Source organism: Mustela putorius, unplaced genomic scaffold (assembly GCF_011764305.1).
Source record: "Mustela putorius furo isolate JIRA1106 unplaced genomic scaffold, ASM1176430v1.1 tig00000695_pilon_pilon_pilon, whole genome shotgun sequence".
NCBI classification, from domain to species: domain Eukaryota; kingdom Metazoa; phylum Chordata; class Mammalia; order Carnivora; family Mustelidae; genus Mustela; species Mustela putorius.
This window is the reverse complement of record NW_025421447.1, coordinates 900,956-973,044: the sequence shown is the minus strand read 5'-3', so window position 1 is coordinate 973,044 and position 72,089 is coordinate 900,956. Positions and strand designations below refer to the sequence as shown.

Sequence of the window (72,089 nt, the reverse complement as noted above, 5' to 3'; positions counted from 1 at the left end):
ACATATATGTATATATATAAAAACATGTATGTATGTTTAAACATACACATTTAGTCTCTGTATATTATTTGTATACCAACATGCATAGGTATAAACATGTATTTATATCTGGAAACTACTGGCTTCACCCTTTATTTATGACTTATTTATTATGTTTTGCTTCAAGTTCTGGAGAATTTCAGATTTCCTTATGAATTATTCATTACGTTTTGCTTCAAGTTCTGGAGAATTTCAGATTCTCCCCCAGCGTTTCTGCCACTGGCAAGAAAGAGAGGATTTTCCTTCACATGCTTCTTCTGGCTTTAGTATGCCTTCTAATTAATTAATTAGTTTACTTTTGGAAAATCTCATCGTGGTATTGTACACCAACTTGAACCAGATGTGAACTCCTGTCCTTGCCCTTCATCTATTGAAAGTTAAGTAGAAAAATTTATGAGTGGAGAAAACAGTAATAAAAACCTTGAGCCAGGGAGTTGCCAGGAGCATAGAGAGCCCCTTAGAGGGCTCACTCACTGTGAGTTGCCCTGGCCCTGGCATCTGGATTTCCCACACTGAAACTTCACTCTTTCCAGCCCCTTCACTCTTTCCACCTGCCCCAAATTGGTCGCTATAATTATGCAGTGCAATGCAGAGTTCCCCTACTCCTCATCATCAACTCCTTACCTGGAGCTATTTCATAGTCAAACAAATCAAGACATTTTGCAGAACGAAGGAGAGAAAAGAAAGACGGTAAATAATTTGGGGGAAAAAAAACACACTGAAGTCCAGATTTCCCCTCCTTTGAAGGAAGCTATGACTTACAAAAGATATATGTTTTTCTTTTATTTATGAATATAGAGATTTATTATTATTTGAGGGTCCACCATGTTACAGGTTTTCTATCAGGCTCATTCTTTACATTGTCTTACTGACTGAAGCAATATAGCAACATCACTGTGAGATATTTTTAAGATTTATTTGTTTATTTGAGAGTGGTGGAGGGGCAGAGAGAGAACCTTCAAACAGACTCCTTGCTGAGCTCAGAGACTGCACAGGGTCTCAATCCCTGGACCCTGAGATCATTATTCTGAGCCAAAGTCAAAAGGCCACTTAACCAACTGAGCCACCCATGCAGGCCTCCCTATGGGATGTTTTTGTCTTTATTCATTCTTTATAATAGAGTAGCCAGACAAACAAAACTAAAAAAAGAGTAACTTTATGTACCTTTCACAAGGATGCACAGCTACCAGGTGGCAGAACCAGGATTGAATTCTAGGTTTGACTCTAGGCTTTTAAAAGCAATGAGATACACCAGGGATCAGCAAATTTTTCAATAAAGGGCTAGCGACTAAATATTTCAGGCTTTGGGAGCCATAAAATTTTTGACTCAACAGCTCAAAACAGGAACTATGAGGCCTTCAAGGCGGCACTTGACTCTGCCATTGTACTTTGAAAATAGCCACAGATAATAAAGAAATAATCATGGATGGTTCCCACTAAAATGTTAGAAACAATGAAATTTGAATTGAATTTAATATAATTCCCATGTGTAGTAAAGTATTTTTTTTTAATTTTTCTTCCCAACATTTAACATATAAAACCATTCTTGGTGGGACGCTTGGATGTCCCAGTTGGTTAAACATCTGCTTTAAGCTTGGGTCATGATCCTAGTGTCCTGGGACTGAGTCCCATATCAGGCTCCTTACTCAGTTGTAAGGCTTATTCTCCTTCTGTCTGCCTCTCCCTCTGCTTGTGCTCTCTCTCTGACAAATAAATGAATAAAATCTTAAAAAAAAAATAAAGACATTCTTAGTTTGCAGGCTATACAAAGCAGATAAAGGGGCAGATTTGGCTCCAGACAAGTTTGCTGACTTCTATGAGCCTGGCAGGATGGCTTAGACTTGGGCATAAGTAACAAAGTGTGAAGGTATCTCTAGATTTTATAGTCCAAAAGGGGCTGCCAAGAGCCACTGAGTTTATGTTGGCAGAAGAAAGGAAAGAAAGGGACTTGGGACCATGGGGCCCAAGGTCCCAAACAGGAACTATGAGGCCTTCAAGGCGGCACTTGCCAAAGAGAATGAAGCAGAAGATCAAAGTAAATATTCTACAACCATGTCACTCCTTGTTTCTAAGGAGCCCTATTCCTAGCTGGGAACAACTTCCATGAGCCCCACAGAAGGAGGTGGGGAGGAGCTGCCAGTCATTATCTGTCACAGGACCATGTGGGTGGTAGGAGGTGGTCCCCTCATGCCCAGGCTCTGTCTCACAGGCTGAGGGCAAAGCCTAACGCCAGGGTAAAAGGGCCTTGGTGCCAGAGCCCCTCCATGCACTTGTCTCCTGAGGTGCTCGTGACCTAGTGCTGCCTGTGCACTGGTAAGTGTTCCCTGGGACTAGGACCAGTGCTTTTCACAGAGGGAACTCAAATCACAGTAGGGGGACTTATGCAGTGGGGATTTTGGGGAAAAAGATCCATTATGTCAGAGGAGGAGGGTTTGAGGAGTGCAGGGGAAACAGAGGAGGAGTGCAGGCAGGGGTTTGGCACCACCTGGGGATATAGGGAGAAGAACCAGATGGCTATGCCTTTGTGCTCTGGAGAAAGCAAATGGATCTACAGTGTGGCATGGCACTCAAGATGGGAACACTGAAGCACAGACACTGGACTCTCCTCTGATGGGTTTCAGGAGGGAGCTTACCTCTGAAAATGCAGCACTGTTCCTCCCTGCAAAGGCGAGTTGTGGAGAGGGACCTGAGGCTCTTCCAAGCTTATTAAACCTGCCTATTCATGAGTCTGAGAATGTGTTTGCTAACTTCCTGTGTTGATGAGAATAAGGCAAGCCTGAGAATCACCCTGCCAACCTATCAGCATGAAGTGGTGGGGAAAGGAGACCTAGGTTCCAGACTGAGATCAGGGGTCTGGGGTCTAGTCCCAGGTTTTCAGAAGTTGAGAGGCTTATTAGTTTCTTTAATAACATGAGCTCACTAAAGCAGGCCATCTCCAGGATCCTTTGCAATGCTGACCTCACAGAATAAAATCGTCTTGGAAGTTATGACAAAAGGCACACTTAATGTATGTTTCCTTTAAGGAAATAATAGCCCCTGACATGGCTTACTAGTTGAACAGCTTCAGATCTGGAGGGCATGGTTGGAACGAGTTCCATTGTCACTTACAAGTCTTCAGATCCTTGGATGTGTTTAGTAATGTGGTTTGGTCTTAGTTTATTACCTTGTATACTGGAGAAAAGTACATATCTGACTTACAAGGATCCCCTGAGGTTCCAAAGAGATGGTGCCAGAGTATGGGAAAGCTGTCATGTGTTGGATTATAGAGATGTTTCTATGTGATGTTTCTATGATTGTATGGGATACTAAGAGGGTGAGAGAGGCAGGAGGCTCTGTATCCTGGATCTGACTGTGTGACTTTCTCTTAGCTCCCTGTCCTACCAGCAGAATCAGCAGCAGTGCCAGTCCCCTCCCAAGTGCCCTCCAAAGTGTCCCCCAAAGTGCCCCTCAATCTTTTCCTGCTGCAGTGTCAGCTCTGGGGGCTGCTGTGGCTCCAGCTCCGGGGGTAGCAGCTGCTGCAACTTTGGGGGTGGCAATTGCTGCCTGAGCCACCACAGACGACACAGGTCCCACTGTCATAGACGCCAGAGCTCTGGCTGCTGCAGCCAGCCCTCAGGGGGCTCCAGCTGCTGTGGAGGGGGCAGCAGTCAGTCCTCTGGAGGCTGCTGCTGAAATGGACTCTGATCTCTGCTTCCCCTGACCTCCTTGAATGGTGGAGCTATCTGAGCAAAAGCTTGAGCTCTGGCCAGAGGATCCCTTTATCCCGGTTTCTACAAGCTAAAAACATTTCCCTAAACTCATATCCTGACTTTCTTCCCCCTATCTGTGGCTTCCCTGGGAATCCCAAAGCATAGACCTCATATCCCTCTGCAAACATATTTTTGCATTCTTTTGTCAAAGAACTTGAAACAATAAAATGGAATCTGCTCATGAACTTGGCATAGACTGATTTTATTTCCTATTTTTGTCACCATTGTTTTCTTTTCCTCTGCCCTCTGCTGGTGGCTACAGAGGCACCAGTAGATAGAGGACAGGGTCAACTATAGGAAAGACATTTTTCACACTTTTGTATGTTTGCAATTTTCCCTAATTCTTTACTTTTCCTTTTACTTTTTATCTTTTGGAAGATTTTATTTACTCATTTGAGAGAGTGACAGAGAAAGAGAGAGAACATGAAAAGGGGGAGAGGCAGAGTGAGAGGGAAAAGCAGACTCCCCTTGAGCCAGAAGCCTGATGTGGAACTCAATACCAGGACCCAGAAATCAAGAACTGAACCAATTATAACCTGAGCAGAAGACGGACAGTTAACTGTTATGCCCCAATTACGGGTCCGTTATTAAAGGAGCAAGACTGAAACAAAGCGAAGGTCAAGCAAAGCTTTATATCACGCCAAGCATCAAGAATCTAACCGAATGTTTGGGGACATACCTCTTACAAGAAAGGGTGATCCTTCTCTGTTTCAGACTAGCTTTTAAGGGCAAAGGCCATGCGGTCAGGCCTGGCCACACACAGGTGGCCAATGAGATTGTAACACACACAGGAGACTCCACAGTGATGCTAGGAGACCAATTGAGTTACAATTTACCCCAGTAGACATTTGAACCAGCCTATTACACCTTGATTGGGATTGGTGCCCAAAAGGCTCCCAAAGGGTGGGGCCCATACTCCTTGGTAACCAGGGAGACAGTATGCATCCCCCCACAGATCCGATGTCTCCACCTGGCCTGACCCACCTTTGAATCTGGACTTTGCTACCTGAAGCTGGTTTCCGGGACTTGTCTCCAAGTAAATCTCCTGGGCGAAGAGGAGCAAGGACAGTTTCTAAATAGGTCCTTACATTAACCATCAGAGCCATCCAGGTTCCCCTGCTTTCTTTCTCTCCTCTATTTTAATGTTGCAAAAATGGTGGTTACAGTATCCATGGGCAGAAAGAGCTGCTGCACCTGGGTTGTGAAGGGTGGCTGATTATATACCACGGGGTTGGCGGAGGCAAGGAAAAAGGGAAACTTTCATATATTAAAGATGACTCACAGGATACTGGAGGCCTTGCCATTGTCAAGTTAAGTTTGCTTACCCCTCTAGTAAGGCATTAACAATAAAATAGTTGGGTGTTTCCTGGAGGAACACTACATGTTGCTGGCTTCAAGTTTCTGTCAATGGGCTGTAGATTATAAGGACATTTAATTGTATTTATATTCCCTTCCCTTATAGGGAATAGGAATATATTCCCTATGAAAGGGTCCGTAGACAAAAGGACAAGACTGATACAAAGCGAAGGTCAAGCAAAGCTTTATTTCACACCAAGCATCGAGAACCAAGCTGACTGGCCAGGGCCATCTCTTGCAAAGAGGCGATCCCTCCCAGTCTCACAGACTAACTTTTATAGAGTAAAGGCCATGTGTTTTTGAGCCTGGCCCCACACAGGTGGCCAATTAAATTACAATTCATCCCATGATAGTCATTTAATTCAGCCTATGACCTTGTCTGGAATGGGCGCCTTTGTCTGGCACCTGATAGGCGGGGCTCACACTCCTTGGCAGGCAATACATGCGCTTTCCCTTGATTGGATGTTTCCACCTGGCCTGGCTCATCCTTGATGGGTAGGGAGGTAATACGTGTGCTTTTACGGATTGGACGTTTCCACCTGGCCAGACACGTCCTTGTATGTGGGCTCCATTATCAGGGGCTGGTCAGTCATATTTCACCAGTTCTGTTTCTAAGTGCTTTTCTCTTTGGGGGAAGGGGCAGTTTCAATCTAAGTTTACTGCATAAACAACAAATTGGCTCGCTCTGGCTAAGTAGGTCCTTACACCCTATATTCCCTTGTGGAAGCTATTGCTAACGTTTTGTAAACTGAGGGAGACTCCAGTCTTGCAGGATTGTAATCTCTATAAATTAACTGTTTTTTCCTTTAGGGCAGCCAGGAGTGCCTGAGGAATGTCACATATATCCCATTGTTTGTGTGTGTGGGGGGGTGTCAGCTTCTGCTTTGTACTCAGCAGAGATCACAATCCTGCAAGACAGGAATCTCCCAACTCTATTGATGTTAATGGCTTGCTAAAAGACAAGATTGGTCTTCCAGCACCTTGTAGGCCCTCTTTAGCATATGAATACTCCCTTGAAACCTCCTCTTCCTTCACCTTCCCCCAACTGCAGGGTACATAACCTGAAACAAATAGTTAACTTGCAGAGATCTCAATCCTGCAAGACAGGAGTCTCTCTGGGTTTTACAAATGTCCTGCAAACAAAGAAGTTACCTTATCAATAGCACAATTTCCAGAGGCAAATAACTCAGTTCCTCAAGCCCTAATGTCACCCTCCCCTCCATAAACAAAACTGAAGGAGGTTGAGGTAGAAGGAAATGTAAATATAGTTAAATCTCTTCTGAACCTAAATTTCACTAACAAAGAGGCAGGAGTGTGGCATCCCACCAAGAATCTCCCAACTGGGTGTGGTGCAAAAACAAGGGATACTGTTATGCTGAAAAAAAAAAAAAAAAAGAATCTCCCAACTATCTTGATGTTAATGGCGGGCCAAAAGACAACATTGATCAAGCCACAAGGCCTCTGGTATCCCAGCAACTTGTAGGCCCTCTTTAGCATATGAAAGCTCTGTTGAAACCTCCCTTCCCCTCACCTTCCCCCAACCACAGGGTACATAACCTGCCATCTCTCCCAACCCTGGCCAGCAGCTCTTTCTGCCCATGGGTCCTGTCCCCATGCTTTAATAAACCACCATTTTGCACTAAAGATGTCTCAAGAATTCTTTCTTGGTCATCGACTCCGGACCTTACCCCACCGAACCTCACCTAGGTTCTAGAACTCAGTTTCTTTTTCTCCACATCAGTAGTGTCAACACTTGTTATTTCTGTGTTTTGATTTTAGCCATTCTGACAGGTGTAAGGTGATATCTCATTGTGGTTTTGATTTGCATTTTCCTGATAATGTTTTCATGTATCCTTTGGACATCCTGTGTCTTCTTTAGAAAAATGTCTATTCATGTCCTCTGCCCACTTTTTAATCAGATATATATTTTTTTTCATGTTGAGTTCTACAAGTTTCTTACATATTTTGGGTATTAACCCCTTACCAGATGTATCATTTCTTCTTTTATGTATCTTCTCTCATTCAGTAGGTTGCCTTTTTATTTTGTTGATTGTTTCCTTTTTTGTGCAAAATCTTGATGCAGTCCCAATAGTATTTTTGCTTTTGTTTCCCTTGCCTTAGGAGAAGATGAGTCTAGAAAAATGTCTCTATGGCCAATGTCAGAGAAATTACTATCAGTGTTATCTGATAAAGTTCTAGAACCTAGGTGAGGTTCGGTGGGCTGTCTGGAGCCTATGACCAAGAAAGAATTCTTGAGACATCTTTGGTGCAAAATGGTGGTTTATTAAAGCACGGGGACAGGACCCATGGGCAAGAAGAGCTGCTGCCCCGGGTTGTGAGGGTAGGCATGTTATATACCTTGAGTTTGGGGGAAGGTGAGGAGAAGGGATGGGAGGTTTCAACAGAGTTTTCACATGTTAAGAAGGGCCTACAAGGTGAGGGCGGGGGGTGGGGGAGGCCTTGCCCTTATGGCCTGATCAATGTAGTCTTTAGGTCAGGCATTAACATCAAGATAGTTGGGAGATTCTTGGTGGGGTATTATGATCCTGCTGTCATTTACATTCCCTTCTACCTCAGCCTCCTCCAGTTTATGGTGGGGAGGGAGACATTAGGGCTTCAGGAACTGTGAGTTATTTGCCTCTGGAAATTTGTGCTATTGATAAGGTAACCTCTCTGTTTAGATCTCTAGGACATCTGTAGAGCAAGGGAGGTTCCTGTTCTGCAGGACTGCAATCCCTGCAAGTTAACTATTTATCGTTTTATGGCAGTCACGGTGCCTGAGGAATGCCACACATATTACGGAGGGGAGCGGGAGGAGAGGAGGTGCAAGGTGCCAGCTTTTGCTTTGTCCTCAGCCAGCCTCCTGCTCCCTCATCATTATCTTCTAGGATTTTTATGTTTTCTGGTCTCATATTTATGTCTTTAGTCCATTTTTTAAAGATTTATTTAGAGAGAGAGATAGCATGCAAATGTGCAGAGGAGAGGGTTAGAGGGAGAAGAAGAGAGAAACTTCAGCAGGCTTCACACTTCACTCAGAGCCCAATACAAGGCTGCATCTTGTCACCCTGAGATCAGGACCAGAGCCCAAACCAGGTGTTGGGTGCTTAATGGACTGTGCCACCAAGATGCCCCAATGGTGATAGAAAGTGGTCCAATTTCATTCTTTTATACGTATCTGTTCAGTTTTCCCAGTACCATTTATTGAAGAGACTTTTTCCCCATTGTACATTATTGCCACCTTGCTTGAAGATTAATGACCATATAAGCTAGGGTTTATTTCTAGACTGTCTATTCTGTTCCACGGATCTATGTGTCTCTTTTTGTGCCAGTCCCATACTGTTTTGATTACTACAACTTTGTAGTTTATCTTGAAATCTGCAATTGTGATACTTCCAGCTTTGTTTTTCTTTCTTAAGATTGCCTTGATTATTCAGGGCTTTTGTGGTTCCCTAAAAATCTTAGGATTCTTTGTTCTAGTTTGGTGAAAAATGCTATTGGTGTTTTGATAGGGATTGCACTGAATCTGTAGATTGCTTCGTGTAGTATGGGTATTTTAACAATAAAACTAATGTAACATTGTGTGTCAACTATACTCAAATAAATTTTTTAAAAAATATTTTATTTATTCATTTGACGGAGAGACACAGCAAGAGAGGGAAGACAGGCAGGGGAGTGGAAGAGGGAGAAGCAGGCTCTCCACAGAGCAGGGAGCTTACCCCCACCTTAAAAGACCACCAGAGACGTGAGTCAAAGCCAATCAGCAAGGGTCGTTTATTGCAGGTACAAACCTGGACCTCTGCGGTGCTCATTGCCGATAACACCGAGAGGTCCAGAGCTGGGTTGGTGCAGGGTTTTTATAGACAGGTACAAACAAGTTTCGGGTGGGGCTGAGCTGATTGATTGACAGTTTGAACAGGCATACTTGGTGTCAGTGAATTGGGTCAGGGGACCCCGCGTGAAAGCAGACAAAGCAATCTTACAGAAGCAGAACTGGCCGGTTAGCCCACGCATGCGGAAAAAAGCACTATCAGGATATTGAAGGCCAGGTTACTATCAAGTAAAGACAATTGGGAGTCTCCTGGTGGAATGTTACATTCCTGCTATCAAGCATCCTTGTTAATGAGATTTAGGTTTAAAAGAAATTTAACTTTATTTACTTTTCCTTCTACCTCCGCCTCCTTCCGTTTTTCATGGAGGGGAGGGTGACATTAGGGCTTGAGGAACTGAGTTCTGTGTCCCTGGAAATTGGGCTATTGATAAGGTAACTTCTTTGTTTGTAAATCTCAAGGACACTTGCAAACCAAGGGAGACTCCTGTCTTGCAGGATTGTGATCTCAGCAAGTTAACCATTTATCATTTTATGGCAGTCAGGGGTGCCTGAGGAATGCCACACATATGGAGGGGAGCGGGTGAAGGGGGGGTGCAAGGCGCCAGCTTTTGCTTTGTCTTCAGCCAGCCTCCTGCTCCTTCAGCTCCATCCCAGAACTCCAGAATCATGACCTGAGCCGAAGGAAACTTTAATGACTGAGCCACCCACGCATTCTTCAAATAAAATTTTAAAAATCTTTTAATACTTGGTAACAAATAAGAAATTTGAATTATTGCCACCATTAAAAAAATATGGACGGAAACAAAATTAATGTCATGAGAAACTCAAAGCTTTTCCTCTAAGATCAGGAATAATTCAAGGATGTCCCCTCTCAGCATTCCTTTTCCTAGATGTTCTAGCTAATACATTAAGATAAGTTAATTAAGGGTAAACAGATTGGGAAGGAAGAAATAAACTTTTTATTTACAGATTATTTGTTAATCAGTGTATAAAATCTGAAAGAATCAACAAACAAATCTCCTGGCTCTAATAAAGAATCATAGCAAGATTGAAGGATAAAAGGTTAATCCACAAGAATCAATCATTTTCCTATATACCAGTGAACAAGTGGAATTTGAAATTAAAAATATAATACCACTTACATTAGCACCACCCTATAATAAAATACTTAGGTGTAATTCTGACAAAATATTTATAAGATGAATATGAGGAAAGCTATAACACTCTGATGAACAAAATCAAATAAGAACTACAGAAATGGAATGATAATCCATGTTCACGGATAGGAAGAATCAATATTATCAAGATGTCAGTTCTTCACCACTTGATCTATAGATCCAGTGCAATCCCAGTCAAAATCCCACAAAATATTTTTTGGTATCAAGAAACTGATTTTAAAACTGATATGGTGAGGCAAAAGATCCAGGATAGTCAACACAGTGTCAAAGGAGAAAAATAAAGTTGTAGCACTGACCCAACTTTAAGACTTAGTATAAAGCTACATAATCAAGACAATTTGACATTAAGAAAATAATAGATAATAGATCAATGGAACAGAATAGAGAGGCCAGAAATAGACACCTATAAATATAGTCAATTAAACTCCGACAAAGAACAAAAGTGATACAATGAAACAAAAATAGACTTTTCAACAAGTAATGCTGGATAAAAGGGCTATCTACATTAAAAAAAAAAAAAATCTAGACACAAACCTTATACCTTTCATAAAAATAAACTCAAAATGGATCACAGACCTAAATGTAAAATGAAACATTATAAAACTCCTGGAAGATATCTATTGTCTCCCATTTGAGTACTAAGCAGGCCGGACCCTGCTTACCGCCTGAGATCAGACGAGATCGGAAGCATTCAGGGTGGTATGGCCGTAGGCCTGGAAGATAACTATTGAAGAAAACCTAGACTAACTTGGATTTGGTGATGATGTTTTAGATACAATACCAAATACACAATACAGGACAGAAATAACTGATAAACTAGACTTGATTAAATTAAAATCTTTTGTTTGCAAAAGACAAAGTTAAAAGATGATAAAACACAGACTATCAGTAATTTTAAAAGACACATATGATGAAGGACTATTATTCAAAACATATAAATAACTCTTAAAACTCAACAAGAAGAAAACAAACAACTCAGCTAAAAAATGGACAAAAGTCCTTAACAAATACCACACCAATGAAGATATACAAATGACTAATAAGCATATGAAAAGACACTTCTCATCATATGTCATCACAGGAATGCAAATTAAAACATCAAGGAGAAACCACTATATACATATTAGAATGGCCAAAGTCTGCAACACTGATAACACCAAATACAGATAAAGATATGGAGCCACGGGAACTCTGGTTTATTGTTGGTAGGAATGCAAAATTGTATAGCTACATTGGAAGATAGTTTGGTGGTTCCTCACAAAAGTAAATGTACTCTTAACCATTTGATCAAGCAATCTTATGATATTTAACCAAAGGGATTGAAAACTTATGTAAACACAAAAACCCGCACACAGATATTTAGAGCAGCTTTACTCTTAACTACCAATTACAATATCCTTCAGGAGGTAAATGAATAAAAAACTGCCCAGACAAGGAAATGTTATTTGGCACTATAAAGAAATTAATTATCAGGCAATGAAAAGACATGGAGGAACTATAAATAATATTACTAAATAAAAGAAACCAATCTGAAAAAAGTTATATGCTGTATGACTCCAGCTATATGACATATGGAAAAGACAAAACTATGGAGACAGTGAAAGGTCAGCGTTTTTTTAGTCTTTTTAAGATCAGGATGTTGCTGAGGATAGGATGGGGAGGTATGAGTAGACAGAACACCAAGGATTTTTAGCACAGTGATAGTACTCCATATAATACCATTTTTATGGATACCTGTCATTATACATTTGTTCAAATCTATAGAATGAGTAAACAGTAATGTAAACTATGGACTTTGGGTGACATTGATGTATTGATATAGGTTCATGGATTGTAACAAATGTAGCACTCTTTTGGGGGATGTTGATAATGGGGAAACTATACATAGATGATCGTAGGGGGTATATGGGAAATCTCTGTACCTTTCTCTCAGTTTTTCTATGAATCTAAAACCACTATAAAAAATGGTACAGTAAATAACTTGGGAAAATAGATTGCAAATTACAGTTATAGGACTAAAATCCCTAATAAATATAGGGTTCATATAAATTAAGAGTAAACAAGTAACATTCCTATAAAAGATTTGGAAAAACCATGAAGGATGGATTCTAAAGAAAGAGAAAGTGGGCCACCTGCTTTTGGTACTCAGGTCATGATCCCAGGAATCTGGAATAAGGGTCCCCATCCCCCCATGTCAGGCTCCCTGCTGGTCGGGAGTCTGCTTCTCCTTCTTCCTAAGCCTCTTCCCCTGCTTGTGCTCTCTCTCTTTATCTTCAAATAAATAAATAAAATCTCAAAAAAAAAAAAAAGCAAAAGAGAAGGAAGAAAAAAAAATCTGTAATTACCACTGAAATTAATTTGGAAAACCAATTCTATCTCACTCATACAGAAGAAACAGGATTTGTTTTTTAAGGAGGGAGCTGTCAGATTTATAATTAGCTCACAAAACTCATTATTGGTACAAAAACAGGTGAAGTGCAAATGGTCACTTATGCTTTGTTCCTGAGAATGCAAATTAGCATAAAGATTTGAGTGATTCCTTAATTCATTCAACAAATATTTATTGGGGTAGATGAACTGAGCTTAAAGTGAATGTACCATTCATAACATAAGATAAACATTGTTATGAAATTGAGTCAATGTTAAAAAAGAAAAATGAAAGAAAAGATGCATAAGAATGTCCACTCAACGATTCAGAAGTAATGCGAGAACCCAGCACAGTTGAGATAAATATGAGGTAAATATAAAAAAATTAGTAAGAAGACTTAGAAAATATAACTTTAAAAGTTGCTATTTAAAATAGTAACTGAATTTTCATCTAGACTCTAAGAATATTACTTCATCATTTATAATTTATTAGGATTTAAAGGGTTTGTAGAGAAAAAGCAAAGATTGCAGATTTGCTTGGTGCTGCTTCTGGGGCACAGAGAAAAATGATTTCTCATTCTGCATTGTTTCTGGTTAGATCTCAGCAGTGCTTTCTTCATTCCATGAGATAATGAAAAGTTGACAACTCAAGGTGCTGGGAAAAAAGTTTTGTTGGTATAGTGTTTTGATCCCCACTCAGCAGCACAGAGTGGGGCCTTGGGCCTGGAACACTTCCTTATCAAGAGATAAAGGGGCTGGCACCTGGCCAATCCCACTGTTGCATCTCTGCTCTGAGTTGGGGGGTGGGGAAATGTTGTGTATCTTGCATCATATCACTCAAATAAGGTTATAATAAGTTCCTTCACATTCTGGCTTGGATCTTATATTTGTTTACCTTCATTGGCTCATACAGAGCTATGCACAGTGAGTAGTTAATGATCTTAAAATCGTATTACTAACATAAGCATTGATTTTTCAAGTGGCAAATACCTAATCCTGATGAATAAGGTCATTCCCACAGGAGACTACTCTCCAAAATAGGCTCAGTGAGGTGTGTTCCCCACATTGTGCTGAGAGATTTGTTCTCCTGCTCAGTGTTGGGGGAGGTCATGGAGAGGATGTGACTACTATTTGGCCCATAAGCTAGATGGAACTTGGCAAGTGAAGATTTCTCACCCCTTCCCCATCCTTGGGATGTGAGTTCAGCTATTCTTCCCTGCTCCCAGAGGCTGCCCTAAGGACACAGACTTGAGATGATTATGTGTTGAGACCACCTGGATATTTTATGTGACTGAGCCCAGTTAAGGCCTCCATATAACTTTTTAAGATTTGAAGGGGTGGGGGTGTGAAGATCTACCTGTCTTTCAGCGGCCCAATGCAAGCCTCTTGAATGAGTTTTCTTGTCGTCAAACCTGTTGCCTATCAACCTGAGGCTTTCTTCATTCTCTCCCTGCCCTCTGCCAATAAAAGCCAGTTTCAGATTATACCAGGGAAGCTCCTAAGCAGCTTGGAGCCAACATTCAGGCTCTTCCAAAGGAGCTGGTAATGGGGAAGTGGTCAAAACATGGATTCCTGCTCCTGATTGGTGAGATGATGGAGTTGAGATGCCATTTGATCCATGCCGTTACCTCTATGCAGGCAATGCCCAAACTGTCAATTGACCTGACTTAGATGGAGTTAGTGAGTCAGCAGCATCGTTGTATTATGAAGACAGGATTTTAAGCCTTTGTTAAAAGTCTCATGGTTTTATTAGCAGTCCAATATATAAACATTTTGCCCATCAAAGCATTGGTTTTCTGAGGTTTCCCATTTGTCAATGTGTCTGTTGCACCCTCTTCTTTTTGTCAGGCAGAGTACCATACACAGGTTATGAATCCCAGGGGAGCACTATAAACACTCTGCCCATTGAATCTCAATATCAGAGTTGCCAAGGAAAACATAGTGCATTCAATTACTAGAGGAATAACATTTCACTCATATAGAGAAGAGACAGAACAAGACTGGCTTCCACAGTAGGCATTGATCCCTCATGGCCAGTGGCCATCCATGTCATGTGGCAGTGGAGGAACTCCCACACTTTATTCCATGATATTTTCCTTTCTGAGACAATGCAGTTCAAGTCCCATTTGCTCTGTATCCTTTCCATAACATTATCTTACAAAGGAGATTTTAAAAATCCCTTTAACAACACAGCTGTGCCTCATATTTCTCATTCCCCTTTAACAAGTAGTATATGCTTATGCAAGCATAGACTTTTAAAAACCCTTTCATTAGTCTTACTACTACCTTGGCAGTTCGCAACCAGCTATTCCCTATGACTCCAGTCACCCTCATGAGAGACCACACTCCAAGACAGGCTCAGTGAGGTGTGAATGGCCACACCCCTCAGAAGTCAGCCACTGTTTCACCTGACCATGACATTTGTTCAAGTTGTTCCAGTGGGCTTCCTTATGGGGAGTGTCTAGGATATCCATGCCTTGGCTCACATGGGAGTTCAGCTTCTGATTCAAGGAGGTAATCTGGCCCATGCCCCTGCCTCCAGGCAGGGCAGCACTCAAACTCTCCATCTGCTTGGACTTAGTGATGAATCAGCCACATGATTGCAACCCTATCACTTGGACTGACACTTTGGCTTTGGTTATGAGCTATCACTGGCTTTTGGCATTCAGTAAACACGTTTGACTATTAGAGGGCTTCTGAGGTCACCTATTCACCCAAAGGGGTCTGTCTCTTACATCGTCATTCCCTCTTCTCTCAGGGAGCTGGATGGGGGCACTGCTGAGATCACATGGGAAGCAATTCAGACTAAATTAATTTTCCTTTCCTCCTTTCAGAGCTACAAATGAGCACTTAATAAATTGTAGTTTTCTTCATCTCTAAAATCAATATTCTAAAATCAATAGAAAATACAGACAACTGTTGCTTAACTATTAATGGGGGAGGGTGTAATAAGAATGGCACGGAACCCATAATATATAAAGAAAAGAGTTGATCAGTTAGATTACAGGAAAAAAATAAGTTTTATACAGCACAAAGTATCATATATAAGGTAAAAAGACAAATAACTACAGAACAATACAACACATATACTCAGTAAGAAGTTGATAGTTGATAGTCCCAATATATAAATACATCTTACAAAATCAAAAGTAAATAAGCATACACAATGAAATGAGTAAAAGACACAAAAAGCCCTTACCTAATCCATCCCTCCCCCCACCTCATTCTTTCCCTCATTCACTCACATATCCACATGCCTTGTGTTAGTCTGGGTTTTCCAGAGAAACAGAACCAATAAGATGTGTACACATATACAGAGAAATTTATTTTAAGGAACTAGCCCACACAGCTGTGGGAGCTGACAAGTTTGAAAACTGCAGAGCAGGCTGGCAGGCTGGAGACCCAGGGAGTGGTGATGGTGCAGCTGCCAGTCTGAAGGCAGCCAGTAGAATTCCTTCTTCTTGGGTGGCCCTGTTGTTTTATCTAATTCTTTCTACTGACTGGTTGCGGTACATCCACATTATGGAGGGTAATTTCTTTTACTCAAAGTCAACTGATTTAAATGATAATCACATTTAAAAAAATACCTTCATATCAACATTTACATTGAGTGTTTGATTTAAAATCTGAGTGCCATGGCCTAGCCAAGTCCACACATAAAATTAACCATCACAATTCACCCCTTGTCAACTTGACACCCATATACATCTCCTTAAATAATATTTAACCTCCAAATAAAGACAATGACAAGGCCATACTGCCAGCTAACATGAAGCAATTAGGCTCTGGATAGCAAATAATGCAAAAACTCTTTCACCAGAAAAGGATGTGAAGTCCTTGAATGATGTTGGCTCTTCTCTTTGATATCCTTAACTTAACTTCTGTTATGTAATGTTGAACAATACTGAAATACATCAGTCAAAACATCTTATGTTATATGACAAGGGGATAAGAATGGGAGGAAACCAAAGGTACTTAACACACACACTCACAACAAAGTAAGGAAGTAAACATATCCTAGAAAGAAATGCCTGTAGTTCTGGCCATGGTTCTTTCTGGCTTGTGAGGTGACCCAATATTCATTCCTAAAGGGTATGGGGCATGAATATCCTGTCTGAATTGGGTTCTTCTAGTTTTCCATGGACTTTAATTGCAGGGCATGGCAGAACTAAGAGTTGCCCCAAGGGATTTTCTGTATTCCACACATACTCTTCTTTACCTCCACTGTGAATAGCAGTTTAATTTCTCTGTGGTAATCAAGATCAATCATCCCACTGAGCTCAGTAACTACCTTCTTTTCCTATTGATTCAGTCATGAGGAGGCCAAAGTAGCCATGTGGCAGCCTTAACTTCCCGTTCAACGGAATCACTGTGTCTGCTGGTGCCTTCTCCTATCTTGGACCCCATTGAAAACTAGCAGATTCGGGGTTACTCGGTAAATGGGCTAGGGTAACGCACGCAAATGAAGAATATGTTACCTCCAAAACCCAAAGAGTCACACTAGGTGTTGTGCCTTATTTTTTATTGTAGGAGGGGCCAGATGGAACTACTTCTATTTACTTCTGTTTCACTGTACTATACCTTGTACCACTGGACCCCTAGAAATTCCACCAAGGTAGAAGACCCCTGAGTTTTTATCAGAGTTATTTCCTGCCCTCTGGCACACAGATGCCTTGACAATAAGTCTAGAGTAGTTGCTACTTTTTACTTGTTAGGCACTAATCCACATAATATTGATGTAATGGACCAGTGTGAGGACTTGTTGAAGGGAAGGACAATCAAGATTCCTGAGAACTAAACTATAACATAGGGTAGCAGAATTGTTCTACTTCTGGGGAAGGACAATAAAGGTACATTGCTGGCCTTTCCAACTGAAAATAAACTGCTTCTGGTGGTCTTTCCTAACAGATCTGAAGAGAAAAAAAAAAAAAAAAAAAGCTTTCCAGATCCCTTGCTGCATGTCAGTTACCAGGGGATGTGCTAACTTCCTCATGTAACAAAACCACAGCTGGTACAGCAGCTACAAGTGGAAGGAGTCACCACTGGCTTCAGTTTACAGTAAACCACCATCATTCTCTAAGACTCATTTGCTTTCTAGCAATAGGCAAGTTAAATAGGGATGTGGTGGGAATAACCACCTCTGCATCCTTCAGATCATTCATTGTATCACTAATCTCTGCAATCCCTTCAGAAGTGTGGGGTTGTTTTTGATTTATTGTTTTCCTATGTAGAGATAGTTCTAATGGCTCCTATCTGACCTCCCCATCATAATAGACCTCACTCCACCGATTAGAGATTCTGCCAGTTTTTCTGTATATCAGTTCCGATCATACATTCTAGAACCAGGAAACAACCAAAGGGTGGGTTCAGTACCCACTGGGCCTATTGTAAGATTAAAAAAAAAAAACAAAAACAAAAAAACAACTGAGCTGAAATTCCATTGATCACTGGACTTCTTTAAGCTCCTATTCTAAGTGGACCTAAAAGTGATGTTTTGAGGCTCCTGGAATTAGTGTCAAATCCAGAGCCAGTGTCCAATTAGCCCCAAAGTCTGATTATTTTCTTTTCCCCAGTGCACAATTACTCTGGTGAAGTGCCATAGGTCCTTTTGGGGAAGGCTGGGAGAAAGATTAATAGTATAAATCTTTGGCAGAGTTCAAGGATTCTTCCTCAAGAGGACCTACCTTCCCTTCATTCACGGGGTTCATGTCTATATCTAGCTAAAAGTTGGGAATTGATTGGGGGAGCATTATTCTTTCTTTTTACAGTTCAGAGTTTTGTTCACTTGACTTAGAATTTTTCCTCTTATACATATCAAGTGACAATGCAGTAGACTTCCCATCAACTTCATTTCCACACCACCATGATGAACAGCCAGAACCACAGCTTTCTGTGAGTCAGAATGTTCTGATTACTGCCTTGACTATTATCCACAATAGTAACCACACCCCCTTTGCCTTTGGTACCTAAGTGCTGTCAATGGTATCCAATTATCCCTATTGCATTTAGGTTTCCCAATTCAGTGACATCAGATTCCACTGTAATTTCTAACCTAAAGAGAACAATCACATAGCTCTTCAAGGAAGCTATTATCTCCTCACAGATATATTTCTCATAGTCATGAAAGATAAGTCTCATGGGCCCTTCCAGAGGAGATGAGAAGATCTCAACTGATAATTCCACTCTAACATTCCGATAAGCCTTGGACACCTTCATCTATAATATACCAAGGACGTCCTGGCATTTCATCTTCATTTAGTGTCAGCCTCTTTTTGGTCCATGTTTCAGCCAACCAACCCAACAAACTATTAGAGCCCTGTCTAACCATCCCCCTACCCCACCACCATGCCCCATCACCACCACCACCAAACTATAGTATTAAGTCTAAAATATCTGCTTGGTGGACCTATATAAATAAGTTCGGCCTCATCCAACTTTATGTCCCTTTTACAATTATCTCATACCCTTATTATCCATCCCATACATATTCCCTGGGTTTATATCTGTATAAATTAGAAAAAAATCTATGTAGTTCTTTTACAGTGTAGTGTACCTATTTATGGGTCACACTTTCTTTGTTTCCAGACATGCACCTCGACTCAAGTCCCAGTAGGATGCAAAGGTGATGTAACCTTTGCGTCCTACTGGGACTTGAGTCGAGGTGCATGTTTGGAAACAAAGATAGATGGTGGGATGGTTTCTGAAGAGAACTAGTGGTGCACAGCAGGCAACAGCTTCCAGGAGGTCTGTCAGCTTCCTTGGGAAATGCATGGTTAACCTACTCAGAGTGGGATGAAAAGGCTGCTTTTACTGGCAAAAGATACAAATTGATGGAATGAAATTTAGAAATTCAATGTCTCAGCTTTATCAGGAATTTCCCAATTTTTAGGGTCCAAGGGGTGTGACAACTAGATATCATGTGAGGCATGGTATCAGCCCTCAGGACACTCCTTACAAAAATGTACCATTGAACCAAGTCAGGAAGAATCATCAAATAAGCCCAAACTGATAAGCATTCTACAAAAACCAACAACTGTTTAAAAATCTTCAAATCATGAAAGACAAAAAGCCTGGACTGTCACAGATAGGAGGAGACTAAAGAATTCTGGCAAATAAAGGCAAAGTTGGATCCTGGACTGGATTCTGAACCAATAAAAATTTGTTTTGCTCTTAAGGACATTAGTGGTGCAGGTGGTAAATCTGAGTAAGTTCCGTACACAATGAGGCCTCGGGGGAAGCAGGAGTTGAGGACAGAGTATGAAAAAGATACTGTAGGAATAAAAAGAAAACAACAATCAAAGCAAGAGGGAGTGAAGATTTCTAGTTTTATTGTTTCACATCATGCTGGGTTTACAACAAGGTAAGCTACTGAAAGGTGTAGGGTCTGTGATTTGGATTCCTAGGGCAGCCATGCATATGGGGGAGAAGGTGAGTAAATGGGGTTGGGGGAGGGGTTGTGGCTCCTAGACACCAGGGAACAGGGATCCTAGGGGACAGAGCACAAGGCTTCACTCAGACCCCTGAACCATAGGGGCAGAACTAGCAGGAAAATAGGAGCAAGAGGAAGGATTTGGTTACTTGCTATCCTCAAGCATACTTTTCTTGGCACAGGGTCCCCATCAGCAGCAGCCTCCAGAGGACTGACTGCTGCCTCCTCCACAGCAGCCAGAGCCCCCCGAGGGCTGGCTGCAGCATCCTGAGCCCCCTGAGGGCTGGCTGCAGCAGCCAGAGCTCTGGTGTCTACGACGGTGGGACCTGTGTCGCCTGTGGTGGCTCAGGCAGCACCCGCCACCCCCAGAGCTACAGCAGCCACCACCCCCAGAGCTACAGCAGCTGCCACCCCCAGAGCTGGAGCCACAGCAGCCCCCAGAGCTAACACTGCAGCAGGAAGAGACTGGGGGGCACTTTGGGGGACACTTTGGGGGGCACTTGGGGGTGGGGCACTTGGGAGGGGGCTGGCACTGCTGCTGGTTCTGCTGGCAGGACATCTGGGCTGGCGGGGTCAGGAGCTGAGGGAGAGAGTTACACAGTCAGACCCAGGACCCAGAGCCCCCCTGCCCCACTCCTTCCTGTCTGCAATTTCATTTCCAGTGCCTTTATTTGATGAACAGTTTAAATGGAGTCCTGGTTAAGCCAACAGAGAAACTTTAATTATTTCTACCAGTTCTCTGAATGCTCTCATATCATCTCTGAAGTGCTTCATCTGTTATATAATTAGAGAACTGAAGTCAAAATATGCTAAGGAAAAGTGCTCAAAATCAAACATCTAGAGGAGAAATTCTACAGCAAAAATCACGGAAATACTTAATCTAGGCAGCAGTTTAGAAATGGAATTGCTTCTTTGGGGAAAACAGTCATTCCCTCTTGGAGAACTTTCTAGATATCCTGGTCCAGTAGGGACATAGCAGTTCACACCCGCAAAGGACATTGGAGATTGGCTGGAAGAATGAGCTGAGGCAAAAGATAACTTACTGTAAACTGGGACTTGCACCAGGCCTCTGACTGGTCCCAGTGCTCTGGTATCCTGCACACACTCACCTCAAACTAACACCTCAGCATCAAGATTTGAGTTGTTCTACTCTAACTCTGAAGCCCTTTTGTCTGAGTGCTTAAATAAGTCAGTCAGCTGTGATTTCCTCTCTGCTGGCTGAGTGTCCCTGTTCCCATCTTTACTTTTCCCGGGAGGGATAGTTACGCTTTCAAAGATCAGCCTCCCTTTTGACAACAGTTGCAGCTTGGTAAGGTGGTAGATGCTGCAAATTCTTCCAACCAGAGACCAACAACTACAGATCAGTTTGTTTTTTCTAGAGTACTGTCAACACTCACACAGTTGCTCCTGCTCATGTTCCCAGCCTTCCTTGCTCCTTGCCCGTCCCTCAGTGTCCCTGTGGCTTGTTCTTTGCTAACAGGAACCCAATCTCATCCTCTACTCACTGCCACCCCCCCCCAACACACACACACACACATGCACTGCAAAGGCCCTAATCCCCCCTGCCCCCTGCCCCCTGCTCTGGTCTGAGCTCCCTCTGTGAAAGGCTCTGCTCTCAGTCCCAAGGGACACTTACCGGTCCACAGGCAGCACTGGGTTTGTCAGCACCTCAGGAGAGGAGGGTATAGAGGTGCCCTGACCGTGAGGCCCTTTTATCCTGGCTTTGGGCTCTGCCCTCAGCCTGTGAGACAGAACCTGGGCATGAGGGGACTGCCTCCTGCCACCCACATGGTCCTGTGACCGGTGGTGACTGGCAGCTGCTCCCTCCCTGCCTTCCTCTATGGGAACTCAGGATAGCTACTCCCAGCTTGTAATAGGGCTGCTTAGAAATGAGGGTGTGGGTTTATTCCTACCACCAATTGCCACTCAGGACCCTAGCCTCTTATTCTTGGATACCATACTCCCAACCCCCACATCCTTTCTTTACTCCCAAATGTTAATTTAGTGATTACAATCAACCTGGTTTACACCAAATTTAAAATTATTCCTTCATGCTTTATTCCATTCTGGTAATCGTCACTGGTTAAATGTTGTGTTGTGTATGGTTTTAACTTTACAGAAATGGCATAATACTTGAGACTCTCGTCTACACTTGCTCTCTTCTTTAAACATTATTTTTGCGTATTATTCAAGTTGATCTGTGTAGCTGTCATTTATTCATTTTCACAGCTTCATAGTATCCACCTTATGAGCACAGCGTGATTTTGATATCCTGTCCCTTTTAGATGAGCATTGAAGTTGTTTGCACTATTTGCTGTATAAATACTTCATCTATGGGGATTTGTGTGTGTGTCTACTTGGTTAAATGTTGAAGAGACTCTCCAAGTTAATCATCTGTAAGTAGATGTTAAATTTTCAATCATACCCATCCCTCTAATTTGCTCTTGCCAATTTCTGTTTCCACTTACGGTTTATAAGAATCACTCTTTTGTACATTGTTGCTAAACTTAAATAACTGCCATTTTATGTACATTAACTAATGTATCCTTATACTTCTAATATGTGTTTCTTGCGTAGTAATGATCATGAACATCTTTTTATGTTTTCTGGTCATTTGGTTTCCTTTTCTATGAATTATCTGTTCTTTTAAAAAAAATTCTAGTTGTCTCTTTTTGTTAAGATCTGTAAGTTCTTCACATATTCTGCTTTCTAGTACAGTATTAGTAAATGATTTGTGAACATCTTTCATCTTGTTTGCTTTTAATTGTGTAATTTGATGAGCAGGTATTTTGTTTTTAGTACAGCTCTATCTGTGCAACATTAACAATGTTATTTGCCCTTTTCATGACTTTAAGAAGTCTCAACCACTCATAAGCTCAGAAACCTGAACTTTTCTGTTTCCTTTAAAAAGTTGTGAAAGCTCATATTCTGTTTAAAATTAAGGTTTTCTTTAACACAGAATGGAATTTTTTATACATTTTATATTTATTTTAACCTTCTTTTTTAAATGGGTAATCAGTTGTCTATCATAATCAGATATTTCATTTTCCCCACTAATTTGAAATACCTCCTTAGTCCTGACTGATTTTCCACATTTGTGTAGCTCTGTAACTGGCCTGATCATTCTTTTCATTGCCAATTTGTTTATCCCAGTGAGGCTATTCTGCTGCCTGATTACTGTAAGTTTGTAATCAATTGTGATATCGCATAGGTTCCATAACTTTGCTCCCCACCCCCCCGCTTAAGATTGTGTTGGTAATTACAAGAATTTTGCTCTTTCATATAAAATTTAGAGGTAGCTTGTCATATGCCATAAATGAAAATAAAGAAAAAGAAAATATCTTTAGAATTTTATAGAAATATCACTAAATTCATTCATTTATAAATGAAGGATTGTAAGATTTTTTTCATAATTTTCCTTTTGAACCATCCATGAATATGGTGTATCTCTCTTTTGGTAGTCCACAATGCCTTTCATTAAAGTCTCCACATTTTGTCAAAAATATTTTACACTAATATTTTAAACACTATAATTTTTGCTATTTTAAATAACAACTTTTACAATTATAATTTTAAATTATTTGTTTCTGGTAAATATAAATCTAAATTATTCTTTTTCTGATCTTTTATCTTACAACTTTTCTAACTCTTCCTATTATTTTTATTTCTTGTAATCATTTGTATGTACATCATTTTCTTTATCACATCTTTTCTTTCTCCTTGGGTTACATACTTAGAAGCTTAATTGCTATATAAAAGCAATTATGCTCATTTTAAAGTATGCTCATTTTAAATTTTAATTTGTATATGTAACAACTATGTGTTGAATAATGAATCAACAATTTTTTTTTCCACCCAGATGGTTATGGCAATTTATATTTCCAACCACTTACTAAGACCCATTTCTGATTATCTTCAACAATACTGAGTTTTGTTATCCATTTTGAGTTTTTTCCAGTTCAGTATAAAGGAATAGATCTAATAGAACTCATTCCTGAAAAGTCATCATTGTTTTATATGTAGTTCTTTGGTTATTTGTATGCATAAACAGAAAACAATACATTTTAAAATCTCTTAGTCATTTATATTTCTTTCTAAGCTATTTGTTCATGTGCTTTGCCCATAGTTTTGTAAATAGTTTTATTTATTTTCAATAAAATTGTAATAGCTTACTGTTTATTATTAATTTTAATTTTCTATTACTGACCTATGTATTTTATTTTTCCTTTATTGGTTAATTTTTCCATCTTTTAAAAAAATGATGTGTTCTGTCATATAGAATTTTTTTCTATGTGGTGAAATTTGTCAGTATTTTTTTGCCATACTTAAAATATTTTACCTGACTACCTGTAAAAGAATAATTAGGAGCATATTCTAGTAATTTTGGAGTATTAATTTATTGTCCCTACTATAGAGACTTACAGTTACTGGCTCAGAGATACTGAGTCTGAATTACTTCTTTCCAGGGCTTAGCATTTTTCCCTCCTATCTCCAGAGATTATGAGAGCCTGACAACATAAGAAACATACTCTCAAAAAACTCATCTTTTGCTAGTACACATTGTTTATATTAAAATGATATAAAAAAAAGAAATTAAAAAAATAAAAGAAAAGAAAAGAAAAAAAAAAAACAAGATAAAATGATATCCAAACCCTTGAGATCCTGTGCCAGTATTCAATGTTACATCATGCTGCTATCTTGTCACCTAAATCCAAGTCAGATTGATTGATATTTTGGGTCCTGATCTTTGTGGAGTCAGGACACAGACAAAATAGCTTCTAAGTCTCATCATGCTTGGAATGAATGAGTTGGGCTCCTGAATCAGAACTCCCTATGTGAGCCAGCAATCAATATCTTGACAACAATTACATTAAATACATTCTTTGCAACTCTATGAGCTACACCCAGATAACTCACTGGCCAATTTCTGCAGGGTGATAAGGCTAGAACACACTAATGTGAATATCTCAGAGTGAGAATTCTGATGATAATGGCTTAAGTCACAATCAAAGTGAAGTTAATGCTAGTATTAATGAATAGATTTTTAAACTCAGTATCCATTAAATGCATAGTGCTATATTAGAGCTGATGAGGAATATAGAAATGTAAGACTCAAGCTGGGGATTTAAGGAGTGTTTATTTAAATGTATTTGAGAGAAAAGACTCATACAGGCTATCACATCAAGTTACATTTGAACAACACAGTTTTAGAAATGCATGAATTATGGAATAAATCATGGAAACTTAACAGGTAGGATAAATTCAAAGTAGAAAAAATAAGCTATTTTAGCTTAAGAATATTTCTAAAGGGAGATAGCAAAACCAAAATTGGAGATATGGCAAGGGTACTATTGAAAAGGCCTCAACCACCAATCAGTAGAGATTGGAGCTCATCAAGGACCCAGGGGACTCTAAGAAGAAACATCCTTAATGGTCTTGGGTAATTATTCCTGAGGGAGAGGGGTAAAATTCAATGAGGATTAGAAATCAATGAGGAACTGAAACCTATGGAGGAACAGAACAAACGGGAAACATGGCAGGCAAGAGGCAAAACAATTCAGGGGGGGCACCTGGGTGGCTCAGTTGGTTAAGCATCTGCCTTCGGCTCAGGTCATGATACCTTTCTGGCTCCTTATTCAGTAGGAGGCCTGCTTCTCCCTCTCCCTCTGCCTGGTGCTCCCCCTGCTTGTGTGTGCTCTCTCTCTCTGTCAAATAAATACATAAAATCTTTAAAAAAAAAAACAATTCAGAGAAGGCTGGACACCAGGGGATACCAGATGCTGAAAGGAACATGGTAAGATATACAGATGTGTATTTATGCACACCCACATATGCATAGTCACATATGTTGTCTCTTTCATTGTCTCTGTAATATCTCTAAATAGAAGTACACATAGACACACACACACACACACACACACACACTCCTCAACCACATAATAGTAGGGTTCATACCACAACAAGTAACCTAGATATTATGGAATCAACATCCACTCAGGGTCTAGGAAATCCCAGAGTTCTTCCCAAGACTGGAGGGCAGTAGAATTTCTTCATACAATCTCCCTAGCTTTTATTCTTTCTCATCTAATAAATGGTTTAGTTATTTAATAACCTTGCACAGCCATAGATGGGGCTCTTGTTGTCTGACTTGCTATCAACCCAGATATTAACTCTGGCCCTTTTCTTTATCCTCTAAAAATGTGAGAATATCAATATTACTTCCAAGAAAATCCTGTGTTTATATAATTGAATTGAGAATAGGAGTTAGGAGAAGCTTATGAAACAGAAAGAGACAAAAAGTTGTATGATGTATTACTTCTGTTCTTAAATGTCCTCTGGCCTCCACGTCACTAGGGGTCTTTCCCTTGGTTGCTTTATGCTGGGCAGTGACTACCCTTCTACCGTCTCACTATTTCCATGCTGCCTTTCCTCTTTTTCCTCTGTGGATTTCACTTCAGCCTTCCCACATGACCCCTGGAAATCTGAATTCTCAGTCTCACTGGCCAGGTCTTCCCTCTGTCCCTCCTCTATAAAACCTTATTCCTGATTCACACTGTCTTAGTAAAACCTACCCATAATCTCAACAAAACAAAAAGGGTCTTGTATTTTCCTAACCAGGTTCACTTTCTTTAAAATACAATTGTAATTAAATAAATGAAAGAAAGAAAGAAATAATGTGTTGGCATTTCTTTAGAAATTATAGCATGTTATAAACTCTCTACTAGAAACTTTCTTTGCGTTAGCTCACTGACTCTCAAATAAACATACACCCCCACCAAGATGTAATTTTTATATTATCTCTATTGTAGGTGGACAAAACTGAGAACAAGAAGGATGAGGTAGTTTTCACAAGGTCATAGAAATAATAGGTGGCAGAGCCAGGATTCTTTCTTGGGTCTGACTCCTAAAGTAGTTTCTTGGTTGCTAAGGCAAACGTACATATCTGCAGATACACACACACACACACACACACACACACTCACTCACTCACTCACACACATATAAGGTAATAAAGAGTTAGAGGATTCTATGAAACTTGGTTAAACTAGACTGAAACATTAAATTAAGATATGAGAGGCAAGAAAATAGACTTTGGAAACTCAAGCTCCAAAACTGAGCCAGGCATGTATCCAGCAGGGACAGTGGGAGAGTAAGGTGGGGGATGATTACAGTTATTCTCTCCCCACTTTTTCTAAGCAGCCCTATTACAAGCTGGGAGTAGCTATCCTGAGTTCCCATAGAGGAAGGCAGGGAGGGAGCAGCTGCCAGTCACCACCGGTCACAGGACCATGTGGGTGGCAGGAGGCAGTCCCCTCATGCCCAGGTTCTGTCTCACAGGCTGAGGGCAGAGCCCAAAGCCAGGATAAAAGGGCCTCACGGTCAGGGCACCTCTATACCCTCCTCTCCTGAGGTGCTGACAAACCCAGTGCTGCCTGTGGACCGGTAAGTGTCCCTTGGGACTGAGAGCAGAGCCTTTCACAGAGGGAGCTCAGACCAGAGCAGGGGGCAGGGGGCAGGGGGGATTAGGGCCTTTGCAGTGCATGTGTGTGTGTGTGTGTTGGGGGGGGGTGGCAGTGAGTAGAGGATGAGATTGGGTTCCTGTTAGCAAAGAACAAGCCACAGGGACACTGAGGGACGGGCAAGGAGCAAGGAAGGCTGGGAACATGAGCAGGAGCAACTGTGTGAGTGAGTTGACAGTACTCTAGAAAAAAACAAACTGATCTGTAGTTGTTGGTCTCTGGTTGGAAGAATTTGCAGCATCTACCACCTTACCAAGCTGCAACTGTTGTCAAAAGGGAGGCTGATCTTTGAAAGCGTAACTATCCCTCCCGGGAAAAGTAAAGATGGGAACAGGGACACTCAGCCAGCAGAGAGGAAATCACAGCTGACTGACTTATTTAAGCACTCAGACAAAAGGGCTTCAGAGTTAGAGTAGAACAACTCAAATCTTGATGCTGAGGTGTTAGTTTGAGGTGAGTGTGTGCAGGATACCAGAGCACTGGGACCAGTCAGAGGCCTGGTGCAAGTCCCAGTTTACAGTAAGTTATCTTTTGCCTCAGCTCATTCTTCCAGCCAATCTCCAATGTCCTTTGCGGGTGTGAACTGCTATGTCCCTACTGGACCAGGATATCTAGAAAGTTCTCCAAGAGGGAATGACTGTTTTCCCCAAAGAAGCAATTCCATTTCTAAACTGCTGCCTAGATTAAGTATTTCCGTGATTTTTGCTGTAGAATTTCTCCTCTAGATGTTTGATTTTGAGCACTTTTCCTTAGCATATTTTGACTTCAGTTCTCTAATTATATAACAGATGAAGCACTTCAGAGATGATATGAGAGCATTCAGAGAACTGGTAGAAATAATTAAAGTTTCTCTGTTGGCTTAACCAGGACTCCATTTAAACTGTTCATCAAATAAAGGCACTGGAAATGAAATTGCAGACAGGAAGGAGTGGGGCAGGGGGCTCTGGGTCCTGGGTCTGACTGTGTAACTCTCTCCCTCAGCTCCTGACCCCGCCAGCCCAGATGTCCTGCCAGCAGAACCAGCAGCAGTGCCAGCCCCCTCCCAAGTGCCCCACCCCCAAGTGCCCCCCAAAGTGTCCCCCAAAGTGCCCCCCAGTCTCTTCCTGCTGCAGTGTTAGCTCTGGGGGCTGCTGTGGCTCCAGCTCTGGGGGTGGCAGCTGCTGTAGCTCTGGGGGTGGTGGCTGCTGTAGCTCTGGGGGTGGCGGGTGCTGCCTGAGCCACCACAGGCGACACAGGTCCCACCGTCGTAGACACCAGAGCTCTGGCTGCTGCAGCCAGCCCTCAGGGGGCTCAGGATGCTGCAGCCAGCCCTCGGGGGGCTCTGGCTGCTGTGGAGGAGGCAGCAGTCAGTCCTCTGGAGGCTGCTGCTGATGGGGACCCTGAGGCAAGGAGAGCAGACTTGGAAGCACAAACTGCTAAGAACATCATCTTTCTTCTGCTAGGCCTGCCTCAGAGTCTGAGAATTCCCAGAGAAGACTGAACATGCAAAGACAATATGGCAACCCTGTGGTCTAGAAACTGACCCTCTCCTGCATCTCTGTGTACTGGCCTTGAATTCTATTCCCATGTCAAAGCCCTAAGCAATTCTATGTCACAACTTCTCACACGGTGCTGTCTCACTGATGTGAAACAATAAAACTGGGAATCTACTCATCTGATTCTGGAATGATTGTTTCCTACTTGGGTTGCCACTGTATTCCTCTACCTTGTCCTCTGCAGGCAGTGGCCTTGGTACCTCAGGGGCCAGAGGAGCACTCTGGCCTAAATTGAGGTTAATGGAGGTAGAGTATGAAAGACAAATGCTTCCCATTCTGTTTTGTACCAGGCCCTGAAGCAGATTGCTGTGATTCAGTGTTTGGTGTCTTTTTGTAAACATAAATGTTGAGTTTCTGGTCACATTTGGGGCCTTAACTCCATCTCTGCATATTCCCCTTCCTCTGTGTACTCATTCTGCTATTCTTAATTTACCCACCAAATATCCTTCCTCTTCTACCATACATACACACACACAGAAAAGAAAAAGATAAAAATCATATTAACAAAACAAAAGAAGAAAAAATAGACATATTTTGAAAATACACATTTCCTGCTCACCTCTCCTGTACTTCATTTAGGTCCAGGTACATCCAGAAGTAAAAATTGCTGTTACATTCACCTTCCAGCAAATCTTGCCTCTTTTTTCCTCTTCTGGTTCCACTAAAACCTCAATACGCTTTTCCTCCAAACACAGTCCCTATGCCACATGCATAAACTTGTAACTCTACTTCTGAGAAGCAGGGGCTCTGTACAGAATAAAGCACATGCTTCTTAAGTCTTATATTTAAGACCTAATAGAAAATGTTTCCAACTTAGTTTCTAAAGTTAGCCCTTCATAGTGCCCCAAGAAACCTCAGCCCCCTGCCGCACTGAACAATTCACTTTACATAGAGTGAACTCAGACTTGCTTATCATCTTGATGCCTTTTTATCTGTGAAGTCGTAGAATTTACTATCTGTAGCTTGGTATCTAGAACATTTTACATCCTCAATAAAGGGTAGCTCCTAATGTTATTGCCATCGTATTGGCACTGCTGTTACTATTACTACTACTACCATTCTCAGTACCACAACTACTGCCACCATCACTACTCTTAGCAGCATTACTTCTACTGTCTGAAGTCCAATTCCTTCCCTGCCATCTGGACATTTTGTAATTCTATTCCCTCCTTGAAGGCCCACTTAAAATATTATCCTTCTATAAAGCCTTCTCTGCTCCCCTAAGCACTTCGTTAAGCAGGTGGATGTTAAACAGTTTGACTAGAACCATCAGATTAACCAAGCTTAGCTTATAGTTGTCACACAAATAGAACTTTTTAATATTATGCTATTGTGGGATGCCTGGGTGGCTCAGTGGGTTAAGCCTCTGCCTTTTGCTCAGGTCATGATCTCGGGGTCCTGGGATTGAGCCCCACATCGGGCTTTCTGCTCAGCAGGAAGCCTGCTTCCCACCTCTGAGTGCTTGTGATCTCTGTCTGTTAAACAAATAAATAAATAAAATATTTTTAAAAAACTACTATGTGTTTATTGGAAGGATCTTCTAATTCCTAAAGGTCCAGGAAGACCTAGTGACTTTACAGCTCTTTTCAAATAAAGGAAAGTAATCTGTCTTTTTTTTTTTTTAAGATTTTATTTATTTGACAGAAAGAGACACAGTGAGAGAGGGGAACACAAGCAGGGGGAGTAGAAGAGGGAGAAGCAGGCTTCCCTCTGAGCAGAGAGCCCAATTTGAGGCTCTATCCCAGGATCCTGGGATCACAACCTGAGCTGAAGGCAGACGTTTAACAACTGAGCCACCCAGGTGCCCTGTGATTTGTTATTTTGAAGCACAAACCCAGTCTCAGTTTGGAAATTAGGATATCCAGTGTGAGAAAGAGTCACAATGCCAGACTTGGTCTTATGGCACATTTGTCAGTCCTGTGGGTTGACTGATCACAGCATGTGAAGGGAGCCTGGTCCTCCCCATTCCCTGCCTGACATTTGTTGTTTCTTCTAACTTTCTAAACACACTTCTGACCACTGCATGGTCACTGGGGGAAGGGGAACAGTCTCACATGCAGGTGTAATTTTCTTCTGATGATGGATCCCACAAGTTAGCAGATTTGTCTCTGTCTCCTGCTCTCATGGACATCATTTTAGTGTCTTCCCCTTATCTGTAATGTGAGTGATGTCTTTCTCATAGTAGATCACTCTAAGGTCACACCTAGTTCCATAATCTTCTCTTAGACAAGGGATGAAATGGCTCAAGACCAGTTGTTCATTCCACTGTGATGGATGTTTGGTCACAGGAAGTGTTAGTACATCATTTGACCCACACTTGCAGAGGGACCTGCTTAGGTGACACAGCTGATCTCATTTACTCACCATTTCCTGTGGATGACTTTGGGAATCCCTGAACTCAGGCAGACATCTAGCCAGCTCCTTCCTGGGGAAGAATTAAGAGAACAGGGTCCTGAGGTCCTAATACTAGGAAATTCCTTATTCCTTTTGTCTCTCAGCAGTCTAGTTATCTTCTCCACCTACCACAATTCCCAGACTGGCAAAGTACTCCTCTCTGTCTGTGACTTACACAGCTAGACCCATACTTGAGACTGGTGAAAATCAGATAACTGAATACAATAGAAGAATTCATACAAGGATTTAAAATGTGATAAAGCAGGTGTCAATCAATAGGAGAAAGATTATTGTTCAATATATAGAGCTAGGGAATTTGCTTAATTGAAAAGGAAATATAAATCTTCATTTAACATCATATGCAAAGATGAGTTCCATGGGATTAAGTAGTTAAACATTTTGGGGAAAATTAAGTAATAAAGGAAAAAGTACCTAGAGCCAAGTATTTATTTTATTTCAGAATAGAAAAAAAAAATTCCTAGTATAAACATAGCTAAAGAAATCTCAAGGAAAAATAGATATAAATACATACATATGAAATAAGATGTTTTGGGGACACCTAGGTGGCTCAGTCATGATCCAGGCTTCTAAGATGGAGTGCCGCATCAGGCTCCCTGCCTGGTGGGAAGGCTGCTTCTCCCTCTGCCCACTCCCCCTGCTTGTATTCCCTCTCTCGCTATCTCTCTCTCTGTCAAATAAATAAATAAAATCTTAGAAAGAAAGAAAGAAAGAAAGAAAGAAAGAAAGAAGATGTTTTGTAAGACAAAATACAAAGGCAAATTTTTGAATATTTTAATATATATGATGTATAATGAACTAATACCTTACTTTATAAGTATATATAAAATTTTGTGTATAGTTTTTTAAACAAAATATTTTATACAGATGTTTAATAGTATAATGAACAATGGTATATGTATTCTCTATTCAAATTTAAAAAATAAAACATTCTAAAGATAACTAAAACCATCCCCCTCATATATCTCTTCTACCTAGAGATGTTCACTATTCCATATTTTTTATTTTTCCTTCCTGTGTATTTTATATGCCTTACTGTATTTATTTTAACTTACAATTTATTTATAATAAAATTTTAAAAATATAACATCCACTTGCACTTCAATAGAATTTATTTGTATTTAACTAAACTATATTTTCTTTATAATTTATTTAGCATTAATTATAACGTATTTTTAACTTTCTAAATGTGAAAACATACCCCATGTCTTTGCTACATTTACCTACATAGATATAGCTGACTCTATCTCATTTCATTTATTTTCACTATTGTATGCTATTTTAATGTAAAAGTACTCACACTTTACCTATGCATTCACCTGCAGTTGGATGTTTGTCTTGCTGCCAGCTCTATAAATAATCCTGCTTTTTTGAACATTCTCACACATACCTTTTTGTATCCAGTCCATAGATTTAGGAGTGGGATTGGTGGGTCTTCAAGTTGTCTGTTTTTAGCCTGACTAGATATTGACATATTGCTCCTCAAAGTCATGCAAATGCATATTCTTACCAGAGGTTATGGGAATTTCTGTCCTTCAACAGTGGTTCCAATAATAAATACTGTCAAGATTTTAATTTCTTGCTAATATAATGGGTATGGAATTGGATACCATTATGGCTTTTTCTTGCTTTTCTCTGATTCCTCTCAAGATTGGAAAGCCTTCTCAGAACTTGTTGGTTATTTAGTTTTCCCCCTCTGGGAATCGATTTCTTGTGACTTTCCCTCATTTTTCCTTCTTTGCTTTCTTCTCATTGGTTTGTAAGGTTATTTATATATTAACTTGTCAATTTTATGTGTTGCAACTATCTTCCCATAATCTATATTTTAGATTTTCACTCTTTCTGACATTATTTAATGAAAGATGATTTGATTTTTGTATAACCAAATGTTTTCTCCTTTCTGCTTATGTTGTATTTGTCTCTGACATGCACTTGTTTGTATTATTTAGGTGACCCCTCTCAACCAAATCTTTATAAGGTTATTATATAAAATAATTCTTGAAATTTTTAATAAATGTTCATTTTCCACGTTAGGTCTTCCCAATTATGGAACTGACTTTTGTTTATTATGTGAGGTAGTGGTATTAACTTATTGCCCAAATGGATAAACAGTTGGCATAGCACCATCGTTTTTGAATTGCTTACCCCACTTTTCTGTAATCCTGCCTATGACATGGTTCAAGTATTATTATGTATGCAAGTTGATTTTTAATTACAGTACCCTCTGACATCATTCTTTCACCAATAGCCCTCGGTCCTCATTTCAACCAACTTATATTGCTTGATATTTTGTGAGTCAAGTTCTCACATTTTGTTCTTCTTCATGGGTATCTTATCTATTCTTTGACTTTTGTTCTTTTATGTTAATCATAGAATCAGCTTGTAAAATTCCTTTAAAGTTCCTGTGGTGATTTCGTTGGAATTGCATGGAATCCAAAGATTGAGTTAGAGAGAACTGACGTCTTTAAGACAATGTTGTCCTCAAATCATGGACATGACATCTCCTTCTATTTGCTGTGGCAGACTTTAATGTCTTTCAGTAGTTTTCCAACTTTCTCCACTTCTACATCTTTTGAGACATCTATTTTTAGATATATGTTTGTTTTTGTTGTTATTATATATGGTTTTATTTTTAAATAATATTTTTTAAAGATTTTACTTATTTATTTGACAGAGGTCACAAGCAGCCAGAAAGGCAGGCAGAGAGAGAGAGAAGAAAGCAAATTCCCTGCTGAGCAGACAGCCCAATGATGCGGGGCTCAATCCCAGGACTCTGGGATCATGACCTGAGCCGAAGGCAGAGGCTTTAACCCACTGAGCCACCCAGGGGCTCCTTAAATAATATTTCTAATTGTCGTGGTATAACATATGTGTTCTGCAACAGCTTCAGTTGAGAAATATCTTTTCATGATTAAATATAGAAACACAAAGTAATTTTAATAACTATATATTTCTTTGCATGCCTATATTACAATCTATTATAGGTATTGAGGTTTTTCCAAATTCTTATATTATAAATATAATAGTCAACATCCTTGAGTATTGAGATATTCACATTTTTGTGATAATATCTATAGAAGAGAAGTCCTAAACTTGGAGTTGTCTGGTCAAACTTATGTACATTTTATGCTTTAATCATTTTATTCATCAGTAAATATTATCTGAATGAATGGACCAATAATTTGCCCTAAAGAAAGGTAAAATATATTCCCTATTTACATTTTATCCATACCACCCTTATCCTTCCACATCTATTCAGTTTAAAAACTTTTAAATCTTTGCCTATTTGATATGAATGCATGTATTTGATAGAATAAAACAAAATGTCTTTTTTCCTAGGTTTTATAAACATTTATTGGTAATATATAAAAATCTAACATTTTTGTTGCCTGTTTATCTCTTTGGTATTATTTCCATTGGGATTTTTTCTCCTTGTTAATTTGTAAAATATAATTGCATATCAACTATTTTAATCTTACTCATGGAATATATGTTATAATTTTAATCTGTCATTTCCCTTTCAAATCTGTTTACATGTTGTTCTTTTCCACATGAGTAGTTTTATTTGGAAGTGGATAAACATTGCATTTTCCTTTTATATTATAGTTTTAGGGGCCACCAGGCTTAAGAAATAATTAACTACCCTTTCTTTACTACTTTAAGACTATTATCTAATAATGTGTGTTACAAAAAATAATTAGATGGGTATAAAAATGATTCATGAGTTTACTTGTTTCTGGTTTAGGAACATAAAAATAAAATAAAACTTAGTATGAAGTGCAGGGTGATTCTATAAGAACTAAACGCTTTCAACAATTTACTACGCAGCTACTAGATTATAGATAGACACAGTCAAAATAAATTAGAAAATAAATAATCACAGTTATTTCTATAACTTTCCAATGTGAGACATATTGCAGTACTTTTAATTTACCTTCTATTTCCACTCTAGATCTCATACCCAATCCCTGATAAGAGAAGACTAAAAAGTAACCATTTGCTTAATAACTTTTTCTCTTAATAAGTTGAATATCAGTCATTGACACCACATAGTCAAGGCAAGCAGACAAGTCCTTACAAAGTTCCTAATAAGCTATTAAGTTCTCACCCAGATCTTAATCAAACTGATGGATAGTTTGAGTACCACAGTGCTAGAGGCACCAGCCATATGAACCCTCAGGCCAATTACCTTAAGAATCAGTGCTCAGCCCCTGAATAAGACTTACCTGTGTGAGCCAAGCAATTGATATCCTGACTGCCCCCTTTATAGGTAAGCCTTTTAATGACATAAGCAGGAAGATAAGAGTCATTCTCAGGCAACATATGACCAGACCTCTGCAGGTTAAGGTCTTCACCACGTGTGTCTGCATGTTATAGGTCTTATGCTGATGACCTAAGTCATATAGAAAAACTATCTGTAAATTCTGAAGTCTTATGCAAATGCTGCACTTGACAAAAAAAGAAAAAAATCTGTTGATTGCCACAGCATGCATATAGAAGTTGATTAAGGACAGCCATCAAAAGAAATGAAATCTTGCCATTTGTGACAACATGGATGGAACTAGAGCGTATCATGCTTAGTGAAATAAGTCAAGCAGAGAAAGACAACTATCATATGATCTCCCTGATATAAGGAAGTAGTGATGCAACATGGGGGCTTAAGTGGGTAGGAGAAGAATAAATGAAACAAGATGGGATTGGGAGGGAGACAAACCATAAGTGACTCTTAATCTCACAAGGTTCCTGGGGGGAGGGGGGTTGGGAGAAGGGGGGTTGGGGTTATGGACATTGGGGAGGGTATGTGCTTTGGTGAGTGCTGTGAAGTGTGTAAACCTGGTGATTCACAGACCTGTACCCCTGGGGATAAAAATATATGTTTATAAAAAATAAAAATAAATAAAAAATATGAAAAATACAAATAAAAAAAAAGAAGTTGATTAAGGAAAATGACAATGATGGTTTTTGGTGTGCATAAACTGTGCAAAGCAAAGTTGTATGAATTTCAGGTATGTTATCCCATTTAACACTTCTAGCGAACTCATGAAGCAGAGGTTATCAGAGTCACCATTTCACAGACGAGGAGACTAGGGCAGAGAGGTTAAAAGATTTGCCCTAAGTTATATAAATAGTGTCAGAGTTAGAATTCATGCCCAGCATGTCTGACATCAGAGTCCCAAACCTAACTCCTAAATAATTTTCCCACCTCGAGTTGATTTTAAGAGGTACATCAGTTTTGGAATGTGAGCTCAGTATAACACACACCTAGAGCATAGAGACATTTAGAAACAGACACAGACACAGACGCCTGTTCAAATGCACATTCCCAATGGCAAAGTGATAAGAACATATGTGAAAAAGCTTGGAAGCATCTTTGTTTCATTGTTCAATCTAGGAGGCCTAGAGCTAATGAATTAACATTGCAGGAGGGAGAAGGGGAAGGTGAGGGGGGACTAAGACCCAAGAAAGAGAATGAGAGTCAGGAATCACTGAGGAAAATAAGGTGGCTGGTGATGTGAGAATTTACCCTTTACCCCATTTCTAAGTGGTCCTATTACCAGCTGGGAGCAGCTGCCCCAAGCGCTGTGGAAGGTGGCAGGAAGAAGCAGCCAGTTACCACCTGTCACAGGAACATGTGGGTGACAGGAGGTGGCAGTCCTGTCATGCCCAGGTCCTGTCTCACAGGCTGAGGGCAAAACCCAAGGCCAGGAAAAAGGGCCTCCAGGTCAGAACACCTTCATACCCTCCTCTCCTGAGGTACTGACAGACCCAGTGCTGCCTGTGCACCCGTAAGTGTCCCTTGGGACTGAGAGTAGAGCCTTCCACAGAGGGAGCTCAGACCACAGCAAAGGGAAAGTAGGGCAGAGCCTTGAGCAGGGTAGATAGAGAGGGACAGAAAGTCTAGAAATTCTGAAGAAGGGAGATGAGCTATGAGACAGGAGAGATAGGAGACAACAAGATGATTAGTGTGCCTGTGCTTTAAATAAAATCAGTTCTATATCTTTTTAGGTTTCTCAGTTTTTTTGGTAAGTTAAAAGTTTCTTCCTTTGAGAAGGAAGAGTTTACTTTGGTGAAATCAACCGTGTCTCTTGCCCAAAGTTTCTACTGGAGTCACAGTGACTCTCAAACAGTAGAAAAGAGGAAGCATAAATCTAGACATGCATGGATCTTACCCCCAGCACGTGTCGCTAGCAGGTCAGGAGGGATGTCTGAGCAACTGCACCAGAAGCCCCAAAGTTGGATAGTGAAAAACAAATTGAAATTTATGGTGCTAAGGTGTGGAAAACAAAGGAGGCTGTGTGCTGTAAAGGGTACATAGCATATCCCAACTTCCCACAGTTAGGTCTTGCCTCACTTCTACATTTCTAGAATGGTTTGGGTAACCTGTTTTATATATATGTATATATATGCCAAGGATCATCATACAAGCTGGTTAACCCAAATATAAATGTATGTATATGTATTGTATATAATTATATGTATAGGTAATTTATATGATATTATACATAGCATATAATATATGATAATAATATATATCTGTTGAAAAGCCAGCTGCAAAGTTCCTCCAAAAGGAAACCCTTATTTCTTGTTCAGCAAAGAGCACTGTCACTCTGACCTGGCTCCAAGGTGGGGTATTTTCAGAATTTGGCAGTGTGCAGAGCATGGACTCAAGTCACAATTTGTGAACGCACGTTTTCCTTCCCCACTTAAAGTCACTGAATTACTTTGTTGATATAGCCGTCCTCTGTGCTTTATTTAGAGAAGGTCGCCATGTCTGTTTTATGAGAAGTTCCTAAGCATCAAATGAGATAATGTCAGAGCATTGACAACTATTTTAGAGATAATTACCCCATGGCTTATCTTGTACATGCTTTTTAAAATGTAGGTTAAAGAAATGGTAAAACAAGGGAAAACTGTGTCCTGGGTCTAATTTGCTGTGTGACTTTCCCTCAGCTCCTGAACCTGCCTGCCAAGATGTCCTGCCAGCAGAATCAGCAACAGTGCCAGCCCCCTCCCAAGGGCCCATCCAATTGCCCCACCCCCAAGTGCTTCCCAAAGTGTCCCACAAAGTGCCCTCCAGTCTCTTCCTGATACAGTGTCAGTTCTGGGGGCTGTTGCAGCTCTAGCTCCGGGGGTTGCAGCTTCTATAGCTCTGGGGGTGGCAGCTACTGCACGAGCCACCACAGGCAACACAGGTCCCACCATCATAGACATGAGAGCTCTGGCTGCTGCAGCCAGCCCTCAGAAGGCTCAGGATGCTGCAGCCACCCTCGGGGGGCTCTGGCTGTTGTGGAGGGGGCAGCAGTCAGTCCTCTGAAGGCTGCTGCTAAGGACCCTGGGCCAAGGAGAGCACAGTAGTGGACAGCAAATGACCAAACTCTTCCTCCAGCTCCTGGTCCTCCTGGGCCTGTCCACGTGACTGAGTTTTCTCAGTGAAGGTTTTGACCTCTGGGCTAGGAGGTCCCTCTGCCTTGGGACTCAGAAGCCTGAGTCCTCTCCCCTAATTCCACCTCCTGACGTCTGACACCAACTGAGTTGTCTGCTCTGGGATCTCTAACCAGAGCAATCCACTCCCCAACTACTCTCCTTGCCATCTGCTTCTCCAGTGAAAAACTAAAATAAGAAATTTGTTCACCATCCCATTCTAGACTCTTCCTTGCCTACTTGCATCCCAGAATTTTTTTTTTTTTCCACCACTATTCATTCTCTTGATGCCTAGAGATTTTGGAAATCAAATTCATGCTAGTCACATGGTTGGTGATAGGAGGAGGGGGAAGAAAACGGCTCTGCCTCATACTCTGACACCATTTCTCAGACAAATCCTATATAGCTCTGCTGGAACTTGAACTTAGACTTTCTTTGGGGTCCAGACAAGTTACCAGGGTAATGCATATTCCATCCCTCTATTGGTCTCCTTTTCCTTTTCCCTTGTGACATTGCCCCAACTCATCCTCAAATTTCTTTCTCCTTCAGGCAAAAACTTTTTGAAAATTATACCTGAACTTTCTACAAATAGTTCATGAATCTTGGTTAATTCTTTTTTTTTTAAACTTTATTATGTTGTGTTAGTCACCATACAGTACATCATTAGTTTTTGATGTAGTGTTCCATGATTCATTTGCATGTAATACCCAGTGCTCCATGCAATATGTAACCTCCTTAGTACCCATCACTGAGCTAGCCTATCTCCTCACTCTCTTCCCTTCTAAAACCCTCAGTTTGTTTCCTGTAGTCTATTGTCTCTCATGGTTTTTCTCTCCTCTAATTCCTCACTCTTTATTTCTCCCTTCCTTCTCCTAATGCCCTTCAAGCTATTCCTTATGTTCCACATATGATGGAACCATATGATATGAAACCATATGATAATTGTCTCTCTCCACTTGGTCTATTTTACTTAGCATAATCCCCTCCAGCTCCAAACATGTTGATACAAATGGTGGGTATTCATCTTTTCTGATGGCTAAATAATATTCCATTGCATATATGGACCACATCTTTATCTGTTCATCTGTTGAAGGGTGTCTTGGCTCCTTCCACAGTTTAGCTACTGTGGACATTCCTGCTATGAACATTAGGGTACATGTGCCCCTTCTTTTCACTATGACTGTATCTTTGAGGTAAATACCTAGTAGTGCAATTGCTGGGTCATAGGGGTAACTCTATTTTTAACATCTTGAGGAGACTCCATACGTTTTCCCTAAGTGGCTATACCAGCTTGCATTCCCACCAACAGTGTAAGAGGGTTCCCCTTTCTCCACATCCTCTCCAAAATTTGTTTCCTGTCTTGTTAATTTTGGCCATTCTAACTGATGTAAGATGGTATCTCATTGTGGTTTTGATTTGTATTTCCCTGATAGCTAGTGATGCTGAACATTTTTCAACATCACGTGAAATGTTTCAAACACGTGAGTTTATCTTTGTGTATGGTGTAAAAGAATGGTCCACTTTCTTTCTTCTGCATGTGGCTGTCCAATTTTCCCAGCACCATTTATTGAAGAGACTCTCTTTTTTCCATTGGATATTCTTTCCTGCTTTGTTGAAGATTAGTTGGCCATAGAGTTAAAGGATTATTTCTGGGCTCTGTATTTTTTTTCCATTGACCTATGTGTCTATTTTTGTGTCAATATTATGCTGTCTTGATGATCACAGATTTGTAATATTGCTTGAAGTCTAGCATTGTGATACCCCTAGTTTTGGTTTTCTTTTTCAATAATCCCCTGATGATTCTGGGTCTTTTTGGTTCCATACAAATTTTAGGATTGTCTGTTACAGCTCTGTGAAAAATGTTGATGGTATTTTGAAAGGGATCGCACTGAAAGTTAAATTGCTCTGGGCAGCACAGACATTTTAATAATATTTTTTCTTCTAGCCCATGAGCATGGAATGTTTTCCTTCTCTTTGTGTCTTCCTCAACTTCTTTCATAAGTGTTCTATAGTTTCTAGACTATAGATCCTTTAGCTCTTTGTTTGTTAGGTTTATTCCTAGCTATTTTATGTTTTTTACTGCTATCATAAATGGGACCAATTCTTTAATTTTTCTTTCTTCAGTCACATTGATAGTGCATTGAAATGCCAACTGATTTCTGTGTATTGATTTTTTATACTTTCATGTTGCTGAATTGTTGTATGAGTTCTAGTAATTTGGAGGTGGAGTCTTTTGGGTTTTCCACATAAAATATCATGTCATTGGCAAAGAGAGAGAGTTTGACTTCCTCTTTGCAAATTGAATGCCTTTTATTTTTTTGTTGTTGTTGTTGTCTGATTGCTGAGGCTAAGACTGTTGAACAGTAGTGGTTACAGTGGACATCCCTGTCACATTCCTGACCTTAAGGGAAAAGCGCTCCATCTTTTCCCCATTGAGAATGATATTCACTATGGGCTTCTCATAGATGGCTTTACAATAAATATTAAAGGGAATTCTATAAAAGAAGAAAGGCCTCAAAACTAATATAGACCAGAAGTTTACAGAGACAATATATAGAAACAGGGACTTTACAGATACTAAAGTAATGAGTAATGATGACACTTAAATTTATTTATTTATTTATTTATTTATTTGTTTATTTATGTTAGTCACCATACAGTACATCATCAGTTTTGGATGTAGTATTCCAAGATTCATTTTTAAAGATAACTCAATATGGATAAAAGATCTCAATTGGAGGCAAAATTCTATCAAAATCCTAGAGGAGAACATAGGAAGTAACATCTTCAACATCGACCACAGCAACTTCTTTCAAGGCATGTCTCCAAAGGCAAAGGAAAAAAAAAAAGGCAAAAATGAACTTTTGGGACTTGGTCAAGATAAAATGTTTCTGCACAGCAAAGGAAACAGTCAACAAAACATATCTTTCAATAGTTACTCTCAATGTGAACAGGATGAATGCTCCCATAAAAGGGAACACAGTTTTAGATTGGATAAAAAAAGCAGGACCCATCCATATGCTGTCTAGAAGAGACAAATTTTGAACATAAAGCCTCCTCCAGATTGAGAGTGAGGGGATGGAGAACAATTTATCATGCTAACGGACTTCAAAAGAAAGTTGGAATAGCAATTCCTGTATCAGAGAAATTAGATTTTAAACCAAAGACTGTAGTAGGTGATGTAAATGGACATTATATCATACTTAAAGTGTCTATCCAACAAGAAAAACTAACAACTGTAAATATCTATGACCCCAACATTGGAACAGCAAACTACAATGTGGTAGTGTGGTCTCAGGACCCACGGGGTCACAGAAGGATTGGGGGTGTCTGAGTATCACAGAGCTCACAAGTATTAGAGCAGGGAAGCTGGCTATAGAGAAGGAGCTGAGGAGTGAGCTCTCAACTCAGGGTTATCTTAAACTGTGATCCATAGCACAGTTAGGACACTGTTCTTTGAGCAGGGACCCCCAAAGTGACAGATCTGGGGAGACCCCCCTGGAAGAGCAGCAGGGATCTGCTGGGTTTGGAGACTCCAAATGGGGCTGTGTGCCAGAGACAGAGATGCTCATCACAGGCCGGGTGAGCTCAGAGTGCAACCAGAGGCCAGGGAGACAGGAGTGATTGAGAGTTTTTCTCCAAGAGCACACTGAAGAGTGGGGCCCTGAGCTCTCGGCTCCTCTGGGCCAGAAATTGGCAGGCTGCCATTTTCATTCCCATCCTCCATAAATCTAAGGAAAGTGTTCATGGAACAAAAGCTCCTGAGAGCAAACCGGATCAGATTACTTAGCCCGGCCCCTGGCAAGGGCAGTATAATTCCACCTCAGGCAAAGACACTTGAGAATCACTGAAACAGCCCCTCCCCCAGAAGATCACAAGAAATCCAGCCAAGACCAACCTCATTTATGAGGGAGAACAGTGGAATTCCAGACGAGGGGAAAGAAAAGCATGGAATTCATGCCCCCCCCCATGATTCCTTAGTCTTGCAAAGTTAATTAATTTTTTTAACTTTATTTTTTACTTATTCTAATTTTTTTTAACTTTTACTCTTTGCTCTTTTAACTTTTTTAAACTAGTATCTTAACAATACATTTCATTTAAAAAATCTTTTTGAATCTTCATTATTGTAGTCATATTTTATCCTTAATTGTATCTAACCTGATTTTTTGTATACACAAAGGGATTTTTCTTCTAAGAATTTTGGGATACAACTTCTAATAGATCAAAATATACCCTAAATCTAGCACAGGGCATTGTTCTACTCTCCTTCACGAGCAAATTCTCTCCAGTTTCTTTTTCTTTTTTTTTTTTTTCAACCAATTTATCAACTCCATTTTTTAGAATTTTTTTAAAATTTTTATCTTTACAGTCATATTCCTACCCTTCATCATGTTTACCCTTATTTTTGTATAAATATATAAAGGTTTTCTTTGCTTAAAATTTTGGGAGGTAGTTTCTTCTAAGAGACAAAAATACTTCCAAAATTAAGTGGGTGGCTCTGTTCTATTCACCAGTCAAATATATATTTTTTTTCTTTTTCTTTTTTTAAACTTTTTAAACTTCTTTTTACCACCTTTCTCTCCCCGCCCTGGGGTCTCTTCTGATTTGGTTAAAGCACATTTTTCTGGGGTCTTTGCCACCCTCTTAGTATTTCATTTTCTTGTTCATATATTCTTATCTGGGTAAAATGACAAGGAGGAAAAACACCACACACACACACACACACAAAAAAAAAAAGAACAACAGGCAGTACCTAAGGCTAGGGACCTAATCAATATGGACATTGGTAATATGTCAGATCTAGAATTCAAAAGGATTCTCAAGGTGCTAGCTGGTTTTGAAAAAGGCATGGAAGACATTAGTGAAATCCTGTCTGGAGAAATAAAAGCCCTTTCTGGAGAAAGAAAAGAACTAAAATTTAACCAAGCTGATATAAAAAAGCTATTAATGAAGTGCAATAAAAACTGGAGGCTCATACGGTTAGGATAAATGAGGCAGAATAGAGAATTAGTGATACAGAAGACCAAATGATGGAGAATAAAGAAGCTGAGCAAAAGAGAGACAAATAACTACTGGACCGTGAGGGGAGAATTCGAGAGATAAGTGATACCATAAGATGAAACAACATTAGAATAATTGGGATTCCAGAAAAAGGAGAAAGAGAGAGGGGGGTAGAAGGTATATTGGAGTGAGTTATTGCAGGGAATTTCCCTAATATGGCAAAAGGAGCAAGCATCAAAATCCAGGAGGTGCAGAGAACCCCCCTCAAAATCACTAAGAATAGGTCCACACCCCATCATCTAATAGTAAAATTACAAGTCTTAGTGACAAAGTGAAAATCCTAAAATCAGCTCAGGCCAAGAGTCTGTAACATACAATGGTAAAAATATTAGATTGGCAGTGGATTTATCTACAGAGACCTGGCAGGCCAGAAAGAACTGGCATGATATATTCAGAGGAATAAATGAGAAAAACATGTAGGCAATAATACTATGTCCAGCTAGGTTATCATTGAAAATAGAAGGAGAGATAAAAAACTTCCAGGACAAACAAAAACTAAAAGAGTTTTTAAACACCAAACTAGCTCTACAGGAAATATTGAAAGGTGTCCTCTAAGCAAAGAGATAGCCTAAAAGTAGTAGATCAGAAAGGAACAGAGATAATATACAGTAATAATCATCTTACAGGCAATGCAATGGCACTAAATTCATATCTCTTAATAGTTACCCTGAATGTAAATGGGTTAAATGCCCCAATCAAAAGACACAAGATATCAGAATGGATATAAAAACAAAACCAATCAATATGTTGTCCACAAGAAACTCATTTTAGCCCCAAACACACCTCCAGATTTAAAGTGAGGGGGTGGAAAACAATTTAATGTGCTAATGGACATCAAAAGAAAGCTGGGGTGGCAATCCTTGTATCAGATCAATTAGATTTTAAGCCAAAGACTATAATTAAGAAAAGAGGAAGGACACTATATCATACTCAAAGGGTCTGTCCAACAAGAAGATCTAACAATTTTAAATATGGATGCCCCAAATATGGGAGCAGCCAAATATATACACCAATTAATAACAAAATCAAAGAAACAAATTGACCATAATACAATAATAGTAGGGGACTTTAACACCTCCCTCACTGAAATGGACAGATCATCCAAGCAAAAGATCAAAAGGAAATAAAGGCCTTAAATGACAAATGGGGCCAGATGGACATCAAAGGTATATTCAGAACATTCCATTCCAAAGCAACAGAATACACATTGTTCCCTAGGACACATGGAATCCTGGGCCACAAATCAAGGCTCAACCAGTACCAAAAGATGGGATCATTCCCTGCTTATTTTTAGACAAAAATGCTCTGAAGCTAGAACTCAATAACAAGAGGAAATTTTAAAGAATCCAAATACATGGAGGCGAAAGAGATTCCTTCTAAAGAATGTATTGGTCAACCAGGAAATTAAAGAAGAATAGAAAAAATTCATGGAAAACAATGATAATGAAAACACAACAGTTCACTACATCTGTATCTTTGGGGTAAATACCCAGGAGTACAATGGCAGGGTCATAGGGAAGCTCTATTTGTAATTTCTTGAGGAATATCCACATTGTTCTCCAAAGATGCTGCACCAACTTGCATTCCCACCAACAGTGGAAGAGGGTTCTCCTTTCTCCACATCCTCACCAACACATGTTGTTTCCTCTCTTGCTAATTTTGGCCATTCTAACTGGTGTAAGGTGACATCTCAATGTGATTTTAATTTGAATCTCCCTGATGGCTAGTGATGATAAACATTTTTTCATGTGTCTGATAGCTATTTGAAGTGTCTGTCCATATCTTCTGCCCATTTTTTTGATATGATTATCTGTTTTGTGTATGTTGAGTTTGAGGAGTTCTTTATAGATCCTGGATATCAATCTTTTGTCTGTACAGAGGAGCCATCTGTACCCCAATGTTTATAGCAGCAATGGCCACGGTCGCCAAACTGCGGCAAGCCTGTGGCACCCTTCAACAGACAAATGGATAAGGAAGATGTGGTCCATATACACTATGGAGTATTATGCCTCCATCAGAAAGGATGAATACCAACTTTTGTAGCAACATGGACGGGACTGGAAGAGATTATGCTGAGTGAAATAAGTCAAGCAGAGAGAGCCAATTATCATATGGTTTCCTTTATTTGAGGAGCATAACAAATAGCATGGAGGACAATGGGAGTTAGAGAGGAGAAGGGAGTTGGGGGAAATTGGAAGAGGAGGGGAACCATGAGAGACTATGAACTCTGAAAAACAATCTGAGGGGTTTGAAGTGGTGGGGGGGTGGGAGGTTGGGGGAACCAGGTGGTGGGTATTAGAGAGGGCATGGATTGCATGGAACACTGGGTGTGGTGCAAAAATAATGGATACTGTTATGCTGAAAATAAATAAAAAATAAATTAAAAACAAAAACAAAAACAAAAACAAAAACAACAGTTCAAAATCTGTGGGACACAGCAAAGGCAGTCCTGAGAGGAAATATATAGTAATACAAGCGTTTCTCAAGAAGCAAGAAAGGTCTCAAATACACAACCTAACCCTGGACCTAAAGGAGCTGGAGAAAGAACACCAAAGAAATACTAAACGCAGCAGGAGAATAGAAATCATAAAGATCGAGCAGAAATCATTGAAATGGAAACCCAAAAAACAATAGAATAAATCAACGAAACTAGGAGCTGGTTCTTTGAAAGAATTAGTAAGTTTCATCAACCCATGGCTGGACATATCAAAAAGAAAAGAGAAAGGATCCAAATTAATTAAATCATGAATGAAAGAGGAGAGATCACAACCAACATCAAATAATTATAAGAACATATTCTGAGCAAATATACACCAGCCAATTTGACAATCTGGAAGAAATGGATGCAATCCTAGAGACATATAAACTACCACAACTAAACCAGGAAGAAATAGAAAACCTGAACATACTCATAATCCATAAGGAGATTGAAACAGTCATCAAAAATCTCACAACAAATAAGAGCCCAGGGCCAGACAGCTTTCCCAGGGAATTCTACCAAACATTTAAAGAAGAATTAATTCCTATTCTCCTGAAACTGTTCCAAAAAATAGAAATGGAAGGAAAACTCCAAACTCATTTTATGAAGCCAGCATTACCTTGATCCCAAAGCCAGACAAGGATCCCATCAAAAAAGAGAATTACAACTAATATCCTTGATGAACACAGATGTGAAAATTCTCACTAAAATACTAGCCAATAGGATCCAACAGTACATTAAAAGGATCATTCACCACGACCAAGTCGGATTTATTTCTGGGATGCAAATTTGGTTTAACATCTGCAAATCAATCAATGTGATACAATACATTAATAAAAGAAAGAAGAAGAACCATATGATACTCTGGATAGATGCTGAAAAAGCATTTGACAAAGTACAGCATCCTTTCTTGATCAATACCCTTCAGAGTGTAGGGATAGAGGGCCCATACCTCAATACCATCAAAGCCATCTATGAAAAACCCACCACGAATATCATTCTCAATGGAGAAAAACAGAGCTTTTCCGCAAAGGTCAGGAACATGTCAGGGATGTCCATTATCACCACTGCTATTCAACATAGTACTAGAAGTCCTAGTCTCAGCAATCAGACAACAAAAAGAAATTAAAGGCATCCAAGTTGGCAAAGAAGAAGTCAAACTATCACTCTTTGCAGATGATATGATACTTTATGTGGAAAACCCAAAAGACTGCACTCCAAAACTGCTAGAACTTGTACAGGAATTCAGTGAAGTGTCAGGATATAAAATCAATGTACAGAAATCAGTTGCAGTTCTTTACACCAACAACAAGACAGAAGAAAGAGAAATTAAGGAGTCAATCCCACTTACAATTGCACCCAAACCATAAGATACCCAGGAATAAACCTAACCAAAGAGGCAAAGAATATATACTCAGAAAACTATAAAGTACTCATGAAAGAATTTGAGGAAGAACACAAAGAAATGGAATAATGTTCCATGCTTCTGGATTGGAAGAATAAATATTGTGAAAATGTCTATGCTACCTAAAGCAATCTACATGGTTAATGCAATTCCTTTCAAAATACCTTAATTTTTTGCAAAGAAATTGAACAAATAATTCCAAGATTTATATGGAAACAGAAAAGACCTCAAATAGCCAGAGGAATATTGAAAAAGAAAGCCAAAGTCGGTGGCATCACAATTCTAGACTTCAAGCTCTATTACAAAGCTTTCATTATCAAGACACTATGGTACTGGCACAAAAACAGACACATAGATCAATGGAACAGAATAGAGAGCCCAGAAATAGACCCTCAACTCTATGGTCAACTAATCTTCGACAAAGCAATAACGAATGTCCAATAAAAAACAAACAAACAGTCTATTTAACAAATGGTGGTGGGAAAATTGGACAACCACATGCAGACATATGAAACTGGACCATTTCCTCCCACAACACATGAAAATAAACTCAAAATGGATTGAGGACCTCAGTGTGAGAAAGGAAAACATCAAAATCCTTGAGGAGAACACAGGCAGCAACCTCTTTGACCTCAGCTGCAGGAACTTCTTGTAACACTGCCAAAGGCAAGGTAAACAAGGGCAAAAATGAACTATTGTGACTTCATCAAGATCAAAAGCTTCTTCACAGCAAAGGAAACAGTCAGCAAAACCAAAAGACAACTGAAAGAATGGGAGGAGATATTTGCAAACTACATATTAGATAAAGGGCTAGTATCCAAAATCTATAAAGAACTTATCAAACTCAACACCCAAAGAACAAATAATCCAATCAAGAAATGGGCAGAGGACATGAACAGACATTTCTACAAAGAAGATATCCAGATGGCCAACAGACACATGAAAAAGTGCTCCACATCACTCAGCATCAGGGAAATAGAAATCAAAACCACAATGAGATACCACCTCACACCTGTCAGAATGGCTAAAATTAATAAGTCAGGAAATGACAGATGCTGGTGAGGATGGGGGAACCCTCCTAAACTGTTTGTGGGAATGCAAGATGATGCAACCACTCTGGAAAACAGCATGGAGGTTCTTCAAAAGGTTGAAAACAGAGCTACCCAATGACTGAGCAATCGCACTACTGGGTATTCACCCTAAAGATACAAATGTAGTGATTCAAAGGGGCACGTGCACTCGAATGTTTATAGCAGCAATGTCCACAGAAACCAAACTATGGAAAGATCCTAGATGTCCATCAACATTTGAATGGATAAAGAAGAAGTAGTGTGTGTATGTATATATATATATACATATATATATATATATGTATATATATATATATACATATATATATATTAGAATACTATGCAGCCATCAAAAGAAATGAAATCTTGCCATTTTTGATGACGTGGATGGAACTATAGGGTATTATGCTGAGTGAAATAAGTCAATCAGAGAAAGACAATTACTATATTTTCTCCCTGATATGAGGAAGTTGAGAGGTATTCAAGGGGGATTGGGGGTTAGGATAGGAAAACATTAAACAAGATGGAATCAGGAGGGAGAGAAACCATAAGAGACTCTTAATCTCACAAAACAAACTGAGGGTGGCTGGGTGGAAGGGGGTAGGGTGAGGGTGGTTGGGTTTTGGACATTGGGGAAGGTATGGATGATGGTGAGTGCTGTGAAATGTGTAAGCCTGGCAATTCACAGACCTGTACCCCCGGGGCTAATAATACATTGTATGTTAATTAAAAAAATAAAAAAAATTTAAAAAATTAGAAAAATCCCAAATGCACAAGCTATCCTTAAACCTAAATAAAAGATCTGGAGAAAGAATAGCAAATAAAGCCTAAATCAACCAGGAGAAGAGAAATAATGAATATTAGAGCAGAAATCAATGAAATAGAAACAAGAGGAACAGTAGAACAGATCAACAATACTAGAAGCTGGTTCTTTGAAAGAATTAATACAATCAATAAACTCTGGCCAGACTTATGCAAAAGTAAAGAGAAAGGACCCAGATTTATAAAATCATGAATGAAAGGGAAGAAATCATGACCAATATCAAGGAACTAGAGAAAATTATTAGAACTTATTACCACAGCTATATGCCAACAAATTAGGCAATCTGGAAGAAATGGACGCATTCCTGGACACTTATAAACTACCAAGATTGAAACAGGAAGAAACAGATAATCTGAACAGACCAATAATCGTCAAGAAAATTGAAAGAGTAATCAAAAACCTCCCAAAAATCAAGAGCCCAGGACCAGATATTTTTCCAAGGGAATTCTACCAAACATTTTAAAAAAGAAATTATATCTATTCTACTGAAATTGTTCCCAAAAAGTTGAAATGGAAGGCAAATTTCCAAACTCCTTCTATGAAACCAGCATTACTCTGATCCCAAAACCAGACAAAGAGCCCCTCAGAAAGGAGAATTATAGACCAATATCCCTGATGAATATGGATGCCAAAAAACGCTTAACAAGATACTAGCCAATAGGATTCAACAGTACATTAACCATGACCACGTTAGTACCATGACCAGGTGGGGTTTATTCCTGGGATGAAAGGATGGTTCAACATTTGCGAATCAATCAACATGATGGATCACATTAACAAAAGAAAAGACAAGAACTATATGATCCTCTTAATTGATGGAAAAAAAGCATTTGACAAAACACAGCATCCTTTGCTGATTAAAACTCTTCACCTAGGTGACTCATTTGGTTGAGCGACTGCCTTAGGCTCAGGTCATGATTCCGGACTTCCAGGATCGAGTCCCGCATTGGGCTCCCAGTTCCTTGGGGAGTCTGCTTCTCCCTTTGACCTTCTCCTCTCTCATGCTCTCTCTCACTCATTCTCTCTGAAATAAATAAATAAAATCTTAAAAAAAAAACAACTCTTCAAAATACAGGGATAGAGGCAACATACCTCAATATCGTAAAAGCCATCTACTGCAGGGATTTTTGAAGACCTAATAACTGGTATGTGCATTGACCTACTACATACACTGAAAAAGGATAGGAAATATATGAGACATATCCTCATGCTTGAAATGTCTTCAATCTCACATAAAAATATGCACAATAATGAATTACATGTATGACAAGCAATAAAGCCTCTGGAAGCTTCTCTTGGTCAGACATTATCAAGGAATGCATTTCAGAGGACATAGGGCTCATATTGGTGCTTGGAAGATTTTCCAAAGGTAAAGAGTAGAGGGGAGGATATTCTTAGAAGAAAATCAAGTACAAAAAAGAAAAAAAAGAAGAAGAAGACAGACAGCCAGAAATAAAGAAAGAAGGGAAGGAAGGAAGGAAGGAAGGAAAAAAAGAAGGAAGGATGGAAGGGAGGGAGGGAAGAAGGAAGGAGCAAAGGAAACATCTATTGCTTAGAGGAATAAGGTCAAAAATTGGGACTGGGAATGAGAAGGGGTGGATAATTCTTGGAGATGGGCTTCTGTGCCCAGACTAGTATGAGATGCTAATGATAGCAGGAGCAACAATATTCAAAATACTATCAAATTTTGGTTTGGTATATTTAAGCTGACTAGTTCCATTTTCAGCAATCAGAATTTGCCTGTCTCTCTGTTTGGTCATCTTTCACATACTGTCTTATGTTATCTATTAATGTGTAATGTGTCTGCATTATCTCTAGAGTGAAAGTTCTGAAGCACAAAACAGGGATCTTACTACTTCTTATATCCTGGACACAGTAAGTTCTTAGCAAATATCAAATCAGAGAGTCATGACTATAGACACCTGAGCCAGGGAGAAATGGAGTGGCACTGGAAGGAGGCCCATGTCTGAGATCTGCCATGAAACTTACTGCACTTGGAAGTTTAATAGGATGGTGGACCACTCAGGGACTTCAATGTGGCTTACTTCAGGGAATGGGCAAAGCTAGATGCTGCTCTCATCCACTGAAAGTGTTAATTCAGGTGGGTCAGTCCCCAACTGCATGATGAACTTTGTTGTACTGAAAATGACTGGACTCTGAAACTTCAAGAGGCAAGTGTTATGAGCAGTGGTCTGGGGGACCTAGAGAGGAAGCAGGGATGTTCATCCAGAAAGGAACCTCCAAGAAGAGTCCTTAGCCCTTGGTTAGGGTTTGTAGGGTTGGGTAGTTGTTAGTTAACCTTAAAGAAACACATTTGAGGTGCACGAAGTGTCAGAGTGCAGGCTTATGTGGTATGAGTCCAGCTGGGGAAAAGGAGACACTGGTATAATAAGACAAGAGTTACTCTGCTCTCCCAGTGCTTAGTGTCCATGACAACTTTCAGAAGAGCAGGTAGGGTTCCTTTTGATACCTGATAGGGAGAAGTGAAAAGGAAGAGGAGAGAGAGGAGGGCGAAGGAAGTAAGGGAAGAAGGGGTCAGATCTCTGAAGCACCTAACTCAGGTGGTCCCAGGGTTCTGTTCTAATAGACTGAGAAAGACTTCATACCATCTCCCACCTTCTCTATTGTCTATCCTTTCCTCTATTCTCATTGTACTACCCACACCATCTCTATTTCACTTACAAGGAATCTCCTCTCCCTTCAACCAAACTACATGTCAAAGACTGCTTCCCCCTGGTAGCCTTCCCAAATGAAACAGGTAGACCCTGATAGTCATGTCCTGCTGGATTAGCTCCAGTAGCTTCTCCTCTGATCTTGTCCCACTCTCCACACTGGTTAGGTCCTTATCTGCCACTGTGCAGCCCAAGCTTGTTCACCTTTGTCCTATGTATGACTTAAAGTCTTTGAAGACAGCCCTATAATCAGAATTTTCTTCTAGTTGCTCATCTTTTTCACTTATTCACCTGTTTCCTGAGTACCTATTGTGTGGTAGGCACTGAGAACACAGAGGCAAGAAAGACACTGTTCCTACCACAGGAGTTTAAATAGGACCTTTTCACTTAGCTGGCATGTGTGCAGCAATTCTGAGTGAGATACCTCCAGAAGTGAGGGACCATATTTCAAAGAGACTGTTCCCACCCTAAGCATTGGCAAAATGTGCTGATATAAATTTTCATAAAAAATAAAGAAAATTTTTTCATGTTGCAGAAAGCTTTTCCTTGGGGTCTCCCAATAATTACATAAAAACTCCCCTTTGCATGACGAGGTAGCAGGGTTTATGAATATCTTACTTTCCACACTTTCCTCAGCCGGATCTGTAAAGTGAGGTACCCCCACCCATTTCTCTGTACTATTTATAGAAGGATGTTCCCAGAATCCTTAGGTGTGGATGGTGAACACAAGAGATTGAGATTTGAGCCACAGAACAAAAATGAGTGTGTTTTGTTTTCTCCCTATTTTTTGTTCTCCCAAAATAGTCTATTTTAATGGCATATAGATTACTCCATTCTTAATGAGCATCTTCTTTATGTCAGGGACAGTATCAGGTTCTAGGAATTTAGAAGTGATAAAAGACAAGGTCCTGTCATCAAGGAATTGTGTAATAAAGTTGATAGGACAAATATGTAGGTCACCTTGGTCATAAGCAGCTATAAAGGCTATGAGAAGTGTCTCTGACATTCAGAGTAGGGAGGACTTGGATGTGGCCTGTTGGACCAGGCAAGTCATCAAGGAGGTGGTAGCCTTGAGCTGAGTGGTAGAAGACATGGATGAAGAGAGGGGGTGGAAAGGAGGGTTTTCATCAGACTTGGGTGATACTGGTCCTTCCCCACCAGTCCTAGAGAGATCTCCACAGTGATCAGATCCCTCTCAGTCCACGGAGACTTAGCCAGTGTAGCCAGTCCACTCAGGCCACACTGAAGGTTACAGTCTCTGTTCACTCATTTTCAAGGGTTTCCCTTTGGCCCACATCCTGCTGCATGCCACTGAGGAATTCAGACCTGGGAATTGTGAAACATCTGCATAAATAGTCCACGCACAGCTGCCCTCCAATAATATGTAGCCTGAAGGCTTCAGTGGAGGATGGATAAAAGGCCTCCAGACTCCTCTTCCTGGAATGATTTGTCCACACATCCTTCTCTAGGGTGAGGCTACCTCTGGGTGAGGAAACACTTGCATGTCCCTCACTCAGATGCTGCCAAGACAGGCCTGATATCTCCTCTGCTTCTGCCCAGCGAGTAGATAAGCCAGGTAAGAGAGCTTTGGGGCAGGGAGAAGGGAAGGGAAGTGGTCCTTACAAAAGACCTCAAATGATTTAACATGGGAAAAAGTAATAGAAGTCAGAGGGTTAAAGAAGCGGAGAAGATATACCCAAGCTTAGGAATCTCAGGACAAAGTAAGACTGAATGAAGAAAAAGAGTAGAGATTCGTTATTCCTTTACATCTGACCGTGGTGGACCCTCGTCTAGGAAAGTAGACAGTCTGTCCAATTCAGCTGCACTTTGTTCAAGAAGAGGATTTAGTTAATAGCTTGGTTGTTGGTGGGTGGGTCCCCTGGGAGTTCCCACCATGGCTTACTCCTCAAATGTACCCACTCAGAGCCATTTCTGTCCCTCCTAGGATGGATTTAGCAGATTGTAAATGCCAGCTTTATTTTGACAGCTCCAGCCCATGGAGAAAAGAAACAGATAACTCGAGGACCTGAATTAATTGAATTCTCTTTTGCCTTCCAGCTTCCACTCACTAGCCCACTGATGTCACGACAGAAGCAGGAATCCTGGGAGCCCCCTAGTGCTCCCAAATGCTCACCTCGACAGTGCTCAAACACCTCCCTGGCTCCCTGCTCTGCTCCTTGCTGTGACCTCTGTTCAGGAGGCTACAATTCTGGTTCCCCAAAGCCCGGGGAGCAGAGCCCTGGCAGCTCTCAGAGGGCTCACCGCAAGAAGCCCCGCTGCCTCAGTGGTGGCACAGTCTACCACATCAAAGAGGAGGAGTGCTGAGGTAACCAGCCCAAAGGAGAGGGACATAGGTACAGTGGCTCTCTCTCATCCACCTTTCTGAATTCACGCTACTGGGAAGCTCAGGCTTGCCCCCTCTATTTAGGGCTGGGAAACACTTCCTGGTCCCCATAAGCTGCACTCCTACTTCTGTCTATGCACTCAGCTCAGCCAACAATGTGGAGTCAGAGCCCTGGCTGCTGTGAATCCCTGAGGTCACCTGAGGGGCTAAGGCTTCTACAGGTGGATGCTGCCCCTTCTTTCCTTCCAAGATGTTGACTGGTATTGCTTCAGAAACACATGGTTTGAGATTTCTGTCTCAGCATCCTTGTAGCCATCAACCTATGTCACTGCAGAATCCTTACATTGAAAACTTTTGTGTGACAAGTGTGCTGAGCACCTACTCTATATTGTGCTTTGTGTTACCAGATGTAATAGGAAATTTATCCCTGTTCTAGAAAAGCTTACAATCTCATGGGAGAAACAATGTACATTGTATACTGTAATATGCAGACTAATAAATATAATTTTAAGGTGATTGACATACTTCTTTTTTTTTTTTCTCACTTTGTGTGAACTCAAAAGGGGAAAAGAGTATAAGATGTCAAGGACAGAAGGGAAAGACTCATCCTGATGGGGTAGATCAGAAGTGGTTTCCTTGGAAGGAGAACTCTGAAGCAGAGAGAACATGTTGTTTGGGGAAGAACAACCTTCAGGGTAGGCAGCATTTCAACAGTGCTTTTAAAGATAAGCAGACTTTGGTGTTGGGGATGAAACAAGGATGAGGATCTTTCCAGGTAGAAATGATACTTTTCATGTGCAAGTGGGATACTTGCCCATGGCATGGTTTTCAACTTGGCTAGACTGCCGGGAGTGAGATGATCATATGAAATAGCTCATAAGCCAGGTATGAAACTGCAACTCCCAAAGCACTATTGCCCTGGGGTGGAGAGGACCTGAGATAAAGCAGAGGGACCTGGCAGGGCTTGAGGTTCAACACAGTTGCATATCGGTATAAGTTCTAGGTAATAATTTTTAGTTGATTCTCATTTTCTAAAAATGTGTTTTTTACCCAGTCCAGCAGATTCTATTTCCCAGCCTCAGAGCAAAGAATCAGCCTATGATTCCCAAAACACAAGATGTCAATTTTCACAGCTTAGCAATCCTTCTGATGGCTGGAACCTTGTTTTTGCCTCTGCTATGATTTGTATCTCTATATAAGCATATATAGAGAGCATAATTTTATATAATTATAATTTTGAATGTATAATTATTCTCACTATACAAATGCTGCACACCTGTATAAAGATGTTTTATTGTAAATAAGCATAAGGAAGATGATAAAAACCAACCAAAATCTTTTTTAAAATTAATTAATTAATTAATTAATTAGCATATAATGTATTATTAGCCCCAGGTGTACAGATCTGTGAATCGCCAGGTTTACACACTTCACAGCACTCACCATAGCACATACCTTCCCCAAAGTCTATAACCCAAACACCCTCTCCCTAGTCCCCTCTCCCAGCCACCCTCAGTTTGTTTTGTGACATTAAGAGTCTCTTATGGTTTCTCTCCCTCCTGATTCCATCTTGTTTCATTTATTCTTTTCCTACCCACCAAACCCCAACCCCCCACGTTGCTTCTCGACTTCCTCATATCAGGGAGATCATATGATAGTTGTCTTTCTCTGACTGACTTATTTCGCTAAGCATAATACCCTCTAGTTCCATCCATGTGTCACAATTGGCAAGATTTCATTTCTTTTGATGGCTGCATAGTATCCCATTGAATATATATACCACATCTTCTTTATCCATTCATCTGTTCATGGACATCTAGGTTCTTTCCATAGTTTGGCTGTTGTGGACATTGCTGCTGTAAACATTTGGGTGCACATGTCCCTTTGGATCACTGCATTTGTATCTTCAGAAGACCAACCAAAAATCTTATCACCCTAAAATAACTACTAATAATTTCAGGATCTATTTCCAAACCTCATAAAAAAACACAAAATAGGATCATTTCAAAATACTTTGTAACCTGATGTTTTACTTAACAGTACAATGTTAATACACCTTACATGCTAATAAATATTGATCAACATTATTATAGTCCATCCTGTGAACGTACCATGATTTGTGTAGTTTCCTGATTTGGGGCACTTACATTGCTTCCACATTTTTGCTGTCTAAATAACAGTAAAATAAACATTCTCATTGGTGATTATTCTTAGTAATTTTCCTAAGATAAATTTTTAGAATTGGAACTCTAAAATTGTCAAAGACTATGAAGACTTTTTTCAAACTCTCCCAGAAGATTGCATCTTAGAGGCAATGAAAATGTCTCCATTTAAGAAAATCATTTTGGAGAAAGGGATTTCTTTTGTTCAAGAGCAAGAGTGAGTACTATGTCAAAAAATTACTCTAGTTATGGGCACCTGGTGGTTCAGTCATTTAAGTGTCCAACTCTTGACCTTAGCTCAGGTCATGATCTAGGGGTCCTGGGACAGAGTCCTGCATGGGTTTCTGTGCTCATCAGGGAGTCTGCTTGAGATTCTTTTTCCTTCTCCCCTTGCTTCCCTCCACCACCACCACCATATGCACACTCTCCCTCTATCTCTCAAATAAATAAATATTCTAAAAAAATTACTCTAACTAAAGAAAAAAAACACCACTTTCTGAGAAACTGGGAAAATATCTATCCATTTTACTGTCAGGAAATCTATACTTTAAAAAAGATTAAATGCTTTCTCTTATTGAGGGAAAAGGGATGCTATTTGTTGAATAAAGCAAGGCCTTATGAATTTTGACATACCATTGCTTGAAATTCCATACTTAGCTGATAAGCTTTAAATATCCTTGGTTTTAGATGTTCAGTTATGTTTGTGTGAGAGAATTCTGGGGGAAAAATCTGATTTTTCCCTAAGGAAAAAAAAAATCAATATTTGGTTGATTGTGCAAAGCTTAATATGTAAGAATGTCTTTTTTTTCCTATTTTTTAAAAAATTTCTGTTCTTTACTGAACATGTAGATTCACCAAATAACAATTTTAAAGAAAAGTTTTGACAGAAACAAATTCTCTTTGACAAGAGTACTATTTAGTACTGACCTACTCAGGTTCGCTAATCAGTACTTGGATTCCCTTCAATAATTGTTCACCTTATATATTATTGCATACTACACTGTTTAGTCTGTATCAAATTGATTTTGAAATTTCTACATCAAAATAACGTAGTGATTTGATCATTAGTTTTCTTCATAAAGTCTGCATTTGACATCCTCACACTTTCAAAATATGTCTGTACATCAAAAATGTCAATATTATCAGTGTCTTTTTTGGTGTGGTTTCAGTATGGTTTCATTTTAATATTGCACATGTACTTTTGTTTTATAATAAATGATTAAAAATGCAGACTTCACATTTTGTACAAAATGTCCTATATCAAAAATCTTACATTTATAGGGATAGTCGAAATAGGTAAGTGGCACCACCAGGGTTTTGTTTTGTTTTATTTTGTTTTTGTTTTGTTTTACTATATCTAACATCATACTTTTAACAAATGTCAAGTAGTTCTACATTTTTAACATTTTCTAGTTAGAAAATTTCATTTTGACATTTGATATTTAATATGCTATTTTGTCTAATTTTTAAAAATGGTCCTTCAATATTATATGGACTAAATAAAGAATATAGATTTTTTTTTTTTTTTTTTTTTTTTTTTTTTTTTTTTTTTTAGAAAGGAAGTTGTGACCTGTTTTAAGGTCCCTTAGTGACTTTGAAAGAGCCATGTTGAATTCACCTGGGGAAACTTGGGTGACTAATTCAATAGGGCTCTGTCCTCACCAGTTTCCACTGTAGCCTTCCAGAAGGGATATTCTCGCTTGGGAACTGAACTGAGCCCAGTGACCTCACACCCTCCCTCAGAGTGTCCTGGAAGAAACATGTTCTTCCTAGCTTGGCCAATGGTCACTACTAGGGATGCCAGCCTAGCCCACACCCTGGGTCCAATGCATTTTCAGCAGTTTCCTTTAAAATGTTTGACAGACCCTCCTTTACTACATACCTTATGCTCTATAATAGAGCACAAATAATAATAAAAAGTTATTGCCTTTACTTATTCTTGTCAAGCTGCCATTAATAAAATATGAAACCAAAATCAATCTAAGACAAAATAAATTTGTCATGCTGATTTCATCTCTTATTTAGTGGCAAGTCAAGAAATGCTGCTTCAACTTGGCAAGTGAAGAAATAGGGTTTGAGTTACAGTATCTAAAGTTATAGAGGTAAACAAGAGCAGCATGAAAAATAAATCATGTCTAAATAAGAGAAAGGAAGGGAAGGGATGACAAACATGAGCTATTCATTGTGCTTCATTAGGGAAGTGAATAGATACATCTAAAAGGACCCAAAGAAATAAGTGCATGCACAGATTATTTAGAATGAAACTTATTTTTTTCATGTTACAACCTATCAGATTACCTGATTTTTAATTTTCATGTATTACATTATTTTATAAAATCACATCCTGTTTTTACATACATCTATGTATGTAAAGACCAAACCTAGACCAAACCTTCCTTAACAGAACAAGTACACATTCAGACCCCTGTCAGATGAAACCCTTTTCAAATCTCTGAAAACCCTGAGATCTTATGCAAGTTTCTGTGCCTTTCTATGCCTCAGTTTTCTCATCTAAAAATTAGGCAAAATAATAATATGTGCCTCTTGAGACTGTGGAAGGAATTATATATGATATTATAGGTGACATATTTTGATGTATTTAGCTCAATAAACATTAGCTGTAATTTATACTTGGGATGCAATTAATTGTTTTTGAATATTTTATTTGAGAGAGAGAGCATGCTTGAGCATGCGAAAGTACAGGTGGGATGGGGAGAGGGAGAAAGGGAATCCCAAGCAAACTCTGCACTGAGCATGAAGCCCAAAGTGGGGCTCTGTCCCACAACTTGGAGATGATGACCCGAACTGAAATCAATAGTCAGACACTTAACCGACTGAGCCACACAGGTAACACATGTCGTGCACTTAATTTTTCAAATTAGCTTTTTAAATTCAGGATAGTCATAGATTTATAGGAAAGTTGCAAAGATGGTACAGAGAATTTCCCATGTTCCCTGCATCCAGTTTCCCCTGTGGTTCAGCTCTTATATTAGCATGGTACAATTATTATCATTGAAGAATCAATATTGATATGTTATTATTAACTAAAGTCTATAGCCATATTCTATTTGAGTTTCCTTAATTTTTACCAAATGTCTTTTTTGTGTTCTTGGATTCCAATCAGGGTACCACATTACATTCAGTTGTCTTGTGTCCATAGGATCCTTTTGACTGTGACAGTTTCTTAGACCTATCTTATTTTTGGTGACCTTGAGGGTTTTGAGGGGTGCCAGTTAGGTATTTTGTAGAATGTCTCTCAACTGACTTTTGTGTGGTGTTTTCCTCCTGCTTAGAATGGGTTTACATATCTGGGGAAGGAAGACAGATCACAGGGGTAAAGCCATTGTATCAGGGGTACATACTGTCAACCCAGCATCACTGTTTAAATCGACTGACCATCTGGCTGTGGCAGTGTTTGCAGATTTTCCACCATAAAGGTGCTCTTTTTCTTTCCCTTAACATATTCTTCTCTTTGGAAGGAAGTCACTAAATGCAGACCATTCAAAGAGGTAAGGACTTATGTTCCACCTCCTTGAGGGGACACTACTATAAATTATTTGGGATTTTTCTGTAGAAAGATTTATCTGTTCCCTTGTTTCTCTTTTCTTAAAATTTATCATTTATTAATATCAGTATTGACTCATAGATATTGGATATCTATTTATTTTATACTTTGGGTTGTAATACAATGCCCTGCTGTCTATTTTGTTGTTCATACCCTTCCAGCTTTGGGACTCCTCTCAATCAGTTCCTGCATCCCTTTGACACACCTCCAGTGGTTTCTTTTTTAAGCACTTCCTTGCTTTAGAGCACTATTTATTACATGATTCAGGCTTATTTTGCATAATCTTTGCTCCAGACCTAGATTTAGCTATTTGTTTTGTAAGCCCTGGTTTCTTTTATTGGGGAACTGTATTGTAAACCAAGATCTGGGAGCTGGTTTTTCATTGCTCCTGGGATGTCATTGCTTCCAGGTCTTCTCAATAGACATAGCTTGGAAATATATATGTGTATATTAACCAGTGCCTGCACGCATACTTATAACTATTTCCGTAGTTATACATCTGTGTCTATAATAAGCTGAACATGAGTTCATATTGATGTCTGCAACTCTAATTCAATCATGGTTTATTCTAGGCTTTGTGAAAGGAGATTTCAAAAGGAGTAAGTAAGCTTAGCTAGGAGGCCATAGAGAAAGGAATTTATGTGCATCCTCATGGAACAAACTAACTTTTTACCAGCTGTAAGCCCTCAGCTTGAACTTAACTCCCTCCTCACTATGACACCTAAATTATTCACATTCTTCACTGTAAAGGAGCCAATGTGATTTGACAAGTTTCAATACCTTACTTGCATATTAACCCAACCAACTCCAGTTAACCTGGTTTCAATGCCTGTTTTACAGAGAGGACATAAATGACAACTGTACTCATGATCTTTTGCTTTTAGAAGTCTGCCCATTCTTGATCTTCCTCAGAACATGAATTAGGTTTCTACCCGAATCTGTCTTCAGAATTGCAATTCTAGTTGCCCAAATAAATGCCTGTATGCTTAAATTATCAATGAATTCTTTCTTAGCCAACACCTCTTTCTTGCTATCTATAACCAATCAATGAGAAATCTGGCTCCTGCCATCTGCCACATAATGACATATTTGTTTAATCCCAGGATCCAGATATGGTGTCTTCTATTTTGAAAACAAAATCTTGAGATGTCTAGGAGTCAGTGCATGAAAAATGAGCAATGTTTTCTTGCCTCTAAAGGCTATAAAGACTGCTGATTAAAGGGGAGAGAATGTTGAAGGCTGGGTAAGGATGGGTCAGAGGAAAGACAAGACTTCCTCAGGATCAAGGGACTCAATTGAAATGGATGATCTTTCATGAAGACCTCCACCCACTAGAGATCATCGCCCAAACAGAGGTTCTGCTCAGCTTCCTCTTCCCACAAACAAGCTTCCATTACATGTTTTAAGCATAAAGTGTGAAGTCATGAACACTGACCAGTGTGGGGCTATAAACAGGAGAAACCTCACTCCATACCTAGGCACAGGTTAGAACAGCTTTGGATTCTCCCTATGAACCAGAGTGGGTGAAGGCATAGAATCTTTTTCATGAAACTTCATGTGGAAAATCAGAAAGCAATGGGGGACAGGCTGTGAGTCAATAAAAGGGCATAGATATTCAGTATGTGACCCACATAGTTACTCTACCTCACACTAATGATTAGTTCTTAACTTCTTGGCAGAGAGAATATATAGAAAGACAAATGCTCTAACATACATAGTTTTCAAGGGAAGTCTTGCACTTCTAACATTGATGTCTGAAGGAAATTGTTTGCAATGGTCAGCTATACACTTAAAGTCATTGCTAGAACACAGCCACAGAAGAAAATGGCAAACCACTAATGTTTTGTCTCCCACTGAAAAAACGATGTAACATTAAAATGAGATGTCACTTATGAAAGGGTCAACCAAGGAAAAGGCATATGCCTAAAAGCAGAAGATCTTCCAGTTCTAGTCAGAACTTGGTTCACCAGGGATAAAATTCACCGGTCTGTAAAACATGACCAACAAAATAACCTTCATTCTTCATCTTAGTATGAGAAGATAAAGGGGCCTATATAAATGTGTTGTTTACTGCTTTGTTCACACCCTGCTCAGGTGTTATCTAACACCTGACCAGTATAGGATCCCCTCAACACCCACGCCCCCACACACAGTCTAACTTCTACACTTCTCTACTTAGCATCTTCCATCCCCCCCCTCCCAACCCCGGGAGCTTCGGCAGGTCCTCTCTACATGTGTCTTTAGTTGTCCTCATTATTCTGATCGAAAGTTCTGGAATTTCTACCCTCATCTCTGACAGGTTCTTTCTGTTTTGTTTTGATAGCCACAGGACAAGAAGTGATTGACATACCCTAAACCCTATGCAAACTCAGTCCCTGCCTGGATCAAGCATTAACTCTACTGGTTTCTCTGGTACATAGTTTTCTCTCATAGGTTTTGGGTGAGTGAATTGTAGGGAAATTTCCCTATTATTGCCTAATATAATAGCCTTGATATATGAAAATCATTTCCAAAATATTTGACTGGAATCTACCTTAAATTATTGCCTGATCCATCTCAGTATCCATTGTCACAGCTACAACCCCAACCCATGCAAGGTCCGTGGGATTTCTGTAGAAGGTGGTGGTAGTCCTTAGGGTGAGACAGGAAGAGGGTTGTGAAATCAGCTTTCCTGAGTTACTGACACATTTTCTTGGCATTTACAAATCTTTGAAGAAATAAAAATATAGCTCCTCATCACTGAGGGGCATTGAACTAGCCAAATAATTAATAATAATGATAAAGTATTATAAATATTATAATAACAACAAAAGACAATGAACTAGCCAAATAACAACAATAACAATTAATTATTATGTAAATAGTATAACAAAGGATGATGAACTAACCAAATAATAATAATTATTGTCATAAATATTATAACAACAATAACACAAAGAGCAATGTCAGCAATCTGTATTTACACAGAGCTTACTGTGGAGGAACACTCTTCTATCACTGTACACGTTACTCATTTAATCCTCACAACAGCTTTATTAAATAGATATAATTTTTATCAACATTATAGATAAGCAGTCTATAAAACAAGTGACAAGCCTAATGTTGTACAACCAATAAGTAAGGGAACTTGGAATTAAAATCCAGGTGATCTGAGTGCAGACACTTAGCTCTGATACTGTGTCCCCAAGAAGGCAGCGTTGGAATGAATAGGTTCTCTTGCTATCCATGTACCTCACCTCCCCAACCAACCTCAAGCATAAACACTGAGTTGGAAATCAATTGACCTCATATTAGTCCTAATTCTGCCACTATTTTCACTTTATGAATTGAGTAAAATTAGTTATCTGAATCTTCAACTCTCATTTGTGGAAGGAAGGCATATAACCAAGCCAAATGGCATATTTCATTATTAATCAATCTACTCATTCAATAAGTAATTAAGTGCCAACTATATGTCAAGAACTGCTTTTTTTTAAATTTATTTTTTATTTTCAGCATAACAATATTCATTATTTTTGCACCACACCCAGTGCTCCATGCAATCCGTGCCCTCTATAATACCCATCACCTGGTACCCCGACCTCCCACCCCCACCCTTTCAAAACCCTCAGATTGTTTTTCAGAGTCCATAGTCTCTCATGGTTCACCTCCCCTTCCAATTTCCCCCAACTCCCTTCTCCTCTCTATTTCCCCATGTCCTCCATGCTATTTGTTATGCTCCACAAATAAGTGAAACCATGCTTTTTTGAGGCCTTCTCATTATTTCTTTACTATCTGATGCATGCTTTTATTAAAGAAAAATTTCTAGGGGTACCTGGGTAGCTCAGTGGGTTAAAGGCCTGCCTTCGGCTCGGGTCATGATCCTAGGGTCCTGGGATTGAGCCCCGCATCGGGCTCTCTGCTCAGCAGGGAGCCTGCTTCCCCCTCTCTGTCTGCCTGCCTCTCTGTCTACTTGTAATCTCTGTCTGTCAAATAAATAAAAAATCTTTAAAGAAAAAAAAAAGAAAAGAAAAATTTCTAATAAAGATATCAGTCTAGAAAGAAATGGGCTGCTTTGTGAGCTAGTGAGTTCTCCAACTAAAAGTGTTTCAGTTTAGCACAGAAAGCTCATCATTAGACATATGGGAGAGGGTATGGAACCACCAGGTAGAAAACTACACCAAATGTTTGCTAAGACCCCTCCAAGGCTGAATGATTTTCTGAATTGTCTGTCATCCTTATATCTTTTAACTATCTATGAAGAACCCTGGAAGAGCTTGGAGGAATGTCAAAGTTTGTGGAAATAGTACTAGAATCTTCTGTGGACTGGATATAATTCTATGGTACTACAAAAAGACTCTAAAACTATAGTTCCTAAAGTAGCAGAATCCCCTGTCAATTTAAACATGCAAATTCTTAGGATTCAGTCCATGGATATTATGACGTAATACGTCTTTTTTTTTTTTTTAAGATTTTATTTATTTATTTGACAGGGAGAGGCAGAGGCAGGCAGAGAGAGAGAGAGAGAGAGGGAAGCAGGCTTCCTGCTGAGCAGAGAGCCCAATGGGGGGTTCAATCCCAGGACCCTGTGATCATGACCTGAGCCAAAGGCAGAGGCTTTAACCCACTGAGCCACCTAGGTGCCCTGACAGAATAGGTCATAATTGAGGACAGGAATCTGAATTTTTAAAGTGTTTTTCAGATGGTACAACCAGGTTTAGAGTCCTTGATCTATAACAGCACTCAGAGCAAGACTGAAAGAATAGTTTCCTTGTTTCATGTAATCCTTGCTGGGTTAGCTCCATTGCTCTAGAACTGAGTGAGTATGTGATCTGCACCTGCACTTAAACTCTCCAGTGCTCAGCTTTTCCGTATGTGTTCATATCCATCCAACAGGGTTGTTAACAGGAGAAAACAAAACTTCTGAAATGTAGTACAAATGTTTGGGGGAGGGGAGATGGGTGATCACTCTCTTCAAAAGTATAAAAGGCTGAGAAGCGTAGGTTCACAGAATGAAAGAGCAGAAGGTCCTGATGTCATAGGTGAAAGTGCAGGCCCCAAAAGTCTAAGGAACTTAACTAAGTCTTCTTAATGCCTGCCTCCTATGTTCATATTTTATAGCACTGTTCTTCCAGGGTAGGGATAACACTACTGATCCAACTGGAAGCAAGCTGTACAGTTTCATAGTCCCTGTCTTTCTCCGAAGATTCTGAAGACGTGTTAATTACAGGACAAAGTATATAGTCTATTGAGTTATCTTCCCGTGGCACAGTGGAGAAAATGATAGTGAAGTCATTAGCATGGCCTTGTGTTGAGTCAGAGATATTATCAGTACAAGCAGTCTTTTATAATGGGAGGATGATAGAGCCAAAGGTCTGTCCTGCTCACTCTGCTGGAAGGAACCCACCTCTAACATCAGAAGAGAAGAATGAAGTTACATAGGAATAAGAAAGCTCTGACATTATAGGCTGCGGGGTCTTCTTTTTTAGAAGATTTAAAAATATCTTCTTGGGATCAGTGTCTAGAGGGAGAGGATAGGCAAAGTGTCCTCTCTCCATCCCTTTCTATCTTAGAACTGAAAGGTATTGTTTGATAGTGACATTTGTAGACACAAGACACAACATAATTTTTTAGCTATTGCCCCACTCACTGAGGTCAGATGAGGGTCCAGGGTGGAGCCTGGGATTGAAAGAAAGAATCCTTACCTTTGTTATGTGATAGAAGGATCCTCACAGTTCTGAAGGACAAAGCTCAGGAAGTCATCGAGGTTAAATGTGATCTGGCAGCCCTGAACATGAGCTCTCATCATTAAGTCAGAGATAAAGAAAAAAAAAAAAAAAAAAAAAAAACAAAGGCAAACACTCATTTCACAAATGGAGACCCTGAGGCCCAGAAGAAGCAAATGACCCATGGCTGGTTAGTGTCAGGACTGGGCCTGTGCTACAATGATGACCTGCTACTTCAATCCAAGGGATTTTTCTGCAGTTGGATACATTACAGAAAATAAGGGCGGTACTGCCAGAACAGATGATATTGTTGTGTATCCCCCCTAGTCTCACAGGAACAGGACACAGAAGCTGGGAAATTCTTGGGACAACAGTGAATAATTATAATGCTTATATTATAACTACAGCTTACAGAACACTCACTCAGTGCTGGGCATGGTGTTGATTTCTTTCCTCATTTGTTTTAATCATCACATTATACATGGTGGGCCTATGTCTCTAACCTACACTATACAGACAAGGGAGGGTGACTGGATTTTGAGGCCACCTCATGTAAATGATGGGAGTATGTTGTGTTGAGTTGGTCTTGTCTCCTTTCTTTTATCCACTAATTGGGATGGATTAAGACCCATAGGGCCAGGTCACTGAATGCAGATCATGACTGTTCCTCCCACCCCAAGAGAAGTACAAGCTGTGTCAGTCCTTCAACAGGTCAGGTATAAGTCTCATTGCCTCAAAGAGGATGAAAGACCTCAATGTGAGACAGGAATCCATCAAAATCCTAGAGGAGAACACAGGCAGTAACCTCTGTGACCTCAGCTGCAACAACTTCTTGCTAGACACATCTCCAAAGGCAAGGGAAAAAAGGCAAAAATGAACTATTGGGACTTTATTAAGTTAAAAAGCTTTTGCACAGCAAGGAAATAGTTGACAAAACAAAAAGACAACTGACAGAATAGGAGAAGAATTTGCAAATATCTTATCAGATAAAGGGCTAGTATCCAAAGTCTAAAAAGAAATTACCAAACTCAACACCCAAAGAACAAAAATAATCCAATCAACAAATGGGCAGAAGATATAAATAGACATCTCTCCAAAGAAGACATGCAAATGACCAACAGACACGTGAAAAAGTACTCAGCATCACTCGGCACCAGGGAAATACAAATCAAAACCTCAATAAGATACCACCTATCACTGATTAGAATGGCTAAATTTAACAAACGAGGAAATGACAGATGTTGGTGAGGACACGGAGAAGGGGGAATGCTCTTACACTATGGTGGATGTAGCTGGTGCAGCCACTCTGGAAAACAGTATGGAGTTTCCTCAAGTAGTTGAAAGCAGAGATACCTTATGACCTAACAATTGCACTAATAGATGTTTACCCCCCCATTTATATTATCCCATATAAATGTAGTGATCTGAAGGGGCACTTGCACCCCAGTGTTCATAGAAGCAGTGTCCACAATAGTTAAACTGTGGAAAGAGCCCAGATCTTCAACAACAGATGAATGGACAAAGAAAATGTGATAATATATATCATGGCATACCAGTCAGTCATCAAAAAATGAGGTCTTGCCATTTTCAATGATGTGAATGGAACTAGAGGTTATTATGTTAAGTGAAATAAGTCAATCAGAGAAAGAAAATTATCATATGATCTCACCCATGTGTGGAATTTAAAAAACAAAACAGAGGATGAGGGAAAAATAAAACAAGACAATATCAGGGACGCCTGGGTGGCTCAGTGGGTTAAGCCTCTGCCTTCGGCTCAGGTCATGGTCTCAGGGTTCTGGGATCAAGTTCCACATCAGGCTCTCTGCTCAGTGGGGAGCCTGCTTCACCTCTCTCTCTGCCTGCCTCTCTGCCTACTTGTGATCAATCTCTCTCTCTCTCTGTCAAATAAGTAAATAAAAATCTTTAAATTAAAAAAAAAAAGAAATTGTTAAAAGAAGAAAAAGACAAAATTAGAGAGGGAGACAAACCATAAGAGACTCTTAACCATGGGAAACAAACTGAGGGTTGCTGGAGGGGACAAGAGAGGGGAGATGGGGTAACTGGGTGATGGACATTAAGCAGGGTACATGATATAATGAGCACTGCTATTGTAAGACTGATGAATCACTGAACTCTACTTCTGAAACTAATAATATACCATAAGTTAATTAATTGAATTTAAATAAAAAAGAAAAGAAAAAAATTCCATTGCCCTTGGGAGGACCATGAATTCTCTCCCAGTGCAGTTTGCCAGGGTCAGACCCACATGTCTGCTTGCACATTGGGGTTTTGACGCACAGGAGAATTGTTCAAAGGTCTGACTACTTGGACAGAAGGAAGATCCTTGTTTTCCTTTCTTTCATCAGTTGGGAATTAGTGTGATAAAAATCTCATGCATGCCAATGCTGCCCTCACCCTGCTATTAAGTGGCACACCTAGACAGACAGTAATCCATAGCATGCTTGAATGCCAAGTAGGCAGGAAGGTGTGGAAGTGTTTGGGCAGGTAAGTACAGAATCCAGGAATGCATGGACTGTATGCAGACTGGATTCAGCATAGTAAAGGCCCTCCAATCACCTTCCAATTGGTCTCTTTGTCTACAAGTACATTAATAAGAACTCACTCAAGTCTAGATCTGATCCACACATCAAACTTGTATCCTGGCCATTCACAATGGACTTCAGCACTTTGAGTAACCAAATCACCACACCTAAGGCCATCTGAGCTGAATGATCTTTCTAAAATATAAATATCATCAGGTTATTTCTTTGCTTAAGTAGTTAAGGATACCCCAACTGTCCCTGGTCAAACCTTTTAAAGCATCATGATTCTGTTTTCAAGTTAAATGGAATGTATATATTTGATACATAAAGCAGTCAAATTACTCTATAATAGGAGTGAAATGGAAGGCCCAGAGCATTGTCTGCTCAGCCTCCCCATCCCAGGAAACCCAAATAGTCAAGAACTAAGGATTTATGGTATTTTAAAGTATGACTCAAAATTTTTAGGGCCCCCCATGTTATGATGGGGGATGATGTTGGGACAAAGAAGGAAATTAAAATGTATTTCCAACCTACTATCTGTCAAACGTTACTGCAGTGTCACAGTAAAATAACTCTATGAATTTCTTATTGTTAATCCCACTTTTTAACTTAATTTAGTTTAATTTTATTATTTTAGTTTATTTTATTATTTTAGTTTATTTCTTCATTTTATTTTATTTTTGTTAATCCCATTTTAAAGATAAAAAAAAAGGCTCAAAAACATTAAATAACCTACCCATGGTTCAGATATCAGTACCACGACTCCAAGACCCATCTTCCAGCTCCCATGCCATGTAAAGACATGGAGCTGGTATGGTAGACAATGGTAGGAGCTGGGGAAGGCAGCTGGAAGGACAGCTAAGCAGAGTAGCTCATACTGCCCAGAAGGATGACTCTTAGAAGAATGATGTTTGAATATCCCTGACAACAGGGTTCCAAGGAATATAATTTGGAAGCTATTAATCTACAGGCTAAAGTACATAACTCAACAAGAAAAGTTCTTAATATTCTGGACTCTTCCTTCCTTTCTGCCCAGCTAGTGTCCCAACACTATGCTCTTACCAAATATTATGCCCACTTTTTTTTCCAGAAAAGATCATGCCCCTACACGTTCCCATGCCTCCACCTGTGCTCTTCTTCCCTCTGTCTAGTTATCCTTCACCTTCTGGCTGATGGCCACTCTGTTCCTGAGCCTCAGTCTTTTTTAATCTGTAAAATGGGATTAACAATAAGAAACTCATAGAGCTGATGTATTGTGATAGTGCAAATAACATGTTTGATGGATGGGAGTTTGAGAATAAATTTTAATTCCCTGTATTTTCCTTGTATTATTCCACTTGCATCTTTTTTAAAAAAAGGTTTTATTTATTTATCAGAGAAAGAGAGATAGTGAGAGAGATATCACAGGCAGGGGGAGCAGCAGAGGGAGAGGGAGAAGCAGGTTCCCCACTGAGCAAGGATCCTGGTGCAAGGCTTGATCCCAGGACCCCAGGATCATGACCTGAGCTGAAAGCAGATGCTTAATGGACTGAGCCACCTAGGCGTCCCCCACTTGCATCTTACGGCAAAGAAGTACCTTAATCTTCTCTAAATTCACAAACCCACATAACTATCATTCGGCAAATAAATGTCCTTAAAGTGATATTTTCAAAGTTACTATAAGAAAGGAATTTCTGTTGGGATAAATAATTTTTTTCATTGAACCAGTAGTTCATTGAGGTATTGGATCAATACAATAGAACAATGTTTTACAACTTTTAAAAATAATTTATAATATTTTAGTTGAGGCCATGCAGGGAAGGAGCATAACTTTGCCTATCTTTTCTGATCTGGGCTTTAGGAGCTCACACTCACAGCTAGGAGAGGCACAATTAGGTGAATCACATACATACACAATGTTCTGCTTTGGTGTAACAAGGAAAGAAGTTAAGTAAGTAATTTCCTTTGACAACTGAAATTGACTAAATAGATTATATGGAGTTGCTACCTCATAGTATGACTTACCTTCAAATATTCCACATAGTCATATACTCACCAGCTGCCTCTGCTTTGTTGAATTCATCCCCATCCCAACCTCCAGATAAAATATGTTTAGGGAAAAGCAAAACCAGGAAAGGCAGCACTTGGGCTGAGTGTTAGCTCCTTGGAGGCCTGATGCTCATAAATGTAAATATAGATTTGATTATATACTGAAATCATCTGGTCCAGTCTCCTCTGCAACCTAGAGGCAGTAGCAGAGCCAGAACTGGAGCTCTGGCTGACTCCCCTGCAAAGTTCTTGAGGCTGGTCAATATGAGCAACCCCACCCTGAGAGTACCACCCAAACCTGTGCTTACTGCTGGCCTGGCCTCCCAAACTTCCCTCCCTCAAGGTGTGAAAGGAGGGAGAACTTTGTCCCAACCACAAATAACTCATTAATTCAACAAATATTTTTTGAGCACTTCAAGATGTCAGGCACTGTGCAGGTGCTAAGAACATGGAGATTTCATTCTATCCAGGATAAGCAATACTGAAAAATAAATACAAGTGTGGTATTATAGGAATATGGGACACCATGACAACATTTCACAGGAAAAATTAATATAACCAAAGCTGAACATATAAAGTACATACAAAGTAGCAGGAACAGGTGTTAGAAAAGAAAAGAGGCTGTTCCTCTTCTAATAGGAGATCGTAGGGATGGTTGCAGATATAAGTAGACTTAAAGACCTGGTAATGAGAAGTAGAAGTGTCTCATATTTGATGGCTACTCTCTGCCCCTTGGAATAGAAGTAGTATTATTTACTTACTTACTTACTATTTTTAGTATCATCTATTTAAGACAGACCTGGGAAGTTCCAGGGAAGAGAAAAGGCATGGTGTGTGTAGGGGGAGGGTAGTAAACACAGAGAAGTATATGGAATCACTGAGCCATGTTTGGGCTCAGTCTGGATGGAAGGTTATGGTCTTATGATGGTGCCAACCTGACAAAGTGTCTTTTTAAATTTTGTTTTTGTATTTGTAACAGCTAGGCATAGCAGGGAAGAATCATCCAGGGTTGGGGTTTTGTCAGTCAAGGGTATTAATAAGCCAAAGGAGCAAGAAAATTTGTTTCATTGGTTAAAAAAAAAAAAAGTGGTTAAAATGATAAACTAGCAAAATGAGAGGGAAGTGTCATGAAGAAGTTATCTGGCAGGCAGAGAGTTGGTAGATTCCAGTGGACATGACCAGGTAGGTTGAAAAGAAGGGACTAAAGTAAAAAAAAAAGGTGCCTAGCTTCCAGTTCAGACACTGCACTACTTTGAGCATCTCCTTTGTCCTCTCTGGCACTCAGTTCCTCATCAATGTGTAGAATACAGGTACTGGGCTAAGATTCTTTACAGCAGGGCCTTTTATCCATGATGCTATCTTGTTAGTCAATGTCTTATACATTCTAGGATCTGAA

The 72,089-nt window shown here is 39.8% G+C and overlaps 1 protein-coding gene and 2 long non-coding RNA genes across 3 annotated transcripts; 2 read left to right on the top strand and 1 right to left on the bottom strand.

Moving 5' to 3' along the window:
* Positions 1-19,829: 19,829 nt before the first annotated feature.
* LOC101673093 lies at positions 19,830-21,651 on the bottom strand. The gene is made up of 2 exons (XR_201382.1): positions 21,584-21,651; positions 19,830-20,527 (listed from the first exon to the last, which is right to left on the bottom strand). It is a non-coding gene; the product is annotated as an uncharacterized LOC101673093 (long non-coding RNA).
* Positions 21,652-27,322: 5,671 nt separating this feature from the next.
* Positions 27,323-29,125, top strand: LOC101673300. The gene is made up of 2 exons (XR_201383.1): positions 27,323-27,390; positions 28,449-29,125. It is a non-coding gene; the product is annotated as an uncharacterized LOC101673300 (long non-coding RNA).
* Positions 29,126-53,563: 24,438 nt separating this feature from the next.
* LCE6A (late cornified envelope 6A) lies at positions 53,564-55,872 on the top strand. Its single transcript, XM_004780652.3, is given in 3 exon segments — positions 53,564-53,922; positions 54,405-54,672; positions 55,745-55,872. Coding segments are annotated over 2 exon segments (375 nt in total). The 5' UTR covers positions 53,564-53,922; positions 54,405-54,425.
* Positions 55,873-72,089: the final 16,217 nt, after the last annotated feature.